This window comes from Schistocerca gregaria, chromosome 5 (genome assembly GCF_023897955.1).
Source record: "Schistocerca gregaria isolate iqSchGreg1 chromosome 5, iqSchGreg1.2, whole genome shotgun sequence".
NCBI lineage: Eukaryota > Metazoa > Arthropoda > Insecta > Orthoptera > Acrididae > Schistocerca > Schistocerca gregaria.
Window position 1 is genome coordinate 408,793,906 of NC_064924.1, and position 72,089 is coordinate 408,865,994.

Sequence of the window (72,089 nt, forward strand, 5' to 3'; positions counted from 1 at the left end):
GGCTCGGAGCTGTCCTTGAAGTAACTGCTTTGTAATAGTTCGTTGTGCCACTGAGATGCTAACTGCTGCTGATATTGCTGCTGTAGATGCAGTACAATAAGCTGAAGACGATGGTTTCCCTCTCAGTAGTGCTACATGGCTGTCTGGAGCTTGGTTTTCTTGCTACCATGCATTCTCGTGACCACTGCTGCTGGCAATCATATACAATGGCTACATTCCTGCCAAGTCTTTCTGCAGTATCGCAGAAAGAAGATCCAGCTTCTTGAAGCCCTGTTACACCACCCCATTCAAACTCAGTGATGTATTGATAATGGTGTCTTTGTAGCCTTAAATACATTCTTGTCTAGCATGAAGTGACCAGGTCCAATCTCAAAGGAAACTAATGCAGATGACCGTTGCAACGTGTGTTTAAAGCAAATCAGATCTGCATCCTCATAGTGGTGCTACTAGCGCCATTTTTATGAGACTGGCGCGAAATTTGACTAGACATCACCTTTCAGATGAAGAAACTAACCTAACAACTTTCATTTTTAACACACAAGGTCTTCTAGGTGTTACAACTATTTTTTCTGTCAGTGTATTTCAGTTGTTTCTATGTTCTAACTTGGGTGTTATGGCAGTATACCTTTTAAGGTGAAACCACAGTGAAGATTTATCCCTCTAGGTGCGATTTGTGATAATTAATTGTCATTTAGTAACATATCATCTGTTGAAGTGTATGCCTATGAACCGTTTTAAAGCATTATTTAGTCTGTGTTTGTTATGGTTGGGTGGTTAGAGATGCATAATTGTGGCGTGGAAGGAAGTAGGTTCGAATCTAGGTACATAATAGTACTTTTTCATCTCTGTGTTTGTAACAAGTTCTGGGACTTCCTTATGCTTGTAACAAAAGTATGTTCTGCAGTATTAAATGTTATTTATATATACGAGTGTGCTATCTCAGTGATGAGTTCGTTCCAAATTGCTCAAAATAAAACGAGGAGCAGTTACGTTTATAGTCTTGCCTGTACCATTGATTTAGTGTTTATTCTGAATATGGAGAGATTTTCTGATCAAAAAAAGAAAAATGAAATTGCTGTGAGTGAAGCAACTCGCAGAGACATTTATATTCCTTGTTGTCGCAAACATTTGACCGGTTTTCCCGAATATGTCACGATTTCATAGAGTATGCTTAGGTAGAAACCTAAGAGTACAACTTAAATTGCTGTGAGTGAAAAGAGCGGCAATCTTATTTATAATCTTGTTTGTCACAAATACACTTTAAGCTTTAAAAAACGATGCAACACGAAGGGATTATCAGAAGGGCATAGAAATCGTTAGATGTGATGTACATGTACAGACAAATAAACGGTTATAATTTCAGAAAAATTGGTTAATTTTTTCAAAAGAAAGAGCTTCATGAACTCCGCAAGTTAATAATGACTTGTCCATCTCTGGCCCTCATACAAGAAATTACTTGGCTTGAGATTGATTGAAGAGTTATTGGATGTCCTCCTGAGGGATATTGTGCCAAATTCTGTCCAGTTGGTACGTTAGATCGTCAAAATGCTAGCTGGTTGGAAGGCCTTTCCCATAATGCTCCAAACGTAGTCAACTGGGAAGCGATCTGGCGACCATGCTCTCCAGGTAGGGTTTGACAAACACAAAGACAAGCAGTAGAAACTGTCACCATATGTAAATGGGCATTATCTTACTGTAATATAAGGTCGTGATGAGTTTCTATGGTGGACGGCAAATCGGGTTGTAGAATATCGTCAACGTACCGCTGTGTTGTAATGGTGTCACAGATGACAACAAAAGGGATCCTGCTATAAAAAGAAATGGCATCATAACCTGTGGCTGTCAAGCTGTATAGTGGGCGATAGTCAGACTTGTATCAGGCGTGTCTCAGGTCACGCCTTTGGTGATCACAGGGGCTCAGTTCGAAGTGGGAGTTGTCATTGAAAACAATTCTTCTCCAGTCAATGAGAGTCTAGGCCAAGAATGTGTCTGGAGACGCCACAGACAATGGTGGGATACCAGCCTAACTGTTGCTTCTCATATGGCCCAACAATATGGGTGATGGTTTGGGGCGCCACTTTTTTAATAGCAAAAGCCCTTCAGTTGTAATCTGAGGCACCCTTGCAGCAAAGCAATATGTCATCAACGTTCTGCGTCCAGTTTTATTGCCTTTTGTGGCAAGCCATCTTGGACTTACATTCAACAACATAATGCCTCCTCCCCCTCCCCCTCCCCCTCCCATACAGGGCAAGAGGTACTACTGTTTGTCTTCGTGTTTGCCAAATGTACCTTGGTCATCAGTGGTGCTGAATCTCTCCCCAACGACTGATGACCATAGATGTTAAGTCCCATAGTGCTCAGAGCCATTTCTCTCCCCAACTGAGAACGTTTGGACCATTATGGGCAGGACCCTCCAACCATCTCGGGATTTTGACAGTTAACACGCCAATTGAACAGAATTTTCCACAATATCTCTGAGAAGGACGTCCAACAAATCTATCAATGAATGACAAACCAAATAACTTCATGCATAATTGCCAGATGTGTACCGACGCCTCACTGGCTTGTTCAATTTGTGAAGCTCTTTCTATTGAATAAATCATCCAAGTTTTCTGAAACTGTATTCGTTGGTTTGTCTGTATGTGTATATCACAACTATCGATTTTCGTCCCATTGGTAATTACTTCATGGTGTGACTTTTTTTCGTCTCAGAGTGTCGTTAGATGCGATCGAACCCTTAACCGTTCTTTAGTAAATTTGTCAGTCAAGACAAGCGAGGGATCTCATGTGACTACTTTCTGGCTCCAACCAAAAGGAACGTACTGATAAATCGCCTTGTCCACAGTTCTTATACGGGAATCATTTCTTGTCGACAAAATATTCATAATACAAACACATCAAACAATGTTTATGGAGGAATATAGACAGCCTGTTTACTTTATCCATTATGTTTTTTCCTTACATAACTAATAACGTTATAGATAACTGGCTGCTCGTATGTTCTGTCCAAAATAATATTCATATGTCAGGATTGCCAGAAACTTCATTGATAGTTGTAAGCACAAACTGTTGAAAGTACTGCAAGATTCAATCAATCAAGGACTAACAATAAAATCCAAGGAGTAACAGAACTGTCAACTGAGTCTGTCCCAGATAATAAAAAACAAACTTGTACTACATGCACTTCACTTTGGGAGTGACTGCTGCCCCACAGCCTCCCCTCCCTCCCCCTGTATAGCAGAGATCCAGGGACTTAAGGATATTTGTATGTTATGTATCGTCCTGCCCTAGTACGACGTGTAGGTGTCTGTGATTTCACCACTGGCTCGGCGTGATGTATGGCTAATGGTGTGCTTCTTTCCTGTGTTCTTTCCTCTTCCTGCAGTTCCTTCGAAGCAGGCAGTGTTTCTTCCTATCGTCCATGCTCTGTTTTCGCATCTGAGATTAGTATCTGGGCAGGTTTTACCAGGTCTAAGAAGATGGTTTGTCGTTTCCCATTGCACTCTGTCTTATCGTATGCTCACCTCTTGTCATCACCTTATAAGGTCCAGAGCGGCTGGTTGCAGTGGTGATGGAACTACAACCATCCTTAACCACTCATTGGACCAGAAACTAAATTCTTTCTGTATGAATGGGCTGCCTCCATTGTATCTTGAGCCTAGCGCTGTGTGTAGGTACCTACCTTAGGACGACTGGCATTTGTTACATCTCTGACTGTCAGCGACATGAAGAAATCTGCTGGTCGGAGCAAGGCCTCTCCATAAACCAAATCTGCCATGGATGCCTCTAAATCCGGTTTATAAGTGGTTCTTAGGCGCAGTAACACTAAGGGAAATGCCAAAATCCAGCTCACCGTGTGACACATGATTGTTGCTTTTAATGTCCTGTGCCAGCAGTCGACCATATCATTATTTGCCAGGTGGTAGACAGTCATGTGGTGATGCTGATATCTGCACAGCTTGACCAGCTCCAGAATACTGTCGATTCAAACTGATGGCCTTGGTCTGTGGTCACATGCAATGGACAATTCAACTGCACAATCCATGCCAACAGAAGCACATGGGCCCTGTCTCCATCGATATATTTGCCAGTGGCACTGCTTCTGCACATCACTTGCACCTTTCCACAGCAATCAGTAAATAACAGTAGCCTTACAAGGGCATCATATGTCCTACAATACCCAGGTGGATGTACGAGAACCATCCTTAGTTAGTGGGAATTCTCCCACTGGCTTGCAGAAGTGCTGGCCAAACTTATACTTCTGGTACAGCATGCACATCTTCACGAATCTAAAGCAATTCTTTTTAATGCTTTGCCACAGAGACCAGTCTGTCAGAAGTTTCATGCCTGTGGTACCATTTGGGAGGGCTAGCCGGCGGATGCTACAGAAAACTGCCTTACATAGTTCCTTGGGATCTAAAGGTCTAGGTTAATCTCATGCCATATCGCCACCAAATGCTAACCTCCCTCCTGCCAGCTGCATTTGCTCGAGCCACAGTCCTATAGGAATATCCTGCTAGTACTCCTGTCGTTAAGGGTCTGTGGCTTGTGCCACTGCCAACTCTTCATCATCGACTGTCTGAGAGATGGATTCAGCTCTTGACCAGAAATAGGCGATGACGCTTTAGCTCCCTTAATACGAAGCAAATTTGTCGTGAACTAGCCGATGAATTCTAATTGTCGGAATTGTCATGGAGAACAGTTGTCTTTATGCATGCTGAATGCGAATGTTATGGATTTGTGGTCAGTATAAATCATGAATACCCTGGATTTTAGATATGGACGGATATCTCCCACTCCCTCATACATCATGCTCAGTTCCTTGTCATGAGCACTCCATTTTGTCTGTGTTGCTGTGAACCTGTGCAAGAAGAAACCAAAGGGCTACCAATGCTTGTCCATCTATTGGTGAAGGGCGACTCTGATCTCTTTCTGACTGGCGTGGACCACTATTGATAACGGTTCTTGTGGAAATAAGTGCCCCAACAGAATTGCCTTTTGTAGGTTGGCCTCTACTTGGTAGAACGTTTTATGCATTTCTGAAGTCCCCGCAAAGACTGTCAGCCACTCGTGTTCTTGCCTGCTAGAGGTGATGTCAACGGCACCTGCACTTCAGCTGGCACTGGCAGATGTTGTTAGAAGAAGTTTACCGCTCCTAAAAGTCTTCTGAGTTGGCGGAAATTATTTGGTCGATGCAGCTCTTTGATGATTGCTATTTCATCCTTCAGGTGGCATATCCCAGATGCCCACACTGCTTGGCGCAAGAATGCTACCAGCTGTTATCAAATCATACATTTCGCCTTATTGATTACCACTCAATACGTGGCGCACTCGGAAAGACCTAAAGGTGCTCTTCATGCAATGTCTTCGACTTTGAGAACACCAATATATCATCCAAATACACAAAATGGCACTGCAGTCTCATTAGCATCTCGTAAATAAACTGTTGCCACATCTGCACCACGTTCTTCAATCCAAACAGCACTCACACACACTGAAACAAGCTGCAAAATGTTGTTACTGCTGCCTTCGGTAAATCATTCTCCGCAATTTGCATCTGATGGTATGCCTTTTTGCAGTCAATTATTCGAAATATTGTCGCTCCTGTCAGGAGATTGGTAAAGTCCTTGACGTTGGATATTGGGTAGCAGCAGTTATCACAGGGCCTCCATTTGCCGTCTTTCTCCTTTAGCCTGTGTAGAAGTAAGGCCCCTGGCTTTCAGATCTACCAGGTGATCAAAAAGTCAATATAAATTTGAAAACTGAATAAATCACGGAATAATGTAGATATAGAGGTACAAATTGACACACTTGCTTGGAATGACATGGGGTTTTAGTAGAACCAACAAAATACAAACGTTCAAAAAATGCCCGACAGATGGCGCTTCATCTGATCAGAATAGCAATAATTAGCATAACAAAGTAAGACAAAGCAAAGATGATGTTCTTTACAGGAAATGTTCAATATGTCCACCATCATTCCTCAAAAATAGCTGTAGCCGAGGAATAATGTTGTGAACAACACTGTAAAGCATGTCAGGAGTTATGGCGAGGCATTGGTGTCAGATGTTGTCTTTCAGCATCCCTAGAGATGTCGGTCGATCACGATAGACTTGCGACTTCAGGTAACCCCAAAGCCAACAATTGCACGGACTGAGGTCTGGGGAACTAGGAGGCCAAGCATAACGAAAGTGGCGGCTGAGCACATCATCAAACGACGCGTGCAGGAGATCTTTCACATGTCTAGCAATACATTTTTTTTGTTCTAATAAAACGCCATGTCATTCTAAAACGTCTCCTTAGAAAAATTATTACAAGACTGTGCTTAAACTGAAACAGAATATTTTTTAGCGCAACGCAATCTGACTTTCAAAAATCCCTACGAAAGAATGGCCCTGACTAACAATAACCTATACGTTTCACAAATCACTTACCTCACAAAAATCTTCGTTACTCAAGCTACTGCAATACAGCGAGCGCCACTACTGCCAGCTAAATAAAAGATTCAAACTACTGAAGGCACTAACTACTGATAGGCATAGTTAGCAAATGAAAGATTTTAATAGAGAACAAACAATGTATTTACCTCACTAGTCATAATATATATAGCAGTTCATGACACCAATTCTTACAAATTTCAAAACTCCGCCATCTCTCTCCCCACGTCCACCACTGCTGGCGGCTCACCTCCAACTGCGCAACGCTACGCGCTGTTAGCATCCAGCTGCCGCTGCTCAACACTACAATGGCAGACAACAATGCAAACTAAACACAGACTGCGCACAGCACAGCCAGTGATTTTTCATACCGAGCGCTAAGCGGCGTTACCAATAAGAAAGCCTAAACAGCCTACTTACAATTCCAAGCATGTGTGTCAGTTTTTACCTCTCTGTCTGCATTATTACGTGGTTTATTAAGTTTTCAAATTTATACTGACTTTTTGATCACCCGGTACATAGCATGCCAGTCTTCAACAAACCTTCAAATTCATGCTTTGCTGCTTTGAAACGATCTGTGGCTAACCTCCATGGCCACTTCAAGACTAATTGACCTGAAGTCATCCTAATGTGGCGCACTGTGCTGTGTGACACATTCAGCATATGCACCAAGTTGCTGCCACTTTCACCATTTACTACCAAACTGTATGTGTGTAGTTCATGGTCTGATTTGTTTTTCGTCCTAGTATACCTGTGACGAATTCTCTATCTTTCCTCATCTGTGTAGCGCTGATACATACCTCTATTCCCGTCTCATGTAGGAAATTGGCACCCAGTATGGCCTCTACCACCTCCGCTAATACTAAGTTCCCTTGGTAACTCATTGAACAATAAATCTACCTCCATTTTTGTAGTTTCCCTGTCTTGCTATTGCTGACTTATTCACTGCTATAAGATTCATTTGCGGGGCTGTGGCTGCAGTTCTGCTGTCTCCAATGGGCTGTGCAATAACGTCTGATCCCAAATCAATTAGGATGTTGTGTCCCAACCTCATCTCTTTAATATATAACCTGTGTGGTGGTGTAGATAAGTTGACAAAGTTCCTCATCACTCTCTGCTGAAAGCGCTGCTGTTGATTTTTGCCGCCTGCCAGGCCAACGTCCGGCCACTGTTGTCATTTGGCGTCATTTTGGTACGCACATTGTTTGATCCGTCTTGTTGCTCTGTCACCAGACAGCTGTTGATACTAACTGGCTATTACCAGTAGCTGTGTTTTATTTGTTCTTGGCCCAGGTATGTTCTTCTTGTTTTGCAATAACATCGACACTTGCCTCTCTACTACAGGGCTCATGTAGCTTTTCAGTGATATTCATGTGCTGGCCGTTCCTTATTGCTGTGGTCTCTTGCTGTGCAAAACAGTCAGTGACTATCTACATCTACATCCATACTCCACAAGCCACCTGACGGTGTGTGGCGGAGGGTACCCTGAGTACCTCTATCGGTTCTCCCTTCTATTCCAGTCTTGTATTGTTCGTGGAAAGAAGGATTGTCGATATGATTCTGTGTGGGCTCTAATCTCTCTGATTTTATTCTCATGGTCTCTTCGCGAGATATGCGTAGGAGGGAGCAATATACTGCTTGACTCTTTGGTGAAAGTATGTTCTCGAAACTTTAACAACAGACCGTACCGAGCTCTTGAGTGTCTCTCCTGCAGAGTCTTCCACTGTAGTTTATCTATCATCTCCGTAACGCTTCCGCGATTACTAAATGATCCTGTAACGAAGCGCGCTGCTCTCCATTGGATCTTCTCTATTTCTTCTATCAATCCTATCTGGTACGGATCCCACACTGCTGAGCAGTATTCAAGCAGTGGGCGAACAAGAGTACTGTAACCTACTTCCCTTTTTTTTGGATTGCATTTCCTTAGGACTCTGTATCCTATTGTTATGTATGCTGTACATGTACTGTCCAATGTTGCGAAAACTTCGTCTGCCACCGTTATCTGCACCTGCACATCGTCTTTATCACAGGTCACTACTGCTCCCTAGGCTGCCCCCAATAACTGTGCTAGCCGTATGTGCAACAGCTTCGCATCAGGTAGCTCTCCTTCATTGTTGGTGTCACTAATATTTGTAGGATGTTCTGTCTTCCATTTCCTTGATCTTTAGTACCTGTCTATATGTTGAGCTAGCAGTTTGCACATCCTGCTGATCACAATTTTCCAAGTACATATACTGTCATTCTGCTGGCTGGCTTAAGTATGATGTCTCTCACCACAACAGCCATCTTCATCTATAATGCTTTGATTGGCACCACAAACCCCATGCGTTCATTGGATATTTCATTCTGCTCAAATCTAGCTTAAGCATCACAAACCAAAGTACTGACCGGCCGGTGTGGCCGAGCGGTTCTAGGTGCTTCGGTCCAGAGCCGCGCTGCCGCTACAGCTGCAGGCTCGAATCCTGCCTCAGGCATGGATGTGTGTGATATCCTTTGGTTAGTTAGGTTTAAGCAGTTCTAAGTCTAGGGGACTGATAACCTCAGATGTTAAGTCCCATAGTGCATAGAGCCATTTGAACCAAAGTACCGGTTTGTCTGGCAGGAACTGCAGCATCCGCACCTCCGTTTGCTGGTTGTTTGTCGCCGCATATCTGTTGTACTCGGGCTCGGCATTGAACTCCCCCGCTCTCCATTGCCAATTGCAGTTCTTCGATCTGTCTGCACAACGCGTCTCGGAGGTTTGCTAACTGCTGGTTAGTATGCATGCACATCATAACTTGGCCCGATGATATTGCTTCGCCCTGCATGTCTGTTTATGAATCTTGGTGATTGTTTGGGAGGTCATCACTTTGTAAGTACCCTTACTATTGGTATGACATATCCAAAAAATTTTAACACATCAGGATTGACATAAAATTTATTGACAATCATAGGCATAACCAAGAAATAACAATAAAATCTAAGGAATAACGGAACTGTCAACTGGAACCGTACCAGAGAATAAAAAACAACTTACACCTATGCACACGTCACTCTGCCGGCGACTGCTCCCACTATGTCATAAACAACTATGTTTTTCTCCGTCATTAGAGCTGAATGTTTCTCTTAGCATGTTATTTAATGAAAATTTCTTCATCCACTTAAGTTCTTGTACACACATGGTACGGGTGTCAGCTCTGTTCTGTTATTGTAAAATCTAAATATTTTTTCTGTTTCCAATAACCAACACCGCTTGTGGAAGAAAACCCAACATTTAAAAAAAATCCAAGTCGCCATGGAACATGTGCAGTTTAGCACTTCCGATGAAAACAGATGCCAACTTTGTCAAACTTTTCTTCTCGAGAAACCCTGACGAGACGTGACGGTCAGGGTGGAAGCTACCATTGGAAATGAATTGTAGAATGTTTAGATGTATCGTGGCGGCATGTGTGAATGAATCTTTATTCAAGGATATTCCTCTTCCACAGATACGATTTTTGAGATTCATTTTTACAATATGTACAAAGCATCACACACTGAACTCTTGTACGTACTCATTCCGTGAACTATACCATGCAACAATTCTTCAAAACAAAAACTCGTTAGTTCTTTTAGCGAACCACCTTGGTTGTTATCAACGACGAAAGTAACATCTGTGGCTGGAAGTGGAAACAAACATGGCATCGACAGCGGTGGAAGAACCTGTAACATGGGGAGATGGAGAGGTAATTTGTACAACTGATGTACTTATCACGCTACGTAACATTTTTTTCACTATGCTAATTACGCAAGTGCCTGATTAAGTTGTATCTTGCAGAATCTTTTTATTCAGAAACAACAGTTTCAAAGTTTGGCCATGTCAACGATGACATGTTCAAAATTGAATACTGTAGTTATAGGTTAAGGAACAGTATCTTGCAGTTTTCGAATTCTCGGCTTAATTACAGCTTCAGTTACAGGTTAACAAGTGTCATGTGTATATAAGTGCGTGTTTTCTGTTTACAATTGTAGGAAGGCTTGGGGGAGGAGGTCCTCCGAATGTCAACAGATGAACTCGTTAGTAGGACGAGGCTTTTGGATAATGAAATAAAAATAATGAAGAGTGAAGTGATGAGGATATCTCATGAACTTCAAGCACAAAACGAAAAAATTAAAGAAAATACTGAGAAAATAAAAGTTAACAAAACACTTCCCTACCTTGTATCAAATGTTATAGAGGTAAGTTCACAGCCCTCAAACAAGTTTTTCTATATCATCTTGATTTGGGTTGACTCGTTCATACTAGCCATATTTTAGTTCCTAGCCAACAAGAGATTTAGTTTCGTAAGCAAACAAATGTGATTAAAGGACGGACGCAATATAGTGCATGGAGAGTAACTTGCAGATAGTGTTGCAAGTGATGTGCGGTGTGTTGATTTGACAAGTTCCGAAGGTTTGCTACGGGAGGAACGTTTTATTTTTGTTGCAGTGCTCTCAGAAGCTATTAACATTACACAAGCGCTAACACTTCAAAACTCAAATATTACAGCAGTGCACAATTCAAACATTAAATGTCTTTAATTTCGTGACTTCGCAAATCTTAGTTACTAACATTGACATAGTAACATTTAACATGTTGATTTACATGAATAATCGTCAAATGATTTTGGGTGGTAGTAATAACATGTCTTGGGTAATGTCATTTGAAATACTGAATTTCTAATAGTGAGTAGGAAACGCCTGAATTCAAATCTTTCCCAGTCAGACAGACATCAGCTGAGAATCAGTTTGAAGAAAACCAGAACACACAATGAAAGTTGCAAGTGTATAGAGCCATTTGTTATGAAATACCAAAACTGTTAAATCTTCCAGGTCAAGACTAATGACTGTGTTACCCCACCCTGTTCAATTCTTGCTAACATTATTTAACATGCCTTTGGCAGAAATTGCTTCAGAACAATTTTCGTTTTAAGTTAATGATTTATGACATAAGGTAAGTGTGGAAGTAAAAATATTGTCATAGGTCTAGTTGATAAAAGTTCATTTGCAAGCTCAGTTTTGGGTGTTATATCGTGTGTGTGTGTGTGTGTGTGTGTGTGTGTGTGTGTGTAGCCTGATTATCATGGACAACTGCTTTTTTATATATTTAAAAGCAGTTGTCATTGGGCTTAATCAAGGGAATAGCTTATACTACTACTTGTTTAGCTACATTAGTCAGGCTTAAACAAAGCATTAAGTGCATATTCCACTGAATATTAATTTTTTTCTTGCAGCTGTTAGATGTTGATCCTCAGGATCAGGGGGAAGAAGATGGGGCAGTTGTTGACCTTGATTCACAGAGGAAAGGAAAATGTGCAGTAATAAAAACATCAACAAGACAGGTATGGTCATACTATAATGAATAGTCATTTACAGGTGCCCTAAAGGAAAAGCAAATCCTGGTAAATATTAACAATGTACCAAATATACAATCATCTCACTGTTCCCAATTTTAGTGGTGGGATTTTTTAAAAGTAATTAGCTGCCTTGAGCTGATAGAACCTTAGGCACATAGGCTGTGCTTCTACTCCTAGGCCTCGGGCTATGCTGCAGATCTGTGGCACCACAAACAAGATTCACTCTAACCAGCCTGTCTGCAGCAGTCATCTTCTCACTATTAATTTTCTCTTGTACAATCTTGCATATATTTAGTGGTAAATGGCTGCTGACCACATATAGTGTGTATGTTGCCACTGCTGCATTGCTAACTCCATTGTCCTCAAAACAGCTTCTGGAAGTCCTACAGTGTTTAGGGCTTGAAATATATTTTCTTTTTCTGTAAAGTGATATGGTGTGTGTACGGGCCTTTTAAAGTTTTATTGGAAAAGGAAAAGATTTGGTAGATACCATAAATCCAATACCAGCTGTTGGCTTTCAGCCCCCCTGAGGTCACCAGCAGGGGAGGATACTGTATTTTGCCTTTGTTGTACGGCAACCACGGTGTCACACATTCAAGGCACAAAAACATGAAAACAGTCCCATTATACAAAATTTAATCAACAGAATTTGAAGGAGAACATGAAATTTATGGAGCAGCTACATTAGTTGGAGGTTTTGGTTGCCGACAGAGAAAATAAATGGTATCCCTGATATAAAATACATACTCGAAAAGAAAAGAAAAGAAAAGAAAAAAGTAAGGAAAAATCCGCAAAGCTCCCATACACAAATAAAGCAGTAAAGACTGATGTTGAAGGCATCACCTATAGCTCGAACGAAGTCCCCAATAACACAGTACATCATGCACTGTAAAAACTGGTGCAGGAAACTTAATGTATGCAGCTAGAACAAACTTCATAGCACCAAAACCCAAGAAATCACTGCACTATTACCAGAAACCTAACTAACTTAAAATAGCTAGAACAAAGGCAATGACACCACAAACCAAAACTCACTAATTGTACTGTTATCGAATACCCAAGTTGACCGAAATAGTTAGAACAAACTGCATGGTCCCCACCAATCTTAATTGTTATTAACTGCAGCTAATAACACAACCTACAGATTCATAAAAAATTTGATGAACGCAAATGTCTGTACACAGCTAAAAAGAGTCGTGTGCATAGTAACGTTCACCATGCATTGATCATAAAAATGAATGCTCCCCCCCCCCCCCCCCCCCACACACACACACAAACAACCAGTCCAATCAGTCTCTAACAACACTGAAACATTGTCATTCAACACAACCACATACTACCAAATCCCCCCTCATACAAAGGCATCTTGAGGCATTGACATACAATGCTACGGGGTGTCATTACACAGTACAGAATATCGTATGCTGCACAACAATGTCATGTAATAACAATCACAACACAAGTCAGAGCTGACAGTCAGTACCACATGTTTTGCTTGATCCAGTATTTGTGCCGTCTGTGGCAGAAGATGAAAAAGAAAAATTTCAGAATTAATACCCTCGTTCCTTTCACATAATGCTATTTTATGTAAGTACTGTCGGCTGCATTAACTGGTTGTCTATGTTTTGAGTATTGGATACTTTCCTAGGTGACTGTACTAAAACCTGTTTTGACGGTTAGATACCTCATTTTGTACCCATTGTGAAGTAATTTTTGTTGATTGAATGTTTCTTTTTATTCATGAAACGGATATATATGGTGGCTGTGCGGATGAGGAAAGATGATGCAGCTTTTTTGCTGTATTTATAAAGTTTGTTTGATAATTTGAAGCATAAAGTGATAACGTTGAAGGATGTTGATTTGGTTAACAGTGCTACCTGGTTGAGTTATTGTTGCTTTGGAAAATGACCAACGTTTTATCAACTTTGATCTCTGTTGTTATCTGGAACAGCTTTTGTTAGAGACAAAATGTTAGTTGATGCTTCCCGTGATACTGTATTTGAGTTGGTGTGTGTTGGTTCCTGACATATATAGGGGGCTGCATAAGAAAGTTTCGCAGGCCTACCTGAACCAGTAACAGAATGCAATTATGTAAACGTCGTGGTGGAAATGCCTCAGTGTTGTCACAGCTCTATTGATGGCCACTGTTTTTGCCTGTAACATTCACTGCGGATCTGGGGGTTAGAATAAGTCCAAGGTATTCCTGCCTGTCGTAAGAGGCAACTAAAAGCAGTCTCACGCTATCTGTATGTAAGAGTTCAGGTCCCATTCTATGGTTTGACCTGCCACTTTCAAAATCGTACAGAAGTGTGGGCCATATGGGGAAGGGTGCATTACATGGTGCACGAGTTAACCTTAGTGCCCTTAGATTCGATCTCCTGCCTCTCTTGTCATGGCTTTGCATCTCCACCTGTGCTTCAACTATATGGACGAGGACATGTTCCTGGGTGTATCATCTTATTCCATTGCTTCCTGTCTTCATTCGCCCCCATGACAATAGTGGATTTCTCTGTTCCCAATATCCAGCACGGTAGCCAGTCTGTGGTGGGACCGTGATGTACCCATTTGGTGGTAGGCCCCCAGACAACACAGGGATTGCACTGAGCTGTAAACTCCCCATGTATGCAAACGAGTAGATTCCTGTCTTCCTGGGGCATCAGGACTCCCAGCAACGGCCATCATGTCAGTTGGTCTTTGCTGTGGCTGGGGCACCCATGGGGAGAGCCCCTGATCAGAGTGGGTGGCATCAGGGCAGATGACCCGCAATGAAGCGGACTAAGTCATCTCTTGCTGGTTTCCCTCCCTCGCTACACCATGGGAGGAACGTAGGGCTACAGAACGGAGAGAGCCATATTCGCCCCGGTTTTTAGTCTGTAGCAGAACTGAGGGGACTCCTTTCGACATACGAAGCCTCACTTTTTCATTGAACAACTTGAGGATAAGTTTGGAGAAGAGAGTGCTGTCCAAAATGTGAATTGGGCGCAGTCTTGATTCAGACAGCATCCCCAGCCCAGCTCAGTCCACGTTACTCACCTGTGATGAACCGGATGCTATTCTTGTTTCCGTCACTCCCCATCAAAGCCTCAACATGGTGCAGGGGATCAGTTTTCATTGCAATCTCCTCTTGCAGTATGACAACGAGCTCTGTGTCAATTTAGAATGGCAGGGTGTTCATTTCATTCAGCGTGTTTACAGGGGACCCAAAGACAACAAGGTTGCTACCGGTGCCTTCATCTTGGCCTTTGGGGGTGATTCATTGCCTGAGAAGGTCAGGGTGATGGTTTACCACTATGATGTTAAACCATATAAACCATAAGTCCCTCCCCCTGTGCAGTGATTTAAGTGATTGAAGTTTGGGCATGTCTTCCCGCTGCACTTCCAGCACCACATCTTGAGACTGAGGATGTCCACTGCACCCAGATACTCCATGGGCGTGTCCTCCCACTTGCGTCAACTGTGGAGAGCACCACTCCCCATGCTTGCAGAGTGCCCAGTACTTTAAAAGGAGCGGAAAATCGTGGAGTACGCGACCTTGGACTGGTTGACTTACACAGAGACTAAACATAAATTTGAAACAATACACCCCATTCAGTTAATGTTGACAAATGCTGCAGCTATGTTACACGTGCCAGTGGTTCCTCACTTTGTGTCATGAACAATGGGCCCTCCGGGCCACCACAATACATCCGCCCCTGTGGTGGTAGGGGGCAAAACTTCCTCAGTTGCTCCTAGAGCACCTACTTCGAGAGCAAGGCCCCCTCCCAGACACAGGGGACATCGGTCTCCTCCCCCCTGCTGGAGAAGCAACAGCCTTCTTTGGCTCCTCTCATGCAGAAGGGGTCCCTTGGGGCCCTCTGTACCAAGGTCTCCACTAACGCCACGGCGGACACTTGACAGTGGCTCAAGGAGCCAAAAATGTTGGACGACTCTTCGTCCACCAGTCTTCCTCTGTGCCTGAAGCTGCTTCGGAGAAATCTTCCCAACAAGCCCCTAAAGAGAAGCGAGAGAGCAAGCAAACTAAGAAGTTTGGTAAGGAACAGGACTCTCTGGTGGCCTCAACACCACCACTCCCTATCAATTCTGCATCTGAGGATGCGGTGGAGATATTGTTCCCTGAGGACCTGTATCTCACTTATGCCTCATCCACCATAAAAACGGCTACGAATACTCATTTGGTGGCAGCAGGTGACCCTGAGGCATAACCTGCCTCCTTGCGCACTTCATGCCTTCCCAGCATCACGATAACTTCATCCTCCAGTGGAATTGCGGCGGATTTTTCCACCACCTGGATGAGGTACAGCAACTCTTTAGCTTTACACCTGCTTTCTGCATTGCCCTTCAGGAAACGTGGTTTCCCAGAAATGCGGACCCGTGCCCTCCATAGCTATAGGGGACATTATAAGAACTGTAGTGAATATAATAGTGTCAGATGGAGTGTGCATTTGTGTTCTGAACTGCGCCTTCAAATCCCTCTTGAAGCTGTGGCTTTCAGGATAAGGACGACACAGGAAATAACGGTTTGCAACCTATATTCTCCTCCAGATGGTACAGTACCCCTGAACGCATTGGCTGCACTGATTGATCAACTCCCTAAACCTTTCCTACTTCTGGGAGATTATAACACTCATACCCCTTGTGGGGTGGCACCCTACTTACTGGCTGAGGCCAAGATGTTGAAAATTTACTGTCACAATTTGACCCGTTTCTTAAACAAAGGTGCCCCCCCCACATTTTAGTGTGGCACATGGCACATATTCGGTCATTGATGTCTTGGTTTGCAGTCCTCGCCTTCTCCCATCTGTCCACTGGAGAGCACATGACGACCTGTGTGGTAGTGACCACTTCCCCATCTTCCCGTCACTGCCCTGGCATCAGGTCCAGGCACACCTGCCCAGATGGGCTTTAACCAAGGCAGACTGGGACGCTTTCATCTCTGCTGTCATCGCTGAATCTTCCCCACTTCGTAACATTGATGTGGTGGTTGAGCAGTTAACTGCAACAATTGTTGGTGTGCTGCTCATTCTTTAGGGTGCCCCCGGTGAAAGACAGTCCCTTGGTGGTCACCGGCAATTAAGGAGCATGGGCAAGCTCTACAGCGGCATAAGTGACACCCTTCCCTGGAACGCCTCATAGCCTTTGAATGGCTCTGTGCTTGCATTCACCAGCTTATCAAAAGACGGAAACAGGAGTGTTGGGAGAGAGAAGTCTCGGCCATTGGGTGTTGTACATCACCTTCCCAAGTCTGGGCAGAGACCAAATGAGTTTTTGGTTACCAGACCCCGATAGGTGTTAATGTAAGTTGCATGTTATCTACCGACACAAATGTGATTGCCGAGCACTTTGCTCGCACTTCTGTGTGAGAGAATTGCCCCCCTCCGAGCCCGCCTTTTGCACTCTCAAATGGCGGATGGAAGGGAAAGTCTTCTTGTTCACTACACACCACAGTGAACCCTATAACGCGCCATTCACAGAGTGGAAGCTCCTCAGTGGACTTGCTCATTGTCCTGACACAGCTCCTGGACCAAATTGGATCCACAGTCAGTTCATAAAACATCTCTCGTCTTACTACAAGTGACATCTCCTCATGAGCTTCAACCAAATCTGGTGTGATGGCGTCTTTCCATCGCACTGGTGGGAGAGCATCATCATACCAGTGCTCAAACCCAGCAAAAACTCGCTTGATGTGGATAGCTATTGGCCCATCAGCCTCAACAACATTCTTTGTAAGTTGCTGGAATGTCTGGTGTATGAGTGATTGGGTTGGGTCCAGGAGTCACGTGGCCTACTGGCTCTGTGCCAGGCGGGTTCCACCTAAGTCACTATCTTGTGTCCCTTGAGTCTGCCATCCAAACAGCCTTTTCCAGATGTCAACAAATTGTTGCCATCTTTTTTGATGTACAAAAAAGCTTATGACACCATCTGGTGACATCATATCCTTGAGTCAGATTATACGAGTGGGGTCTTCAAGGCCTGCTCCTGATTTTTTATCCAGAATTTGCTGTCACTTTGTACTTTCTGTGTCCATGTTGGTGCCTCCCATAGTTCCCCATATACAGGAGAATGGGGTCCCACAATGCTCTGTATTGAGTGTTTCTCTATTTTTAGTGGCCCTCAATGGTCTAGCAGCAGCTGTAGGGCTGTCCATCTCACTTTCTATGTATGCAGACAACTTATGCATTTCGTACTGCTCCACCAGTACTGTTGTTGCTGAGCGGCACCTACAGGGAGCCATCCACAAGGTGCAGTTATGCGCTCTAGCCCATGGCTTCCAGTTTTCAGCCACACAGTCGTATGTTACGCACTTCTGTCGGTGGCATACTGTTCATCCGGAACCAGAACTTTACCTTACTGGCAATTCCCTCACTGTAATGGAGACATATCGATTTTTAGGACTGGTTTTTGACGCTTGATTGACTTGGCTTCCTCACCTCCATCAGCTTAAGTGAAAGTGCTGTGGCAGCACCTCAATGTCCTCTGCTGCCTGAGCAACACCAACTGGGCTGCAGATAGGTGTGTGCTGCTACAGCCCTTGTTCAATCCCGCCTTGACTATGGGAGTCTGGTTTATGGTTCGGCGGCGCCCTCAGCATTGCATTTACTCGACCCAGTACACCACTCTGGCATTTGACTAGCGATGGGAGCTTTTAGGATGAATCCAGTGACCAGCCTCCTGGCAGAGGCTAGAGTCCCTCCATTGCAGGTGAGGCATGTTAAACTTTTCACCAGTTGCATTGCACAGTTCATAGTTCTCCTGCGCATTCAAATTACCGTCTCCTTTCCCCACCCACTGCAGTTAACCTGCTGCATTGGTGCCCCAGGTCAGGGCTTGCAATTGCAGTTTGTGTCTGATCCCTTCTATGTTGCCTTTACCACCTATACTCGAAGTCCATTCGCATGCACCTGCATGGTGTACACCTAGGCCGCAGCTTCACCTGGACCTTTCACAAGGCGTAAAGGACTCAGTTCACCCCGCGGCTCTCCGCTGTCACTTCCTCTCGATTCTTGGAGTGTACCAAGGCCATGAAGTGATTCACACCGACAGCTTGGATGGCTGATGAACAAGTCAGTTTTGTGTATGTCCATGGAGGACATATTGAACAGCATTCCTTGCCAGATGGCTGCAGTGTTTTCACTGCTGAACTGCTGGCTACATCTCGTGCTCTTGAGCACATCCGTTTATGCCCTCAGGAGTCATTTCTTCTGTATACTGACTCCTTGAGCAGCCTACAAGCTATCGACCATTGCTACCCTCGTCATCCTTTGGTAGCGAACATGCAGGAGACTGGTCCTAGGCCCTGGAATGGTCCGCTCATTCAGTGGTGTTTGTGTGGACCCCAGAACACATCGGAATCCCAAGCAATGAACTTGCTGACAGGCTGGCCAAACAGGCAACACGGAAACCGCTCTTGGAGATCGGCATTCCAATAACTGATCTGCGTTCATTTTTACGCTGCCAGGTTTTTAGTCTTCGGGAGACGGAATGGCATAGTCTTGGTATGAAAAACAAAATCCATCCCATTGAAGAGACTACGAATGTGTGGCAGTCCTCCATGTGGGCCTCTTGCAGGGACTCTGTGGTTCAGTGCCAGCAGCCCTACATTCTACATCTACATCTACATCTACATCCGTACTCCGCAAGCCACCTGACGGTGTGTGGCGGAGGGTACCCTGAGTACCTCTATCGGTTCTCCCTTCTATTCCAGTCTCGTATTGTACGTGGAAAGAAGGATTGTCGGTATGCTTCTGTGTGGGCTCTAATCTCTCTGATTTTATCCTCATGGTCTCTTCGCGAGATATACGTAGGAGGGAGCAATATACTGCTTGACTCTTCGGTGAAGGTATGTTCTCGAAACTTCAACAAAAGCCCGTACCGAGCTACTGAGCGTCTCTCCTGCAGAGTCTTCCACTGGAGTTTATCTATCATCTCCGTAACGCTTTCGCAATTACTAAATGATCCTGTAACGAAGCGCGCTGCTCTCCGTTGGATCTTCTCTATCTCTTCTATCAACCCTACCTGGTGCGGATCCCACACTGCTGAGCAGTATTCAAGCATTGGGCGAACAAGCGTACTGTAACCTACTTCCTTTGTTGTCGGATTGCATTTCCTTAGGATTCTTCCAATGAATCTCAGTCTGGCATCTGCTTTACCGACGATCAACTTTATATGATCATTCCATTTTAAATCACTCCTAATGTGTACTCCCAGATAATTTATGGAATTAACTGCTTCCAGTTGCTGACCTGCTATTTTGTAGCTAAATGATAAGGGACCTATCTTTCTATGTATTCGCATCACATTACACTTCGCTACATTGAGATTCAATTGCCATTCCGTGCACCATGCGTCAATTCGCTGCAGATCCTCCTGCATTTCAGTACAATTTTCCATTGTTGCAACCTCTCGATACACCACAGCATCATCTGCAAAAAGCCTCAGTGAACTTCCGATGTCATCCACCAGGTCATTTATGTATATTGTGAATAGCAACGGTCCTATGACACTCCCCTGCGGCACACCTGAAATCACTCTTACTTCGGAAGACTTCTCTCCATTGAGAATGACGTGCTGCGTTCTGTTATCTAGGAACTCCTCAATCCAATCACACAATTGATCTGATAGTCCGTATGCTCTTACTTTGTTCATTAAACGACTATGGGGAACTGTGTCAAACGCCTTGCGGAAGTCAAGAAACACGGCATCTACCTGTGAACCCGTGTCTAAGGCCCTCTGAGTCTCGTGGACGAATAGCGCGAGCTGGGTTTCACACGATCGTCTTTTTCGAAACCCATGCTGATTCCTACAGAGTAGATTTCTAGTCTCCAGAAAAGACATTATACTCGAACATAATACGTGTTCCAAAATTGTACAACTGATCGACGTTAGAGATATAGGTCTATAGTTCTGCACATCTGTTCGACGTCCCTTCTTGAGAACGGGGATGACCTGTGCCCTTTTCCAATCCTTTGGAACGCTTCGCTCTTCTAGAGACCTACGGTACACCGCTGCAAGAAGGGGGGCAAGTTCCTTCGCGTACTCTGTGTAAAATCGAACTGGTATCCCATCAGGACCAGCGGCCTTTCCTCTTTTGAGCGATTTTAATTGTTTCTCTATCCCTCTGTCGTCTACTTCGATATCTACCATTTTGTCAACTGTGCGACAATCTAGAGAAGGAAGCACAGTGCAGTCTTCCTCTGTGAAACAGCTTTGGAAGAAGACATTTAGTAATTCGGCCTTTAGTCTGTCATCCTCTGTTTCAGTACCATTTTGGTCACAGAGTGTCTGGACATTTTGTTTTGATCCACCTACCGCTTTGACATAGGACCAAAATTTCTTAGGATTTTCTGCCAAGTCAGTACATAGAACGTTACTTTCGAATTCATTGAAAGCCTCTCGCATAGCCCTCCTCACACTACATTTCGCTTCGCGTAATTTTTGTTTGTCTGCAAGGCTTTGGCTATGTTTATGTTTGCTGTGAAGTTCCCTTTGCTTCCGCAGCAGTTTTCTAACTCGGTTGTTGTACCACGGTGGCTCTTTTCCATCTCTTACGATCTTGCTTGGCACATACTCATCTAACGCATATTGTACCATGGTTTTGAACTTTGTCCACTGATCCTCAACACTATCTGTACTTGAGACAAAACTTTTGTGTTGAGCCGTCAGAAACTCTGTAATCTGCTTTTTGTCACTTTTGCTAAACAGAAAAATCTTCCTACCTTTTTTAATATTTCTATTTACGGCTGAAATCATCGACGCAGTAACCGCTTTATGATCGCTGATTCCCTGTTCTGCATTAACTGATTCAAATAGTTCGGGTCTGTTTGTCACCAGAAGGTCTAATATATTATCGCCACGAGTCGGTTTTCTGTTTAACTGCTCAAGGTAGTTTTCAGATAAAGCACTTAAAAATATTTCACTGGATTCTTTGTCCCTGCCACCCGTTATGAACGTTTGAGTCTCCCAGTCTATATCCGGCAAATTAAAATCTCCACCCAGAACTATAACATAGTGGGGAAATCTACTCGAAATATTTTCCAAATTATTCTTCAGGTGCTGAGCCACAACAGCTGCTGAGCCCGGGGGCCTATAGAGACATCCAATTACCATGTCTAAGCCTGCTTTAACCGTGACCTTCACCCAAATCATTTCACAATTCGAATCTCCGTCAATTTCCTTCGATACTATTGCACTTCTTATCGCTATAAACACGCCTCCCCCTTCACTGTCCAGCCTATCTCTGCGGTATACATTCCAATCAGAGTTTAGGATTTCATTACTGTTTACGTCTGGTTTCAGCCAACTTTCTGTTCCTAGTACTATATGGGCGTTGTGACCGTTTATTAATGAGAGCAGTTCTGGGACCTTTCTATAGACGCTTCTGCAGTTTACTATTAGCACATTAATATTGTTATTCCTTGTTGCATTTTGCCTACTCCTGCCTTGCCGCGTCTCAGGAGGCGTCTTGTCGGGCCTAGGGAGGGAATTCTCTAACCTAAAAAAACCCCATGTGCACTCCACACATACTCCGCTACCCTCGTAGCCGCTTCCTGCGTGTAGTGCACGCCTGACCTATTCAGGGGGACCCTACATTTCTCCACCCGATAGCGGAGGTCGAGAAATTTGCACCCCAGCTCTCCGCAGAATCGTCTGAGCCTCTGGTTTAAGCTTTCCACTCGGCTCCAAACCAGAGGACCGCGATCGGTTCTCGGAACGATACTACAAATAGTTAGCTCTGATTCCACCCCGCGAGCGAGGCTTTCCACCTTCACCAACTCCGCCAACCGCCTGTACGAACTGAGGATGACCTCTGAACCCAGACGGCAAGAGTCATTGGTGCCGACATGAGCAACAATTTGCAGTCGGGTGCACCCAGTGCTCTCTATCGCCGCCGGTAGGGCCTCCTCCACATCTCGGATGAGACCCCCCGGCAAGCAGACAGAGTGAACACTGGCCTTCTTCCCCGACCTTTCCGCTATTTCCCTAAGGGGCTCCATCACCCGCCTAACGTTGGAGCTCCCAATAACTAATAAACCCCTCCCCCCGTGTGCCTGCTCGGACCTTGCTGAAGGAGCAGCCACATGTCCACTCACAGGCAGAGCTGGCGATGCCACACGGCCAGCCTCCACATTGACCCTCCGCCTCGTGCGCCGCGAACGCCGCTGAACCCGCCACTCCCCTTGGGGAGAGGGTGGCCCAACCGCGCCCGGTACCCGCGAAGATGTCTCGACAGCAGGGACAGTGGGTGAAGCATCTAACACCTGGGGTGCACCATGCGACGCACCAGACTCCCCACTGCCGCTACACTCCGAGGCAGCAGCCTGAAGACGGCTGACCGCGGCCATCAACACGCTCAGCTGTTCGCGAAGAGTGGCCAGCTCCTCCTGCGTCCGTACACAGCAGCCACACATCCTAGCCATCCTAAGAAATCAATTTACTATAGAGTGTTAATCAGCTTTTAACTAGACTGCTAATTCACTAAAGGCGGTTGATTATTGACTAAACTGTGATTGCTAACCACTTCTTGTAGAAACAAGGAAAATAGCACTACCTGTCTCTGGACGGTATTGAAAACAAACACTAGCACTACGAGCACTATGGCTGACTAAAGGGACTCTCTGACTGTATTCGAAACACACACGAGATCTATGGAACACTTAATAGCACTCTACTATTAAAGCTTCCTAAAAGCAAAAAACACGCAGAAGAAGAAGTGACAAGTAAGAAAAATACAGATAATACTTAAATTAAGGTAGCTCGCTGCACAGCAGACGTGAAGCAGACGGCGGTTAGGGCGACACTGACGCTACTGGCACTATGGCTGACTAAAGGGACTCTCTCTGACTGTATTCAAAACAAACACGAGATCTATGGAACACTTAATAGCACTCTACTATTAAAGCTTCCTAAAAGCAAAAACACGCGGAAGAAGAAGTGACAAGTAAGAAAAATACAGATAATACTTAAATTAAGGTAGCTCGCTGCACAGCAGACGTGAAGCAGACGGCGGTTAGGGCGACACTGACACTACTGGCACTATGGCTGACTAAAGGGACTCTCTCTGACTGTATTCAAAACAAACACGAGATCTATGGAACACTTAATAGCACTCTACTATTAAAGCTTCCTAAAAGCAGAAACACGCAGAAGAAGAAGTGACAAGTAAGAATAATACAGATAATACTTAAATTAAGGTAGCTCGCTGCACAGCAGACGTGAAGCAGATGGCGGTTAGGGCCACACTTGTGCGATTGACGGCTACCTGCTGCGCTGTGAAGACCTGCCTCAGTGTCAGTGCGGTGCCCGGTTGACAGTGGCCCATATTCTGGTGCTCTGTCCGTCTTTGACTGCCCTGAAATGAAATCTTTGGTTACTGGACTCGTTGCCCCTAATTTCATCTGACAATGCCTCATTGGCTGATATAGTTTTACGTTTTATTTGTGAGGGTGGGTTTTATCATTTGATCAAAGTTTTAGTGCATGTCCTTTGTCCCTCTGTGTCCTCCACCTTCGTGCTTTTAGGGTGGTGTTTTTAATGTATTGCAGAGTGGCTAACTTCTCCTTTTTATTCTCATGATCAGCCAACCATGGTAATCTGTTTTGTTGTTTTAATCTCTTCTACCTCTTTCTTGCCATCCTGTGATTTTCTTCTCCCCTTTTGTCCGTTTAAGTGTTTGTTGCCCTTCCGTCGTTCTTGCGGTTTTTCGTTTCTCTCTGTTTTGTCTTGTCAGTCTCGCTTGTTTAATCTCACCCTTGTGGCATTGTTTTATTCGGAACAAGGGACCAATGACCTTGCAGTTTGGTCGCTTCCCCCCCCCCCCCCCCCCCCCCCCACTTTGGATTAAACCTTTTTGCTTAAAGCTGTCAGGGACCTTCTTATGCGGTGCCAAGTACAGGCGTCCTTTTGTGTTGATTAAGCCTAAGAGTTGGCAGAGCGTAGGCACTCTGTGGTGTCCTTTATGCCTCGTATGTTGAATATAACCCAGTCCACTGCTGTGTATGAAAGGGGTATGACCAGCAAAATTTATGTTCCTGACTCGCTTCTAAAATACCCTTGACTCGCATTTGGGAGGACAAATTTAGAAACCCTTGTCCTGCCATCCTATTTAGTTTTTCAGTGATTTCCCTAAATTACTTAAGGCAAATACTGGGATGGTTCCTTTGAAAGGGCATGACCGCTTTCCTTCTCCATCCTTACCTAACCTGAGCTGGTGCTCCATCTCCAATGACCTCATTGTCGACGGGATGTTAAACTCTTAATCTTCTTCCCCTCCTCCTCCTCCTTTCTGTGGGGACGTGGTCCTCGTCCTCTCAGATTTGGTGTAAGCCCTGTAGCCTTCTGCCAGTGACAGTTAACTGTCTAGGGTTTTATCCTACAGGGTCCTTGCAAAATGCCTCGTGACACAGTTTGCAGCAACATTAGTGTCCTCTTCCTATCTTACTACCTTTCTTTTGCAGGCACTACATGAAACCTCCCTCTGTTTCAACCCCCACCAAGCTGTAGCCTATAATGAACCCTTATCTGAATGTCCTTCCACCACGTCCTTTCCCCAGATTTGTCCTAGTGTAGTATCACTATTTACCCTCCAATCCTTCTGAATTCTTCAAATTAAACGCCTGTGTGACCTCAGTTGCCAAAACTTCAGCTGTAAATGTAAGACAAACTCTGTATTAATGTAAGACAATCCTTTATAGTCTTACAATTGTTTGTTGCGCAGTCTAAAGTAGTGGTCAGGGTGGGTCATTAGACATGTAACTTAAACTGTTACTTCAGGAGTGTAATTATTTTTAACAAACTGCCATAGATTGCTGGTAACCTTTTTTACATTAAAACATTGCACATCCTGAGGATGTTTCAGGTGTAGGACATGAAAACTTGCCTCTGAACCAAGACTAGCCACTGTTCTCTCATTCAACAATTGAAATAAGCTGTTAACACGTACCCTAGCATTCCAGTCGCACCTCACAGCAAATTATGCCAACATTAATACAGAAATAACACTTGGCTTTATCCTTAACTTTGACATGTTTTCCCAGAATTTCATACAGTAGTTATGTCTAGCATATTTATATACCACATATTAGTGAAGATTCCTGTAGAGGTAAGAAACATGGATTGATTTTGCTTCAAAATTGTTGTCAAAAGTGATATTTAATATTTTATTTGAATATGGAATCTGGTTTTGCTTCAGAACTGTTGTCAAATTAGTATTTAATATTTTATCTGAATGTGGAATCTTGTTTGTGGTAGGAGACTGATATGTGGCATAGCCTGAGAGCTATGTTAGTGAATGGCGTAAACAAGCTTCAAGATGAGAATTTTTAGGATTGTGTCAGTTAAAGATTATTATGGTCAGCCATGTGTTAATGAATTTTCTGTGTATTTGGCTATTCATCACTGCAAACACTTTTTATTTGTTCTTGTATGGATAATAATTTGAGGTTGTTGTTACTAAAATTCGCTTTTATCTCACAATAAAAAGAAAATCTCATTAATATGAGGTTGCCAGCAGCTAACTGGCTTCTGTTCAGCCATTTTCATCCCTCTGATCACTTGTGGCAGATGATATTGTCAACATAATCTGACGGAAGCTAAATGTGTGAGCTCCACACTCGTAAACTTCCACCCAAATGACTGTCTATTAAATCAAAAGATTTAAAAAGTATAAAATCACCAAAAGACAAATTTCAGAAGCAACATCTTAATTTTACATGCATTTAATAATATTAGTGGATCCATCGGTGTGCCTGTGCCGTCTCTCTCTCTCTCTCTCTCTCTCTCTCTCTCTCTCTCTCTCTCTCTCTCTCTTTCTCTTTTATTTACACTTGTTCACATAGGCATATATTTGAATAACTCGTCACAATTCTTGATGTATTTCAGACCTATTTCCTGCCTGTTATTGGACTAGTTGATGCAGAACGTCTGAAACCAGGTGACTTGGTTGGTGTAAATAAGGACTCTTACCTAATTCTTGAGACACTGCCTGCAGAATATGATGCCAGAGTTAAAGCAATGGAAGTTGATGAAAGACCTACAGAACAATACTCTGATATAGGAGGACTTGACAAGCAGATTCAAGAGGTTAGTCAGTCTGGCTTATGAAATACTGTATATCTGCTTTCAGGCCACTGCCATTATTATTGCCCCTACCTCTCAATATCATGTTGCTAACACTATCAATTTTGTCTGTTTTGATACTTCCAGTTAATTGAAGCGGTGGTACTACCAATGACGCACAAGGAAAGGTTTGAGAACCTTGGAATACAGCCTCCAAAAGGCGTTCTGTTATATGGTCCACCTGGAACAGGTGACAACTTATTATTTTTTAAAAGACATGATCTATCTTCACATAAGCTTTCATTTGCTATATTTAGTGTATTTACAGTAGTGACATACTGGGTAAAACGAAAAGAAATTTTTCCAGTTGGTACCAATTTAACTGTGAAATGTTAGAGTGAATAAAGAATGTTCAGTCCCCTTCTAAAACCAAAGTAAAATAACAGCCAAATAAGAGTTAATTGTTAAAAAATAAAGCAGTAATAAAGTTTAACATGTCCCAACTGCAGTGAACCTGTTATATAACTGCAAATGTTTGGAAGCATTTGAACATTGATATCTAAAATTAAGGTGAGTAGTTCTTACTGCCTGTAGTGTCCAGGAAGCTGCACATGCACATAAGGTGATGCAAAATGAATCCTCAGAGAAATTAACCAGCTGTGGCTGGCTTTGACTTCAGAAAGTTGGAAGTCCTAAGACAGGGCCAATAAGCGTTTCCAGTAGTCTGTGTTCCCTTTGCTAAGTATTGTAAGGTCTAATGACACTATCAATCATCATGGAAAGAGTGGCTCTGGTGTAGTACATGGATTACAAGGATTGTAGAAAACACTTAAGAAAGAAAACTACAAAGCATGAGGCAAGCTGTATCCAAAGAAAATGCAGTGATGTGGAGGCAGAACATAACAGTAGCAACCAGCTGCTGGACTCTTTGCCACACCTGTGGGTGCTATTGAGGCAGGGGAAACTGTGGGGGTCTTCAGATTACTTTTAAGCATTATACATTTGTGTGGAAGTAGTTCTGTAAGTGCACTTATTGCCTGATACATGTAACTGATGCAACTTTGTGTTAAAAAGACCATTGGTGTATAGGTTGGGCCATGATTTTCTTGATGTGCGAACTATCATTCAAAAACTGGACTAATTCTGTATGAGTCAATGTATGGACATTTTGCTACCTGCTACTTTACTGCTGCTGTTGTCAGTTTATAGAATTATTTAGAAAGAAAGATTAACAAAAATAACAGCTGCTGTCCTGAATTGTTGAGCCAATTTGATCACATTGACATAATTTCATGCGTGTACTCAGTAGGTTTCATACTTTTCTGTAATTCTGCTACAAATTGTTGAGTAAGAAATCTTGGAAGCTCAAGATGAAGAAATTGCTCAACAACTAACCTCATACAATTTTTTTTTTTTGGGGGGGGGGGGGGGGCATAATTATACTTTGTCTTTATTTTAAAATTCGTAATCTACCAAAGAAGTAAACTGAATACAAAAAATAAGTTTTCGAACTTCGTCATTTTTTAGTATACCATCAAACAGGGTTATTTCGGCGGTTTTTGTCATTATTTTGATTGTAATTTTCGTATATATTGTTAGAGTAAATTGATTGTTACGGAAGTGGTAGGGTATATGTGTAACGAATAAAATCCCAGAACCAGAAAGTGGATGTGTAGATATATTCATCTGGGGCAGTTAAATTAAGTGTCCGAAGTCACCCCATGGATTGGGGTGATTTCAGACACCTGTGTTTTTTAAATCTCTGTCCAAAGTGACAGTATACGAGGGCGAATTCGGACAGTTACCGCCTTTTTGTTTTAAATTCTACATAAATCTTATTTGATTCTGGTGACGTTTTACACGTTTTAAGGGAGCCCTTTGTTATGAATAAGTGAAATGGAGTGATATAATGAATTTTATATATTACAGATAAGTTTTTATTTTGCAAGAATTTAAATAAACAGTCTCTTTGTTCACTTCAGCACAAGCTCATTTAATATTTTTGCTTAAGTGAACGGAAAGATCTTCTGACTGTCGTTTGAGGAATAAATCCACCCATTCTTCTCCTGGCAAGATATTACGAAATTTCTTCTCTTTTTGGCTAGATTTATCAAGGTATCCTTTAACTAAATATCTAATATCCAATTTAGTGAAGGTAAATAATTCCCCACTGTGCAGCTGTCAAGATACCACGATTAAACATTTTTTGTGTTGATCATGTTTTTTTGTAGCAGGGTGTAGCCTGAAGTAGCTGAGTAACACATTTTTAATTGCAAACAGTGTGTTGAGGTGCGATTGGCTGCTTAATTTCAATCCATCATAATAACTATCACAAATAACTTAATGATAGCCAGTTTGGTATGAACCTATGACGTGGGACCATAAGGTGAATAGAATCTTTTTCTTATTTTGAACTGAACAATTCCCTCAAAATATCATGAAGACCACATTGTGTAGAAAACATCCAAACCCAGACAAGAATTTTAATGGTGCTTGCTGAAAATTTCGCATCCGGCAATGAATATTGCTGTGATTCAGTTTCTCTTTTTTCCCCCATTGAGTCATAACATATGGTACACTTTATCAGCATTTGGTCCTCCACTGTCTTTCCAAAGAGACCAATGTCTGTGCAAATAACTGACACAGTTATGTGTTGTAAAGATTTTATGCACAGTTTTCTGTTAGGTGTAGCACAGAGCAGACATGTTTCCTCCTATGCCCGCCCATTGTAATGTGAATGACAGAGCTGTGCTTACAAAATGTGCAGCATAAGGGAACACATGGATATAGGGAAACACCTGCCGTTGGATGACAGCTGGCCCTTTGTACATTTTTTGAAATGACAGACAATGGAATGTCCAGGGTGGAATAACAAAAATATAATGAGAAGGATAGATTGCTACTCACCATAGAGCGGATATGCTGAGTCACAGACAGGCACTAGGGAAAAAGAGTGTTACACATTTTAGCTTTTTCTGAAGTAGAGAACACTCAGACGTTCACACAAGCATAGCTCACACCACATGGCCATTGTCTCACACCGCTGTGGCTGAACTGATTTGTAACCATGCCTGATGGGAGTAACAATCCATAATGGGGGGGGGAGGGGGTAAGGAGGTGGCATGGGGTGGGGAGGAGGAGTCACAGGTGATGTGGCAGAAGGTTAAGTGCTGCTTGTGGGAGTGTGCAGGAATGTGGTTGGGTCAGGGTAGGGCTGCTAGGTGCAATCACGAGGTTTGGGTAGGTGGAGGTTGGGGGGGGGGGGGGGGAATATGTAGAAAAGGACAGAAACAGAGAAGAGAGAAAAGGAGTAATGGGTGCATTGCTGGAATAGAGCACTGTGTTGTGCTGGAGTGGAAGAAGTGAAGGGAGATTGGTAAGTGGAGGACAGGGACTAGTGAATGTTGAGGCCAGGGGGTTATGAGAATGTAGCTTATACTGTGTGGAGACTTCCCACCTCGAAAATTCAGGAAAGCTGGTGTTCATACGAAGGATCCTGATGGCACAGATTGTGAAGCAGTCACTGAAGTGAGCAGCATGTTCAGCAGCTGGGTGGTCAAGTCACTGCCCAACAGCAAGAAACAACAATCAGTTATTTAAACAATGTGTAATAAATTATCAACTACTTATTTATAGTTGTGTTTATATCCTAATAGGTAAGACGCTGTTGGCACGAGCTTGTGCTGCACAGACAAAATCCACTTTCTTGAAGCTTGCTGGACCACAGCTTGTACAGATGTTCATTGGAGATGGCGCTAAACTTGTACGTGATGCATTTGCCCTTGCCAAAGAGAAGGCACCAGCAATAATATTTATTGATGAATTGGATGCTATTGGCACAAAAAGATTTGATTCAGAAAAGGCTGGTGATAGAGAAGTACAAAGAACTATGCTGGAATTGTTGAACCAGCTTGATGGATTCAGTTCTACTGCAGACATTAAGGTAATTATAAATAATGTACCTATGCTCGTGCGAGTAGCCATTTATGAATTAAATGTTGCTGGAAATACTGCAACACAAAGTGTTAAAATTCCTTAATAAATTAAAGTGATTGTCACTTGCTTTCCTAGAGGCACGTTTCAGAGGAAGATAGATACCTACTACAGATTTTTCAGAAGGTAGTTGTATCTAGTATTTCGAAATATCATAGTTTCAAACTTTCTTCCTCCCCTCTCCTCCTCCTCCTCCTCCTCCTGCTCCTCCTTCCCCTGTGTTTTTATCTTTGTCAGATCTACTAAACTAGTTCCACATTTGCCAACTGGTAAATGTTATTTTATCTTAATACAGTTGCTGATAGCAATTAATGATTGATTTTCCTCATGTCATTCTTCTTTATCCTTGAATAGTCCTCTTTTCTTGTATAATTTCTTCTCTTTTGCCAGATAAAGAAATTATTGTGAAAGATGCTGTTTGTGCTATACCTTTTATTTACCGGTGACTGGTAGATTGTGTGTTTAGAGTTCTTTGTTTGTTGCTAGTATTTCTGCTGATTACAGTATTTTCACTGCACTTTGACACCACCAGATTTTGTATGCTATACCTTTCTCATTTGTATGTATTCAGTGTCTGTGTTTCATAACCTAGATAGCTGTGGAGAAAAGTTATACGTTTATTGGGCTGTGTGTTATTAACTTGTTCACAATATTTGAGAAGTGTTGCCACAAGTTGTAGAAATGAGTGAATATGATGGAATTTCAGATGTCTCGGGGGAAATCAAGATGATACTGGTTAATCTGGTTTTTGGGTCAATGGATGAAATTGGTTTTTTTATGGTGATGTGAATCATCATTGCTGGCTAGTGCAGCTAATTAGCAAATGGGTGTCATGTGCCCACTTCTTTCTTTCTTCTTTCCATATGTTGTATAACATATTCCTTTAATTTTTGCCTCACTCTGACTGATTATCTCACCAGGAAAGTTCATAAGTCCTATATTGGAGAAGGAGCAAAACTTTGTTGTTAATTCAAAGCTCTATTTAAATCATTAATACACACAGATATCATGTAACAAAAAAGGCTTTTTTTAACTATGTACCTGTGTAGATCATGCATTCTACAGAGGAGAGAGTAACTGCTGTTCATTCAAAATTAGAGTTAATAACACACTCAGAAATCCTTACATTTCTTGTTAATATACTTGGTTACTTACCTTTCAGATCTCAGAATTTGACAGGGAAAAATGATACAACTCTCACTCCTTGAGCATTTTTGTAGTCCTTACCAGTTACATTTTCTTTTAATATCTGCATAAGATTCCATGCAAATCATCATACCACTATGGAAACAATTATTTAACTTTAATGAAGCTCCACAATTGGAAGAAGACAGTCTGAATTTCATGCAGTCTCAGAAGCTCTCCTTCATGTAAACACAGCATTAGGGAAGAAATAGGGAAAAAGTAGACTTGTTGACTCGTGCTATATGTTCCAAATTGTAGTGTACCCATCTTTTGTGCTCATTCCACCTAGGAAGTCCCCTTACGTTGCTTTCACGTAGTTTCAGAAGGTTTGAAAACAATATCTCGGGCATGAAAGTTTTGTTTATACAGTTTGCAGCACATTGCTTGTGTTCGCCCAGACAGTTACTAATGTGGCATTTCAATTTTGTTACAAAACTGTCTTCATATCTGTTCACTACTATTTAACAAATCTACAAATTAAACATAACACATCATATCAAGTCAAATACTAATGACTTTAAAAGGTACTTATTGTATTTAATTTGTTAACCTATTACTTTTGTAAGGTAGTGGACTGATCTGAAAGTGATTTTATAATAAATTTGAAACTAGTTATCATGCTAAATTTATGTATATATGTTTACCACTTTTAGGTTATTGCCGCCACCAATCGTGTAGATATTTTGGATCCTGCACTTCTGCGATCTGGTCGGTTAGATAGGAAAATAGAATTTCCACATCCAAATGAAGAAGCCAGGGCTCGAATTATGCAGATACATTCTCGTAAGATGAATGTCAGTAAAGATGTAAATTTTGAGGAGTTGTCACGCTCAACTGATGATTTCAATGGAGCACAGTGCAAAGCCGTTTGTGTTGAAGCTGTGAGTATAAAATCTGTTGTTACCTAGACTTTTATTCTAGTGAGATGCATTTTCTCTCCAAAATTTTATACAGAAATGGAAGGTATTCAGAAGCATACAGAAACTATGCTATTACACATGTTGTAAACAATAATTCACACTGAAATTCTATTAGTAAGCTAAGTGTACAGTTAAGTTAAAGATAAATTTATTTGTGTATTCAAAATATTTCGTACTTTAGTAGGAAATAAATTATCCTAATGGTACCTCCAGGGTAAAATTTATCACTGTTCTCACAGTAGTGACTTCAGGTACAGCTTCATTTGCCAGAAATGTTTTCACTTATATATTTTTTAAATTCAAAAATTTTTTGCAAGTCCAGTCTAATTTTTAATTGGAAGAATAAATTTTGGCTGCAGTTTAGTGCTCACTCACAGCAAACATAACACCTAGCCATAAAGTCAAAATAAACAACTGTCAAATCAAAAAGTGAAAAGCAAACCCAATGACCACAGGCCAAAACCAAGAATACGAACACCAAAAAGGAGACGAAAATCATTGTCATGTAAAAACTAACCTTAAATATTCTGGTTTATCCTGTACTAAGATGTGTTTTGAAGGTTTAATACTTAGTTATTACATGAAATCATATCTGATTGATGGTTCAGTAAGCGAAGGTTATAAAATATCTGTCAAGAAAAACCATTCACTGTGGAGATCCTTCAGTATTTATTTTAGTCACCGATCATGACAGTTAATAATGCAAATACTCCAGAAGTCCGTAGTCTGTGCTCTTGGTGATAAATTTAAAATTGTTACACCAAACAGTGACAGAATGCTCCATTACCACAATATTGAAAATCTTTTTGGATGAAGACTATATATCCCATAATCAATCACAAATAAACAAACAGTTTGGTAGACAGATTGCATTACACAAGGGACTGGATCAGTATTTATCAAAAGGTAGTCATTACTCATAATTTATAAGAACATTGATGCTGTATTCTTGTGAAAGGGGTGTCTGCTACTTGGTGTCTTCTCCAAATGTGTGCATTTATTCCACTTAATATTTACAAATATAGCAAATGGACTTTATTTGTACCCAGTTTTTAAGTTATAATTGAAATTGTCAGTGAGGTCATTTCTGCTTCGCCTTAGTTTTTTAATGTGCATAATTAGGGACCTATTCAGCTTGCAAGAAAGAAGAGATTGTCAAATTAGCACCAGATGAGCTCAATTCAAAATATGATCCTTTGTAACTGTGACAAATACTGGCAAAAAGAAGATATAGGTACTAATCATAGTAAATTCAGTTGAATACCTAGCAATTTTTTCCATGAAATTATGTGTGAATAATCTATTCATCAGGAAAGTTTTAAATTGTGGACCCAGTTATTTGTATTTAAATAGTTAAACTGGAAAAATCGAAACAGTACTGTTGCCTACATGTGGTTGTACAGGCTTAGATGACTTCATTGGATTAAAATACCTATACAGCAACGTAGTGTCCAAGATCTGAATAAAGCATTCAGTAGTTTCTGCACTTCTTTCAAACAAGATTTCTGTGCTCCTTGTTGATTCAAATTTTTGGAATGTTTCGCATGTTTCCGAACTTACGGAAAAGAACTGTTTGAAAATGACACTTAAGAAAGTTACTTTGCCAGACTTAAATTTCTATAACTGGAAGATTTAAACTGGCCATTGAACATTACTGGGTCATACTACTCGTACCTGAGTGTACTTGAAAATCCTGAATGCTGTTATTGCAATATCTCACTAAAAATATTTTTTGCAGGGAATGATTGCATTGAGGAGGAATGCACTGACTGTCACTCATGAAGACTTCATGGATGCTATACTGGAAGTCCAAGCCAAGAAGAAAGCTAATCTTAATTACTATGCGTAAATGTTTTGTGTTTCACATTAATCTGAGACACTAATTTATGAACAGTTTATTGTGGTAAATAACTTATGTAATACTGTATAGTATGAACTGTGGCAGCAGCAGCTGACTTTCATTCATCTACATGCATTCAGAAATGTTCAGAAATATGATGCCTAAATTACAGTTAACATTTTAGTAAAATTTCTTGTTTTGCTGTGATCATCTCTCTTACAACTTGTTATTTTCTCTCCTAAAAAGTTTTGATATTAAAGAACTGACAGTTATGTTTTTTGAAATTGTGTTGTTTTGTGAATACAACTGGTGGTTGTATTTGTTTATACCACACAGCCTAATGTGTCATGTAATTGTTTCTGGGTCAAGTTTTATCTATGCACTTAATCATTATGAAATATACATGTTGTCAAGGAATCAGGACTTAGAGTGGGCATCAAGGACTGATATAACATGAGAACAGGAAATTGGGTCAGTTAAAGAGCATGCATTTCAGTATATGGAATACATGGGGCAAGCCTAGGGTAGGAAGTTAATGGGTGTAGGTCAGTCAAGTAAGTTGAACAAACAAAAGAAATGGGCAATGAAAGAGGTGGTGGTTCATGTTAAGTTTTGTTGGTGACCGATCTTGGAGTGCAGAATCAGAGGCTCTGAATCCCAAGAGAGATGTTTTCTCTAGTTAAGGTTTGGATCAAAAGAGTGACAAGAAACTGTTCTGCTCTTCGGAACCCTCCAGTGTCCGTACATGTGACCCACCTCCATGCTTGCTATAGGCCAAACTGATGGTGTGAAGTCATCAGCAACTTCTAGCAGTGGGCTGAAGGAATCCCGTGTCAGCTGCTTTAACCGGACAGGGCTGCCTCATTTCTGAAGGCAGGCAGCTTTGGTTGTGCAGGCATCTGGGAGAAAATTGGTAAAAACTTAAGTGGGGTGTTTCAAATAAATTTTTTTTAAACTAAATCCTGAAATATTCCTTGACTGTCTGCCACCTTGTACAAAAATTCTTCCTCCCACAGGAGTAATGGCACATTGTTTACAAAAGGGAGTAGTCACTCCCTGAAAAGATGGTCTGCCAAAGTAGGGGACTTGAAAACTTAAAGATGGGGGGGGGGGGGGGGGGGGAGGAGGGGGGGGGTCTAATACACAAATTTGTGCAAATGGGAGGGATCTAAATATAGTTGTATTTCAGATTCCATCAAATAAGTAAATAATAAAATATTAAATGTTCAAATTTTGTGCAAGAATGTAACATTCTTAGTAAATGAAATTGTTCGTGTCAACTAAAACCAGTCTAGTCAGAATAGCAACATAATGAATGCAGTGAAATAATGGAACAAACTTTAAAGAATCAAAAAAAAAAAAAATTCTAGTAGTTCAGTTTTACAGTGCTAAACTGAATGTAATAAAAGATTAGATACTTGCTGCACTTAATTAGTACTGATATGTTAAAGGTTCACAGGTGCCCCTAGGAATGAGTAGTAGTGCATTTGCTGGCACATATTAATCTCATTGCTACACAGGAAAACCAATGCCAAAACATAAAATGCCTCAACAACATAATGAAATGCTTAATTCTACAAAAATCAATGTATTTGGGTGACAATGGAGGATAATAAAATTTTGATAAAATGCAGAATTCAGTTAGCAAGTTGAGGAGATGGTTTACTTCAAAACACACAACCCAAACATTACCTACATTAAACCATGCTAGAATATAGAAGCACGAAATCTTTTCTTACATTACACAGAAAATTTCTAATTGCCAGATACAAGCAGGTAGTTGATTTCCCTGGGACGCCAGGAACTTATATTCTAACGCAGTTACGAAGGCATGACAAACAAGAAGCTGTTTGTCCTCATGAATGGCCACCGACAAATTGTGGTCAAGAAAGAGTCAGATCACCCAGTTGCTGAGCATGCTGCCCAACACAATGATCATCATTTTACAGGCTGTGGTATCTGGATCCTTCCTACCAGTACCAGCTTCTCTGAATTGTGCAGGTGTGAATTCTCCATGCAATATAACTTACATTCCCTTACCGTATTTACTTGAATCTAAGCCACACCTGAAATCTGAGACTCGAAATTCAAGGGGGAGGAAAGTTTCAGGCCGCAACTCCAAATCGAAACAAAGTTGGTCCATTGTAATATGAGACACAATTTAGGTCGAATGAATGACGATACAGGTACAGTAGTTTGCTTCGAGTCGTAAGCTTAGCAGTTAAGCTTTACCAGGTAGCCAATGCTATGCGTCAGGCGCTCCATCCGTATTTATATGGGTACCCTTCCTTTTTCACGTGCTTCGTCTTGTTTGAATCAATTGCTTATTTTTCTTTGATCTGATAAGTGCTGTTCTCTTTGTTATAGGTGTTTACGGCACTTTAAGCTGAAAATGCATTATTGTATTGTGTCATGCATTGTTTGTCGCATTCTGATAATGTGTGTTTATGACCTGTCGCTGCTTGTGGCATGGCTTGCTTTTGTGTGCGCTACCACCGCCTGTGACAAAAAGAGAGAGAGAGAGAGAGAGAGAGAGAGAGAGAGAGAGAGAGAGAGAGAGAGAGAGATTCTCATTAACGAAACAATGGCAAGAGACTGCTGTTTGTTTTTACTTACACTGCTGCTTTCTTTGGTAATGATCAACAAGAACCAAATAATAGTCTGCGTACGATAGAAGATGTTCTGAACGAGAGTTGGGCTAAAAAATTTTGCCTTTTGAAAATCTTTGCAGACACCTCATTTGTACATTACATTCTGCACAGATTTAAAAATCTAGTCAATTGCCGTGCTTCAATTCTGACTGTATTACTATTAGGCATAAGAATAATACGAATATAAACATGACGTGATATGTGTATTCTTCCACATTTGCTGTTGTCTCGCACTAGTTTCGTAGTATATTAGGCAGACAGGATTTAAATGAGATAGCAGCAAACGCGAAAGAATACATGGCAAAATGTTTATATTCGTATTATTCTTATGGTGAACAGAATACTGCATGTGATTCACTAGAGTTGGTCATATTGATAAGCATCCCAAACAATCTTGCCAGTCAGATTTTCATAGTACATTGAAATGCTACTACATTCGAAGATGAACAATACGGAATTTGTATTTACTTCGTTGGATAATGTATGAAAATGCAGTGGTCGAAACTCAGGGCGGAGAAAAAAAAAGCCCGTGGATGCCCCACCCTCCCCCGAGGTTTTGGCGCCAGTATTTATCTTTGTGCTTGGAAAGCATGCCTATGTAGCACTACATATATTCGATGGCAGAAGTTAGTTGTGGTGGCACCTACCAACATTTTACAGAACTCCCGCTTACTTTGCACTCGACTCTATGCCGCAGGCAGTTTTTTGGATTACAAAAACCGGAAAAAAAGTGCGGCTTAGATTCGAGTAAATACGGTAACCCTCTTGGCCTCGACCTTCATTAGTCATTTCACTACAACCACATATCCCCTTTCCTGTTCCCATTCTGACACTACAGAGCCCAATGTTCCATCATTGCACCCACAGTCTTTTCACTGTTCTCCTTTTCCTGCCATCTCATTCCATCCCCACCACAGCCTCCTCTTTACCCCCACCACCCAGACTGCGTCTCCCATCATGTGCTGCTGCTTGCAATCTGACCTCAGCAGCCAGAGACTGCGTTCGCACGTATGAGGTGTGTGTGTGTGTGTGTGTGTGTGTGTGTGTGTGTGTGTGTGTGTGTGTGTGTGTAGACCTTTATAAAATAATCAAAAAGAGGGTGCAGAATAGATACCAAGGTAAACACTATTCAAAATGGTAAGTTTGATTGCTTGTTGGGTATGCAGTTCACTATGGCAGTATCACAAGAGCAGGGTACTAGTAGGACACTGCCACATGGGACAAATGATAAAAGTGTGAATGTAAAGATGAGACAGCAAAACCGGTACTACTGTTAGGGTTCAGCCTAAACTTTCCTTTGTTGGCAGAATAGAGGAAGAATAGTGCTGATGACACAGTAGGAGGATAAGAGTTAGGTGGGAGGGATGTGAGAAAAGAGCGATCACCCACTGAGAGTGGCGGAACAAATGATCATGATCTGGCCTTCTCAGCGGCATGAATAAACTGTATCATAAATTGTCCAAAGCAATCTCCCATTTGCCATAAGAAAACAACATAAAGTATCAAAAAAGGGAGTTGTCTAAAGTGTTGGTAGTTAAGGTATAATAGTTTTCCTCAGTCCGCAGCTCGTGGTCTTGTGGTAGCGTTTTCGCTTCCGGCGCACGGGGTCCTGGGTTCGATTCCCGGCAGGGTCAGGGATTTTCTCTGCCTCATGATGACTGGGTATTGTGTGTTCTTCATCACCATTTCATCATCATTGACTCGCAAGTCGCCAATTTTTTTATTCATTATTATACCTACTCCTGCATTACCGCCATTTGATTTTGTATTTATAACCCTGTTTTCACCTGACAAAAAGTCTTGTTCCTCCTGCCACCGAACATCACTAATTCTCACTGTATCTAACTTTAACCTATCCATTTCCGTTTTTAAATTTTCTATGCTACCTGCCCGATTAAAGGATCTGACATTCCACGCTCCGATCCGTAGAACGCCAGTTTTCTTTCTCCTGATAATGACATACTCTTGAGGAGTCCACACGCAGTTTCCAAAGTGGCGTCAACTAAAAAGGACTTGCAATATGGCGGCCGAACTTCTCCGCATGGGGCCTCCCGGCCAACAATGCCATAGGATCATTTCATTTTTTTGTTCAGTTTTCCTCAGTTAACTGTACCACCTGTTTAAATGGCAGAAAGAACAAGGGTTTAATGGAATCAATTTAACAGTAAACTCACAAATTTCCAATGTTAAAGTGCTTGGTCTGATATTTTCCATTGCTGATATTTTCCATTGCTTAGTTGACTATTACAAATGAGGTTCTACAAGACCTTATATGCTTTGAAAATTAAATTATCTTTTCAGTATATAACTCTTAAAAACAAAAATATTGGATAATCAAAACAGAAACGGGGAAAGGAGTAGGTTTCCAATCGGTATTGAAAGTACAGAATGCTCTAAAGCTTGTCAAAGCATTGTTACCAGTTAAGCCAACTGGGAATCAGTAGAGTTTGGTACCAATAATACTAAGAAAAATAGTAATAGTAAGTTCCTAAGGACTCAGTATGAAAATGTTCTTAAATGGGCTTGGGTTTCAAGGCTTAACATTTTTGGGATTTGCACACAGTACAATCATTGGAGACATACCACAATAATACATAATTAAAATAAAAATACAGAATTCAACTATCAAATGAAATGAATGGTGCATCATAAAACATACAGGCTAGGACTGGTGAGGTTTAGGAAAAGGGGAGATTTATGGAAAAGTCACACTCGTGGGTCACAGGAGACATGGTGGACGGGATGAGAAGGAAAGACAGACTATTTTGGATACCACCAGTTGGGATATGAAAACCTGAGAGCATGAAGGTGGAAGATAGGTAAATAAGAAAGACAGAGATTACTGACAAAACAACACAACAAGAGTTAATCAGAGTGGAAAGCTACATGCATCCCCCCCCCCCCCTTTTTTTTTTTCAAGCTCTCAGGTTTTCAAATCTCATGCGGTGCAGCCCTTTTCACACTTACCCCATTCAATAAGTATCCCCTGACCTGACATTCTGGGTAACTTTTCCGTAATCCTCCCCCTTCCTAAACCTCACCAATCTGTTTCCTTCACCCATTGTCCTTCCCCTTCAACCCTTCTGCCAGAAGAATGAGCCACTGGCTCCAAAAGTTTGGCTCCTGCAACTGCTTGTTGAGTAGATTTTTTTTTATCTAATCCATAATATGCTTCAGCGTAGGGCAAAAGCCAGAAAGTCTTCCACTTTAAAATTACAGGAAGGTTTCAGTGGACATACAAATTAAAAGTGCACCATTATTTTAACTCTTAGTGACACTTTGCAAGGAAATAATGGAAAAAAATGCTTCTCAATCGACAATGGACGTAGCTTATCAGCGGAGCAGTGGAACATTATTTACAAAACTTAGATGAAAATTTTAAGTGTAAAGGTCATTGAGCAATAAAAGTAAACAGAGTAGACTCTACTAAAAGAGTTGCACATTCTTGATGTGGCAACAAGACGAAACACTCATCAAAAACAGATCTAGAAGACATGGCGTGACAGAAAATCTTATGCAGCAAGTTAAACTTTATGCCTTCTTTCATTGAGGCCCTCCTGCTTGCACATAAATAACATCAATGGAAATACCAACCTCTTTCATATCTTCATATCAACAAAACTTTACTGTCCTCTGTGGGGTAATAGCTGAAAGTAACCATATACTCGCTTAATAACCTGCAAGGGTACAACATATTTCTCTTTCACTATTCATTATAAATCTTATTAACCACATCTTCATCACATTACGGATCATTAACTGCTCCGTATTGGACCATTTAATGCATTGTAGCTTTGTGCACTGAGTTAACCGGTTACACTCAGTTACCAAATATGAAAAACAAAAGGGTATGGACCGAAATGGAATACAAGGTGGGGAGAAGAATGTAGTGGGATGCAGAAAGAAGAGGGAGAAAGTTCAATCCGTTTGTTCGGTAATCTGGTGCGTCACAATGTCTCAGCAGTTCTGGCAACACAAATGCTAATCGCGTAATTAAGATTGTGTACACACTTTGTCTAAAGTTGCCTATCCTGCATGTAATCCGACAGATGCTACCAGGATTTTTAGAATCTAATGGTTTATCACTTACAAGGCCTAGATGTGGATTTCGTGTCTGAGCCTAAAAGAAAATAGTATGGATCATGGCACATAAGTGAAATGGAGGAAAATCCCATTTTGCTTGTGCAAATCCCTGGAGACAGAGATGAGAGATGTCCATGAGGGAGGGGAGGTTAGCTCCAACAAATGTCTGGGTGCCCTTGCTTTCGTGGGGGGGGGGGGGGGGGGGGGGAAATCCATTTGTATGTATTATTCAATTGTTATATTAAAAACAAAGATTCCAAGACTTACCAAGCGGGAAAGCACCGGCAGACAGGCACATGAACAAAACACACAAACACACACACAGAATTGCTAACTTTCGCAACCGATGGTTGCTTCTTAAGGAAGGAGAGGGAAAGACGAAAGGATGTGGGTTTTAAGGGAGAGGGTAAGGAGTCATTCCAATCCTGGGAGCGGAAAGACTTCCCTTGGGGGAAAAAAAGGACAGATGTACACTCGCGCGCACACACACACACACACACACACACACACACACACACACACACACACACACACACACACACACACACATATCCATCCGCACATACACAGACACAAGCAGACATATTTAAAGGCAAAGAGTAAGGGCAGAGATGTCAGTCGAGGCAGAAGTACAGAGGCAAAGAAGTTGTTGAAAGACAGGTGAGGTATGAGCGGCGGCAACTTGAAATTAGCGGACGTTGAGGCCTGGCGGATATCGAGAAGAGAGGATATACTGAAGGGCGAGTTCCCATCTCCGGAGTTCAGATAGGTTGGTGTTGGTGGGAAGTATCCAGATAACTCGGACGGTGTAACACTGCGCCAAGATGTGCTGGCCGTGCATCAAGGCATGTTTAGCCACAGGGTGATCCTCATTACCAACAAACACTGTCTGCCTGTGTCCATTCATGCGAATGGACAGTTTGTTGCTGGTCATTCCCACATAGAAAGCGTCACAGTGTAGGCAGGTCAGTTGGTAAATCACGTGGGTGCTTTCACACGCAGATAACCAGAGCCACTTCCTCATCCCCTCAAACCCAGAACCTCTCACAGAAGAACCCCAAAAGTGCCCCACTTGTGACAGAATACTTCCCGGGACTGGATCAGACCTTGAATGTGGCTCTCCAGCAGGGATACGACTTCCTAAAATCCTGCCCCGAAATGAGATCAATCTTTCATGAAATCCTCCCCACTCCACCAAGAGTGTCTTTCCGCCGTCCACCTAACCTTCGTAACCTCTTGGTTCATCCCTATGAAATCCCCAAACCACCTTCCCAACCCTCTGGCTCCTACCCTTGCAACCACTCCAGGTGTAAAACCTGTCCTATGCACCCTCCCACCACCACCTACACCAGTCCTGTAACCCGGAAGGTGTACACGATCAAAGGCAGAGCCACGTGTGAAAGCACCCACGTGATTTACCAACTGACCTGCCTGCACTGTGACGCTTTCTATGTGGGAATGACCAGCAACAAACTGTCCATTCGCATGAATGGACACAGGCAGACAGTGTTTGTTGGTAATGAGGATCACCCTGTGGCTAAACATGCCTTGGTGCACAGCCAGCACATCTTGGCACAGTGTTACACCGTCCGAGTTATCTGGATACTTCCCACCAACACCAACCTATCCGAACTCCGGAGATGGGAACTTGCCCTTCAGTATATACTCTCTTCTCGATATCCGCCAGGCCTCAACCTCCGCTAATTTCAAGTTGCCGCCGCTCATACCTCACCTGTCTTTCAACAACTTCTTTGCCTCTGTACTTCCGCCTCGACTGACATCTCTGCCCTTACTCTTTGCCTTTAAATATGTCTGCTTGTGTCTGTGTATGTGCGGATGGATATATGTGTGTGTGTGTGTGTGTGTGTGTGTGTGTGTGTGTGTGTGTGTGTGTGTGCGAGTGTACATCTGCCCTTTTTTTCCCCCAAGGGAAGTCTTTCCGCTCCCGGGATTGGAATGACTCCTTACCCTCTCCCTTAAAACCCACATCCTTTCATCTTTCCCTCTCCTTCCTGAAGAAGCAACCATCGGTTGCGAAAGCTAGCAATTCTCTGTGTGTGTTTGTGTGTTTTGTTCATGTGCCTGTCTGCCGGCGCTTTCCCGCTTGGTAAGTCTTGGAATCTTTGTTTTTAATATATTTTTCCCATGTGGAAGTTTCTTTCTATTTTATTTATTCAATTGTTACTTTTTTAAGATTGAAATTTTTGCTGAACTGCCTGTGATAGATCATAGAAGAATGTACAGTCAGTGTTACTAGCAGTGCTTTTGTTAGTTTATAAATTTAAAATACCACAAAGTAAATTAATGGAACAAAAAGATTTTATAGCTAGTCAAAGTATTCTTGGGGCAAATGCCCGCTAGTACTGCTTGGCACTCTTCGACAGACTTCGTAAGTTGTCGTGATGTTTGCCACTGTGCTTGTTACTGCTTAAAATCTGTCAAGATGACGCTGAGTGGCACTGCAGTACCTACTACTCTGTACTCTTTTGTTATTTGACCTTGAGCTGTGGCTGTAATTTAATTTTGTTTCGCTTTCATTTATACAAATAAGCACCACGTATGAGTATGAATGTTTCTTTAATGTCCTTTTTCACAAAACCTTGTTTCTTGTGTATAATATTTACTTCGCAGCAAGTGGTCAGGATGCGGTGCAAGCTGCAGATGTTGTCAGTGCTGCCGCAGATGTTCCCTGCACAACATTCCTCACCCAGTGGCCACCATAGTACCATGGTAGCATTTCATTTCCTGCGCGGGTCCTCTGATGTAACTCAGAAGCTGGGCAAGCTATAGCCATCTAACTATTGACATCAATTTTACAATAAATATTGATAATCAATTGCAGCGGTGCCTGAACACCACTGTCACCAAGTTAAGTGATAAATCCCCATGTCTAGCACTTAGAACATTTGTCAGTGACACATAATTGTAACTTTTCTGGAGATTAAATATATTTAAATACGGACTGAGCAAGTTTCTAAAATCACTTTGGTGACACAAATAGTGTTTATTCCACTAATGGCAAGCCTACTGGAATTGAGAGACTCTAGCATTGTGATTTTGCTATTTACATAAAAACTGTGTTGGCAACAATACTGACGACCATCATTTCCACACTTAGCTCTTTTGTCGGTGTGCTGCCATTTTACGTGTTCTGTGTTTCAGATTTAAGTACAGTGCTTATTTTCATTTGTTCAGTCACATCCTGAAAGGTTTACCAGCAGCTATAGAATGACTGCCAGAAGAAACTCTTCTGTTGGTCGTGCTTATTATTTCAGAAGGATCCCAAGAAGCCAATTTCACCTAAGTTAGCTAAACTACATGAAGAATTTGACTACATGAAAACATCTTGGAAAGCACTGTGCTGTATTCTTTGTGATCATGTGAATAGTTTGCTACATAAAAATAATTATTTAGCATGGAGGTGTTACGAACAGACTTGTAGGTAGCAGTGTGCCTTCCATGTTCCAGAAACTACTGCAGAAAGAAAGCAATATTTCACATGAGCTGTTACAAAAAAAAGTGAGACATTACTGTCTTTTTAGCCTTACGAAATTTGTCATTTATGGGAAGTAGCCACCAATTATAATAGCCAGGTAATGGTAACTTCTTAGGATTAATTGAGTTATTGGCTAAATATGACCATTTTAATAGAATATAGTATTTATGTTGAAAGCTGTCAAGACAAACAGAAAAAGTTGTGCACTATTTGTCTTGAAGGGCAATGAATGAGCTGTCTTTGTGTGGGGACAATATATTACAGAGATTCATAGAAGAAAGGCAGAAAGCTCTGGTTTTTTATTTATTTTATGTCCTATGCTACTCCAGATGTGTCTAAGACTGTGGTATTGAACAGACATCACGGTGCGATACCTTAGTTGGCAAAGTGAGTTGATACCACAGGTGCTAGCAATGGCTCATTGTAGTCTGGAACGATGTAAGGAAGGCACTCCTGAAGACCACCCATCTCCTCCAGCACTGCAGCCCGGCTTGCCAGAAACAAGATGGATTGCAAGAACTGAGGCAGTGAAGCATGTAGAAGAAAGATTACCAGAAATAATGGAAGCTTGAAAATAAAAATAAAAAAAATATTCAGTATTTATCATGAAGGGATAGGGGAAGTAAACGAGCTGATTAATTATTTCTCTAAGTTTGAAACATTGATTCTCTTGCGTGTTCAGAGCATCATTTTAGGCCACATAAGTGTAAGATACTTCTCTCAATACTAAAATGAAAAGCACTAAAGCTCCTACATTTACCTTAGATAAGGTGCAAGACCTCTTGGGTTTGAATTCTTTAGCAGAGTTAAAAGAATAGCTACTGAAATTGAGAGTGAGGTTTTCGAAAAAAGGGAGAGAAATAGGAAGTTCTTTATATATGAATCTGGTTGAGGAAGCAGTGGAGTGCCTGACACTCCCAGATGAAACTAAACAATAATTTTTTAAAAAAAGTTTTTTTTTATGTAATCAGACACAAGATTCTTTCTCAGACTGTTTCTCAGTATGATGAAATGGGGAATATTTGTACAATTTTTGAAGCCTTTGTACAATAAATTGCACTCTGGATGGTGGTTATACAGTTAAGAAATTAATTAGAACTTATTGCGATGATCTAACTGGTAATTTTATCAGTGAAATACAAATTTTTAAGTCAGTGACTGTAGCTACTTTCCCAGATTTGACAATGATAACAGAAAACGAAGGGCTTCTATTTGCTCTAATAAATAAAATTTATAAGTTCACGTGATAATACATTGCACTCAGGATTTTCATTACCGTACCAGTGACAGTATCCCTAGGTGAGAGGGCATTTAGAAAATTAGCATTAATCAAAAGGTCACTGATGATCCACTTTTAGGTCTTGAGAAACCTAATCTCATCACATTATCATCAATAGAACAGGAACTTGCTTCTAAAATCAGCTTCAGTGATGTAGTGGGTAACTTCATCAGCTGCATGAATAGAAGATTCTGTGTTCTATCTACAGCGAAAATTTAATAGTCGCGGGTGACGGGAATTTGAGAGTAGGAAAAGGGAGAGAAGGAAACATAGTGGGTGAATATGGATTGGGGGAGAGAAATGAAAGAGGAAGCCATACATGGAAGAATCCTGGAGATACTAGAAGGTATCATATAGATTATATAATGGTAAGACAGAGATTTAGGAACCAGGTTATAAATTGTAACGCATTTCCAGGGGCAGATGTGGACTCTGACCACAATCTATTGGTTATGAACTGTAGATTAAAACTGAAGAAACTGCAAGAAGGTGGGAATTTAAGGAGATGGGACTTGGATAAACTGACTAAACCAGAGGTTGTACAGAGTATCAGGGAGAGCATAAAGGAACAATTGACAGGAATGGGGGAAAGAAATACAGTAGAAGAAGAATGGGTAGCTCTGAGGGATGAAGTAGTGAGGCAGCAGAGGATGAAGTAGGTAAAGAGACAAGGGCTAGTAGAAATCCTTGGGTAACAGAAGAAATACTGAATTTAATTGATGAAAGAAGAAAATATAAAACTGCAGTAAATGAAGCAGGCAAAAAGGAATACAAACGTCTCAAAAATGAGATCGACAGGAAGTGCAAAATGGCTAACCAGGGATGGCTGGAGGACAAATGTAAGGATGCAGAGGCTTATCTCACTAGGGGTAAGAAAGATACTGTCTACAGGAAAATTAAAAAGACCTTTAGAGAAAAGAGAACCACTTGCATGAATATCAAGAGCTCAGATGGAAACCCAGGTCTAAGCAAAGAAGGGAAAGCAGAAAGGTGGAAGGAGTATATAGTGGGTCTATACAAGGGCGATGTACTTGAGGACAACATTATGGAAATGGAAGAGGATGTAGATGAAGATCAAATGGGAGATACGATACTGCGTGAAGAGTTTGACAGAGCACTGAAAGATACAAGTCAAAACAAGGCCCCGGGCGTAGGCAACATTCCATTAGAACTACTGACGGCCTTGGGAGAGCCAGTCCTGACAAAACTCTACCATCTGGTGAGCAAGATGTATGAGGCAGGCAAAATGCCCTCAGACTTCAAGAGGAATGTAATAATTCCAATCCCAAAGAAAGCAGGTGTTGACAGACGTGAAAATTACCACACTATCAGTTTAATAAGTCACAGCTGCAAAATACTAATGTGAATTCTTTACAGATGAATGGAAAAACTGGTAGAAGTTGATCAGTTTGGATTCCGCAGAAACGTTGGAACACGTGAGGCAATACTGACCCTAAGACTTATCTTAGAAAATAGATTAAGGAAAGGCAAACCTACATTTCTAGCACTTGTAGACTTAGAGAAAGCTTTTGACAATGTTGACTGGAATTCTCTCTTTCAAATTCTGAAGGTGGCAGGGGTAAAATACAAGGAGGAAAGGCTATTTACAATTTGTACAAAAAGCAGATGGCAGTTATTAGAGTCGAGGGGTATGAAGGGGAAGCAGTGGTTAGGAAGGGAGTGAGACAGGGTTGTAGCCTATCCCCAATGTTATTCAATCTGTATATTGAGCAAGCAGTAAAGGAAACAAAAGAAAAATTCGGGGTAGGTATTAAAATCATGGAGAAGAAATAAAAACGTTGAGGTTCGCCGATGACATTGTAATTCTGTCAGAGACAGCAAAGGACTTGGAAGAGTTGTTGAACGGAATGAACAGTGTCTTGTAAGGAGGATATAAAATGAACGTTAACAAAAGCAAAACGAGGATAATGGAATGTAGTCGAATTAAGTCGGGGGATGCTGAGGGAATTAGATTAGGAAATGAGACACTTAAAGAAGTAAAGGAGTTTTGCTATTTTGGGAGCAAAATAACTGATGGTTGAAGTAGAGAGGATATAAAATGTAGAATGGCAATGGCAAGGAAAGTGTTTCTTAAGAAGAGAAATTTGTTAACACTGATTATAGATTTAAGTGTCAGGAAGTCGTTTCTGAAAGTATTTGTATGGAGTGTAGCCATGTATGGAAGTGAAACATTGACGATAAATAATTTGGACAAGAAGAGAATAGAAGCTTTCGAAATGTGGTGCTACAGAAGAATGCTGAAGATTAGATGGGTAGATCACATAACTAATGAGGAAGTATTGAATAGAATTGGGGAGAAGGGGAGTTTGTTGCACAACTTGACAAGAAGAAGGGACCGGTTGGTAGGACATGTTCTGAGGCATCAAGGGATCACAAATTTAGCATTGGAGGGCAGTGTGGAGGGTAAAAATCGTAGAGGGAGACCAAGAGAAGAATACACTAAGCAGATTCAGAAGGATGTGGGTTGCAGTAGGTACTGGGAGATCAAGAATCTTTCACAGGATCGAGTAGCATGGAGAGCTGCATCAAACCAGTCTCAGGACTGAAGACAACAACATCTACAGCCGTCAAAAATTGTTCAGCTGACACTGACAGTTTCAACCAGACTTTCTAAATCAAGACACAAAGCATGCTAAAAGGTTTCTCACTAAATGTTATGTTTGTTTCTTTTCATAGCTATTATTATTATTATTATTATTATTATTGTGTGTATTAAACATGCGTGGTGGACATCAGAATATGACAAATTCCATGAAGATAGACACCAAGAAGTTCCAAACACATAAAACTGAAGAAAATGCCATCAACCTAAAAAATGAAAGGAAAAAATTCACTCAAAATATTAGAAGAATCAAGTGAGAATCTCATAAAGATATTATAAACTCTATAGAAGGTAATTATCATAAAACCAACTCCAGGAACTACTATAAAATCTTTGGGAAACAACTACAATAATATGAGGCCCCTACAATAATACTGAAAGATAAAGTGGAAGAATGACACACAGTAACAAGGAAAATGCAGAAATCATGGCAAAAGCACTTGACAAACTTTTGAATAGTGAGGAACCCAATTAACCCTTACAAATAAACATAAATACCCCAATAAAAACCAAACCTAACAAACTAGACCCTCCAACTTTCCAAGAAGTAGAAAAAATTCTTAAAGAACAAAAAAATTATAAGTCATATGGAGAAGATCAGGTTTTTGTCGAAATGTGGAAATAAGCAAGTGACACAGTCAAGACCTCCTTACACATGGCTCTAACAAAAATTTGGGTAACAGAACGATCTCCCGAACATTGGACCACAGCTGTCATCCACCCACTACACAAAAAGGGAGGTAAGAGCAACCCAGACAACTACAGAGGAATCTCTCTCCTAGATTGCTCATACAGAATTCTATCCAAGATCGTATATGAAAGAATCGAGGAGCAATTAGAACAGGAGCTAGGAGAATATCAGGGAGGTTTCAGACTGTGGAGAAGCTGTGCAGAAGCTGTGCAGAGCAGATAATTAGTTTAAAATTGATTATGGCATACTACAAGAAAAGGAACAAACCTCTGGCAATAACATTTGTAGATTTTAAGAAAGCATATGACTTTCTCCATAGACCTTCAGTATTAAAAATTTTAAGAAATCTAGGACTCCATCCAAAAATAATTAAAATAATACAGTTCACTAACCAACACCAAATCAAAAGTGAAATTTAGAGGAGAAATTTCAGAACCATTCCTCATAAAAACAGGCTTAAGACAAGGTGACTGCCTATCACCATTACTGTTCAACTGTGCACTGGAATACATAATGAGAGAATGGTACAAGGAGAATCAAAAGAGGGTAAGAATTGGAAGTGCAAAAGATGATATTAGCTTAAACTGCTTGGTATTTGCTGATGATCTTGCTCTCCTAGCCAACACCGTTCAAGAAGCCAGGCAACAAGTAAAATCACTACAAGAAATAGCAGAGAAAGTAGTAGGCCTTAGAATACCATTTGAAAAAAAAACGGAGATTTTGCTAACTGATCCACCACTTGCAAACAAAATTACAATAGGAGAACATGAAATCAAAATAGTTGATAAATTTAAATATTTAGGCGAAATAATAACATACAATCTAAATGAGAAGCCATCATGGCAGAATAGAATAAAAAACTGTACTACGCAAATTACATTACCAAAACCACATACAACAAAAAAAAAACTATCTATAGATACAAAATTAAAACACTATGAAACAGTTACACAACCAGAAATAACGTATGCAGCTGAAACTATCTTCAAAACAACTAATACAGCATAAATTGACAGAATACTAAAAATAGAAAGAAGAATAATTAGGACATGTATAAATAAACAGTATAAAATAAATGGACATTGGAGAATAGTATCAAATGAAACAGTATATAAGGAAATAAAACCAGTCATGAGCACAATCAGGAAGAAACACATCTCATTCTTTGGACATCTGATGAGAACTCTAGAAAACAGAATTAGTTAAAAATAATACAAAAATTGTGGACTAGCAAGAGCGACATTAAATGGATCACAGAAATTAAGGAAAATATAAAATAACTTCAAATCACAGTAGATGACCTAAAAAACAAGACAGAGAAAACCAGAATACTGCAAGACCCGCAAACCAGACTACGAATGAAAATCAATAAAAGGAGTACAGAAAGAGTGGTCTCAGATGAAGAAAGAAAGAGAATATCTGAAAGAATGAAGAAATATTGGGCAGACAGAAGAGCAAAACACCTTTCATATAAGAATAGACTCTAATAATTATATTACCTAAATATCATATTAAGTTGTTATTGAACTAAATTGTAGAGTGGTCCTATGAAGGCCATAAAATAAATAATAAAAAAAAGTGTATTAAAATTTGTGTCCATTCAGTTAATAAATAAATTATTGACAGTGCACTGTGCAGGGATGGTTTATTTACTGCTCGCATTAAAACTTACTGGAGAATGTGTTGATGATTATTAACTCCTGTGGGATGAGAAAACTTGGGGCTTTCACAAAAGTTTGGCTACGCTCCTATGAAATCTAAGGACGGCCTACTAGTGAATTCATCTCTTGGTCTCCCTCTACAATTTTTACCCTCCACACTGCCCTGCAGTACTAAATTGGTGATCCCTTGATGCCTCAGAACATGTCCTACCAACCGGTCCCTTCTTCTTGTCAAGTTGTGCCACAAACTCCTCTTCTCCCCAATTCTATTCAATGCCTCCTCATTAGTTATGTGATCTACCCATCTAATCTTCAGCATTCTTCTGTAGCACCACATTTCGAAAGCTTCTATTCTCTTCTTGTCTAAACTATTTATCGTCCATGTTTCACTTCCATACATGGCTACACTCCATACAAATACTTTCAGAAACGACTTCCTGACACTTAAATCTATACTCAATGTTAACAAATTTCTCTTCTTCAGAAACGCTTTCCTTGTCATTGCCACTCACAATTTTATATCCTCTCTACTTCGACTATCATCAGTTATTTTGCTTCCCAAATAGCGAAACTCCTTCACTACTTTAAATATCTCATTTCCTAATCTAATTCCCTGTCCATTCCGTTCAACTGCTCTTCCAAGTCCTTTGCTGTCTCTGACAGAATTACGATGTCATCAGCGAACCTCAAAGTTTTTATTTCTTCTCCATGGATTTTAATACCGACTCTGAACTTTTCTTTTGTTTCCTTTACTGCTTGCTCAATATACAGATTGAATAGCATTGGGGAGAGGCTACAAACCTGTCTCACTCCCTTCCCAACCACTGCTTCCCCTTCATACCCCTCGACTCTAATAACTGCCATCTGATTTCTGTACAAATTGTAAATAGCCTTTCACTCCCTGTATTTTACCCCTGCCACCTTCAGAATTTGAAAGAGAGTATTCCAGTCAATATTGTCAAAAGCTTTCTCTAATAGGAACATAGGTTTGCCTTTCCTTAATTTTTCTTCTAAGATAAGTCGTAGGGTAAGTATTGCTTCACGTGTTCCAACATTTCTACGGAATGCAAACTGATTTTCTCCGACGTCAGCTTCTACCAGTTTTTCCATTCGTCTGTAAAGAATTCGCATTGGTATTTTGCAGCTGTGACTTATTCACCTGATAGTTGGGTAATTTTCACGTCTGTCAACACCTGCTTTCTTTGGGATTGGAATTATTATATTCTTCTTGAAGTCTGAGGGTATTTCGCCTGTCTCATACATGTTGCTCACCAGTTGGTAGAGTTTTGTCAGGACTGGCTCTCCCAAGGCTGTCAGTAGTTCTAATGGAATGATGTCCACTCCCAGGGCCTTGTTTCAACTTAGGTCTTTCAGTGCTCTGTCGAACTCTTCACGCAGTGTCATATCTCCCATTTCATCTTCATCTACCTCTTCTTCCATTTCCACAATATTGTCCTCAAGATCATCGCCACTGTATAGACCCTCTATATACTCCTTCCACCTTCCTGCTTTCCCTTCTTTGCTTAGAACTGGGTTTCCATTTGAGCTCTTGATATTCATGCAAGTGGTTCTCTTTTCTCTAAAGGTCTCTTTAATTTTCCTGTAGACAGTATCTATCTTACCCCTAGTGAGATAAGCCTCTGCATCCTTACATTTGTCTTCTAGCCATCCCTGCTTAGGCATTTTGCACTTTCTGTCGATCTCATTTTTGAGACGTTTGCATTCCTTTTTGCCTGCTCCATTTAATGCGTTTTTGTATTTTTTCCTTTCATCAATTAAATTCAGTATTTCTTCTGTTACCCAAGGATTTCTACTAGCCCTCATCTTTTTACCTACTTGATCTTCTGCTGCCTTCACTACTTCATCCCTCAGAGCTACCCATTCTTCTTCTACTGTATTTCTTTCCTCCATTCCTGTCAATTGTTTCCTTATGCTCTCCCTGAAACTCTGCACAACCTCTGATCCTTTCAGTTTATCCAGGTCCCATCTCCTTAAATTCCCACCTTTTTGCAGATTCTTCAGTTTTAATCTACAGTTCATAACCAATAGTACGTGGTCAGAGTCCACATCTGCCCCTGGAAATGCGTTACAATTTATAACCTGGCTCCTAAATCTCTGTCTTACCATTATATAATCTATCTGAAACCTTCTAGTATCTCCAAGGTTCTTCCATGTATACAACCTTCTTTCATGATTCTTGAACCAAGTGTTAGCTATGATTAAGTTATGCTCTATGCAAAATTCTACCAGGCGGCTTCCTGTTGCATTTCTTAGCCCCAATCGCCTACTATGTTTCCTTCTCTCCCTTTTCCTACTGTTGAATTCCAGTCACCCATGACAATTAAATTTTCATCTCCCTTCACTACCTGAATAATTTCTTTTATCTCATCATACATTTCTTCAATTTCTTCATCATCTGCAGAGCTATTTGGCATATAAACTTGTACTACTGTAGTAGGCATGGACTTTGTGTCTATCTTGGCCACAATAATGCGTTCACTATGCTGTTTGTAGTAGCTTACCCGCACTCCTATTTTTTTATTCATTATTAAACCTACTCCTTCATTACCCCTATTTGATTTTGTATTTATAACCCTGTATTCACCTGACCAACAGTCTTGTTCCTGCTGCCACCGAACTTCACTAATTCCCACTATATCTAACTTTTAACCTATCCATTTCCGTTCTTAAATTTTTCTAACCTACCTGCCCGATTAAGGGATCTGACATTCCACGCTCCGATCTATAGAACGCCAGTTTTCTTTCTCCTGATAACGACGTACTCTTGAATAGTCCCCACCCGGAGATCCGAATGGGGGACTAGTTTACCTCCGGAATGTTTTACCCGAGAGGACACCATCATCATTTAATCATACAGTAAAGCTGCACGCCCTCAGGAAATATTATGGCTGTAGTTTCCCCTTGCTTTCAGCCGTTCACAGTACCAGTACAGCAAGGCCATTTTGGTTAGTGTTACAAGACCAGTTCAGTCAATCATCCAGACTGTTGCCCCTGCAACTACTGAAAGGCTGCTCCCCCTCTTCAGGAACCACACGTTTGTCTGGCCTCTCAACAGATACCCCTCCGTTGTGGTTACACCTATCTGTATCGTTGAGGCACGCAAGTCTTTTTAACTGTGCCTGTCTGCAACTTGAGGTGTCTTCTTTACAGTAAGTAGCAATCCTTTTCGTACATTGTTGATATTCCTACCTGGAGCTTCCACTGTCTGATTTCTTTAAGTTTGGAAGATGGAAAATATAATCCAATGCATCATGATTTTTCACATACGAAATAGGTAAGTGGCTATATAGTATGAACCAGTCTGTAAAAGTTGTCCTTTATTAGACTTAACTGCACATTATGCTTTTTGCTTCTTATTCTACTGCTGGAAGAGTAGGTGTTCCACTTGTGCCTCGTGGATGTTGCAGCTGGTTGACAATTGGCATATGGTCCCACCCATCTGCGAGGGCGCCCACACTACAGTTTGGAGGGGGGAGGAGGGGGTCTACACCTGGGGTTAGGATTATTTTTAATAATTTGGAAGATGAATTGTGACTTCTAGGTAGCTACAAAAGAGTTCCAGCTTCAAGCCTCTTAAAAATCTACATAATACTGACTTAAATTCTTGAAAGAGAAACACTTGAGTACATTAATTTTTTTCTTGCTGTAAGAGATTGTGATTGGGGAGGGGGGGGGGGGGGGCAGTAATCGGGCTGTCCCTGGCAGCTGTGTTGGGTAATTTTGGACGTGCCCTCTGATTGTCTGTGCACATTGCACTTCCTGTAGTGGCCCAACTTGCATCCACTGTGAGTGGTAGGTCTAGTGATTGGCAGGTTACTACAAGCCTCTCCCATACTTTCACTTTAGTTGTTTTTTTTTTATAGTTGCTGGACTCTGTACTTGGTTTTTTACCCAGTGGTAAAATACCATTAATAGATAATACTGATGTCAGACATATGTTATCTTCACATTTTGTTATGTGGACAAACTTGTCTTCTAATGAGCCAGAATTTTTATAACGACTTGCAAGATCTATTTGGAAAGAAAATCTTCAACCTCTAAGGCATTTTTGTGTCTGTGGTATTTAAATGCACCTAAAGTATTGTTTTTGACAAAGTAACTGTCATAACTGGAAATGGATTATTCTGAAAAGCAAGGAGGGACTGATTACCCATGATGTTCCAGCTCCTATGGGTTCTTCTACTGAGAAGTTATTCTCTTTCCATGGTATTACTCAAATCACAACTCCTCTGGCAGTTGTTAATATAAAATTTTGTTGTCAGAAAAGATTCAACTTACTCATAATATATGAGTATGTTAAGTGTGCATTGTTCTGTAAAACTCAGAGTTTACAACAGTTTAATAATCACCCGTCATGTGTTCAAGCTGATGACAATGACAGGTTTTATATAGTTTCCCCAATCTGTCCTTGATTTTCAGTGTATGAATATGTCAGCTGGATGTAGAAAATTTCATAAAAGGCAAAACTGATCACAAGTCATTATCACACTATTTTAAATGAGAATACAGGCTTTCGTATCAAACTTCATTGATGAAATCTGCTCAGGTTATCAGTCTATGAGTTTCCTACTTTTCATGTCTAGGTAAATTGTCTGGTTCACACCCAGTTAATTCCTTTTTAGCCACTGGAGTGCAGACTTCTCTGTTGTTAGCCAAATGAATGGGCCTATCACATTCCTCCAGAAAAGATAATGTGTGCAGTTGTAGGGTAGCCACCTGACAGGATGAAGAGGTGTCTTAAGTGTCAAGTCATGATGCTACCTGTCTATTCCATGAGCTGCCTGTCTATTCCATGTGCTGCCTGTCTACTCCATCTGCTGCCCTGTGAGATGCCTGTGTATTCCTTGTGCTGCCTGTCTATTCCAAGTGCTGCCCCCACTGCGTTCACATCATAACATTAGTGATGTAGTTTTGTTCATGCCATATCTCATGCGGAGATCAGTTGAAAACTACTGTCCCGACTTACAAAATCATAACGCAGTTGTATGTCCACTGCCTCTTTTATGACCAAATTCCAGAGTCCATTGGCACAGCACAGCATCTTTGTTAAAAAAGATTTATTGACAACAACAATGGCAACAGCTAGGTGAATGCTCCAAAATATTTTGCTTGAATTGCGGATATTTGGCAGTATTTCCGAGTGTGAATCTATAATACTTTTCCTTTCAGCTAATGAATTCTGGTTTTATGTTTGCTTCGGTTATAATAGTCTATGTTATTTGAATTTCCTCTCAGATAAGATTTGCCCCACCACATATGACTTGGGGGGGGGGGGGGGGGGGTATATGTGGTGAGGATTTCAACATGCCTGCTGGGCAACATTGACAACCAAGTGCCCAGTGGTTACCTGAAGATACAGTTCTCTTTCAAGCATCTCCAGGAACTACATTGGACTCCCTGTTGTATGCTATCAGCTACATGTTAGTGGTTATTAGGTGTGAATCTGGAATAAATACTGAAGAAGAGAAAATGGAGATTAAGAACAGGAGCCCACCAGCATTCCCAGTATGAGAAATAAACATCAAAGTGAGGTTAGGCTGAAATTAAGAAATCCAAAAACCTTTATTGCAGTAGCTAACTAAGTATCATCTGCTTCTGTTGTTTCAAATGTATATGGTCCCCATGTAAAATGCAGCTTCTGTTTCTGATCAGTGTCAACAGAGTGTTAGAAACATACTTCCTGTAGAGTCTGTAACTACTCAGAGGTCCCACAACTTTTACAGGTGTGCAGATGGTGGTCTGTACATAGTTTATTATGGAAGCTACAGCAAATATCAGCATTCCAAAGAAAAAAAGATTTTATTATTATGAAGCAATATTACCCTTCTTGGTGGAATCTTGATTGAACTAGAAAAGTTGTGAAACACTGACACTCTGAAAACCAATCACCAGAATCCTAACTTGGATAACTTCTAGGAAATGAGAACAGTAAGTGTGTGAGTAAACACTTTTCGGGGTGGGGGGAGGGGGATTGGATTCAGTTTGTTCTCCACTCAATAAAGTAACCAGTATGACCAACATTTGACATAAAACAAAGGCTTTTAGAAACATCTGTCTATCATCCACTCTTCCTATTGCAACTGCAACTTCCACAGGAGGAGGATAATTTTGGAATGGGATCATGGGAGGACTGAGTGTACTGATAACCTGAAAAGATTTGAGCAGTATTTCAAATGACAATCCACTTACCAATATGTAACTATTCAGGGATACGACATATGTTCCATTGCACTGTGCGTTCCAAGTAACTTCTTCGTCTTACAGATATCTGTATTAAACTTCTTTCCATACTCCATATCTTGGATTGCAGTATATTAATACTTATAAGTCATTATCAAGGAAACTGATCAGAAGGTGACATTTTCTACCTTCAGATTTAAAGTATTTCTGACTTGCATTATTATGTTCAGAAATGTACAGTTTTGTCACATAAGCTACACTTTAATCTGTGTTACTTAAACATCTTCATGATCACAATATTTATCTATTCTTACAGCAAAAGATTGGGTTTTTTAGAGACTGTTTGATGATGAAAGGCCTTATATTTCCAAAAGATTTTCCTCCAGTTACTGCAAAATGAGACCTGCATTCTTCAGTGGAATCAGTTTCCGTGTACAGAACAATGTGTCATCAGAAATAAGAAATGTGCCCAGTCTGGGCAAATTTCTGTACATTTTTATAGAATAATTTCATTTATTAGATAATCATCCTTCCCACTTTAGGTGTTCAAGACAGTATACTTTCTCTTGATCTAAATGTTACACATTTTATAATACTACTGAGTAGAGATGCTGTGTACTTCTAAAATTCATTTTGCCTAGCACTGGTTGATGTTAATATTAACTTGTAAATACTGCTATGTATAATTGTATGATGTGATGATGTGTTAAACTATTCTGGAGTTCTGAAATTCAGAACTATCCCAGCATATAAAGAATTCTGTGAATTTTTGTGTGAATTGCTGATTATCATTGGCTTTAGGCAGTCTCTTGGCAATAGATCTCTAGGCGGCCCAAAGGCTGTGCATAAGTATTGGGGGAGGAAGTTATTGTGAGATGGTAGTTTGGCCAAAGTTTTATGAAATACACTGGAATTTCTCTGAAACCTACAGAATTGAAGCTACTAGTCTGAGTGAATAAATGGTCCAATCAAGCTACCAAAATTCAAAATGATTAACCTATGCAACTGAACATCATCTGAATGGGGTATAACTTTCAAGCGATGACCATTAACTTTCATTGCCCAGATTGATTTCTTGTTGCAGCTGTGAAACTAGACATGTCATACATCTCTGCCTGTATGCAGTTACACATGCAAAAGTTGTATGAACAGTCACAACCATTGTCTCATGATCTTATTTCATCTCTAAGCTTAAAAAGTTTTCCAGGAACAATTTTAAACATCTAAAATGAGCAGTCATCAGTCATTTTGCCATTACACACCTACAAATATGGACATAAGTGATGGTGACAGACCAGGACAGCCAGTGGAAATTGCAACTAGAGAGATCCTTAGGGAAAGGTGTTGATGTGATGGAAGACTGCCAAGTGAATATCTTTTACTAAAGAACATTTTTTTTTATTCTATATAAATACATTTAGATATGAAACAGCTGAGAGAATGTGGTTACTGCAACAGCTACATTTCCCAGTGTTATATGGATGTACAGAACTGCAATCTAAGAAATTTTAAAAGTTTTATGTTGTAGTTAATAAGTTGTGGGCACCTTACTTATAGCCCGAGACCAAAGAACAACTAAATTAGGAGAATTTCGACCTTTCAAACTGCTTTGAAAAGGTGAAAATGCCTGCTTCAAAGAAAGCTTCTCAGTATTGAAATTTATTGGCTATCTGTAACAATGAAAAACATTAAAAAATTGTATTGTATTTATTCTTTAAATTTTATGAGAAATTGACAATAAAGGGACCAGGTTTGACCAATAACAGGATTATCTTATATAAAGACTTGCGCCTATCCATATCTCCAAAATTACATGAAGACAATAGCCAAGATCTACTGCAAAGTGCAACATAATCCAAGTTCTTCCCAGTGTAGGAAATTTGAAACACTCTTTACTTTGCAGGCACATAAAAAAATCTTGATGAAAACAGTCTTATGACCAAAACTCATATTTTGCAGAGACCGAGGAATTGTAAGTTGTCAGAAGCTTATCTAGTGTTGGATCAAGTGTATTGAGCTAGATGGAAATTATTTAGAGAAATAATTTGTATTTGAACCAGAATGCAAAATTTTTATGTAACTGCTGATACTTGTTTTATGGGCATAAGGCCATGGTCCAAGGCCTGATTTTCTGTCTAATGTTTCATATTCCATCACTGAAGACTTCATCAGATGCTTTAATGACTGGGAAACCAGTTACAGACTCAAGCAAGGTCAGCAATCTGAATTACTTATATGTACCTTAGCAACTGTTAGTTTGTGACATCATCAGACTGCTGCCTAAGGTGGCAGAGTCATGCTGACTTATGCTGTAGCACTTGTAGTGTGGGAGACTTTTGCATTGTATGTTGTATTTAGCATTAAGGCCCACAGCTTGTCTAATTTCAATCCTCCTTTTCTGTTAAAATTATTTTGTGCTTTCTAATTTTTGTGGCCTCTCTGTACATACCAGCATAGTAATGGTTAGGTCTTGCTAAAACTGCAGTGTCAGAGAAACAAATTTGGTGGTTTTCTGGTCTAGTGCATGATCTGCTACTTCTGATTTATCTGTCTAGCCTAGGCAACAGTTGCTCTAGTATGCCTTAAGGTGGGCGTTAATGCTTCTCTTTGCAGTTCCTATGTACATTGAGGTGCAAATGGCAAGCTGTGGGTGTAGGTCCTTTGCAGTGTTCAAACATTCATGCATCTTAATTGTTGGTTTAAACTCTACCAATACTGCATTTTCTGAGTGCTTTGCTTATGCAATCTGTGACAGTTTTTCCAAATACAAGGAAAACTTTCCCTTTTGTTCATTCTTTTTCATTACAAGGAAATTACATAGCAACTACAAAAAGAAGCATTACTACCTGTTACGGAACACAAGGGCAATTATCCCTGGGCATGACAGACAAGTCCACAGTAGCAGGTCATGTTCTAGGACTGGGAAACTAAAAAAATTGTTACTCTGACACTATGGATTTGGCAAGATCTAATAGTTACTGTACTAGGATGTACAGAGAGGCCATAAAAATTTGAAAGCACAAAACAGTTCTAACAGGAAAAAAGAAAGATTGAAACTAAACAAGTTGTGAGCTTTAGTGCTGAATAAAGCTCCATAGCTTAGCTCCATAGTGTGACTTCACCATTTTAGGCAGCCATCTGATGATGTCATAAACTGACTGTTGCATGGATATGTATAAATAGTTCATCTTGCAGAGCTTGTTCAAGTCTTTAACTGCCTTCTCAGTAATTAAAGCTTCTGATGATATCTTCAACTTTGGAAGACAAAACATATGCATAGAGTTACAACTTGGACCACAGCCTTATGTCAGTAAAACAAATATCAGCAATTACACAATATTGGTTGTGAAAACCTACATTCTATGACAAAATTTTTAGTTTAGCACATTTACTTTATCTTCTTGCATTGTTTAGTGCACACTTCAAATGTCCGTGTCGTTTAGAGGCTTTCCAAGTAGTAAGTGGGAAGTGGCAAGGAGATGCATGATGGCATAAACTAGTATACGGGTACCTGTAGGTCTCTTTTGCCAATTCAGTAATAGCAGATTTACCATGTGTGGTATTTGGTATAGCCATCTTAAGAGAGGTATTGACTGAATGATTTCCAGTTTTGTCTGTTCTGTAGCTTTTCCCAAATGTGGTGATACCTTTGTTCATTTGTAATGTTACTCAGGACTCCAAGTCATCTTCTTCCTCTGTTCACTGTGGTCTTTCCTTCAATAATTTGTTATTGCATCTAATTTCTTTGCAGTATGTGTCCACCCAAAATTTTTTCCTAATTCATATGGTGTACACTAGTTTTCTTTCTTCTTGTGTTCTTAGAAGTACTTTTTCTATTTGTCATTCTATCAATCCATTACACTTCTGGCAATGTTCATCATGACCACATTTCAGAAATATCCAAGTATTTTTTCTTTTTGTTATCGACTCTCTCTGATGTACCACCATATTGCAGCAGCACCACCATTTAAGATAGGAAAAAGTTAGATTCGGTGCAATATTTCTGAGCACACAAGTTGCAGTCGGGCGCGGGCCTGTTGACAGTAAGTTACGCTTACCAGTGGTTACGAAGTAGAATGGAGGCTACAGGGCCATAGAATTGCTGAAAAGAGTGAACAAAGCGGTTTGCATGGCACAAGTTACAGGCAGAAGGGGCCCAACCTAGGTGTTGTGAGTGCATGACTCGGAGCTGTGTGTTAGCAAATCAGAGGTGGACAGCAGCGTATAAATAGGTGCCGGTTTTCTAATGAGGGGGATTCAAGCATGGCAGCTCTCCTGGATGGCAGGGCGTGTCACACCAACGGCCACAGGCAGCAGCAGGTGGTGCGCCAGCATTCCAGAGCAGAGCGGGTCACTGGTTCGACCCTCTGAGGCCAATGCGCGGTCCATAGCCAGTCAGCAGTGGGCCAGTCGATGGCTCACTACCGCAGGTAGTTTTGTTGGCTCCCAACACACGCCAGAGGCATCCCGAGTTGAGGGTCACAGATTTGGCTGTTGGATCGCAGGCACTTGTTGTCGCTCGTGATGTTAACCACGATAGCGAAGAAGCTTGCAACGGGCCGCCCCACGGCTCCCAGCAAGCAGTGCTGAGGCAGCGAGGACAAGGGCCATTGAGTCGGCTGCCGATACATCCTGACATTGTCAAAACACAGCAGCTGTACATGGCTGGCATGCTGCAGTAGATTGGACGGGTCACTGAAGTAGACCTTCCGCGCAAAGCTGTTTTGCAGACAGCGAAGTGGCATCCTTGGCATCGCAGGACCCTGTTACACAGAGGGAAACTTGGCACTGTAGCTGGAAATAATAAAATACTTGAAGATCATGACTGAGTTTTAATATGGTGCATCCTGACAGTTTCCATCCACGTCCAACATTCCTCCACCTCACGCCAACATCTACATTTGGCAGTGACAGCTACATTTGGTGTCAGAATAGAAAGGCGTCATCTGTACAGTATGATGTTTGAGCCCCCTGCCTGCATTACAGTCACAAAATGTGGTGAATGTTGACCAATTTGTCTTTTTGGGTGTTAGACGTTTTCTTTCTTTGTGTTGTCAGAGTAAGTGTTAGTGTGTTTGGGGCAGTAACATTTTTTTCACGGCATTTAATTACTTTTTTATTGGGTTGAGTATGATGTTTTATTTATCTCCTACTATTACATCATCACATAAAATGTAAGATGAGATGCTGAGCTGTAGGAAGTCCATTAATTTTTGTAGTTAAATGTTTTGTTTCTGTGGGATTTTATAGGTTGAAATGGGACTAACTGGGAATAAAACAACACAATGGCAGAGTCAAGGACGCCAGGTGTGTCGGAACAAGAATACAGATTTTGTTGGATAAGGTAGCACAATTGACATTGGACTATACATAGTTGAGAAGTGAATTAACATTTAGGAGTGAGTGAGAAACCACATATGATCAGTCATTGTAGCCTAGGGTGTCGCAGAAGGAGATTGATCTAGCTGCCGTGAATTTGATTATTCTGGCAAGGCATTTGTGGATGTGCATTCGTTTGTGGAGGACTTGGAAACTTCAGCTGTGATAAATGGTTGTTCTGATGAAGAGTTGTTACATGTAGCCAAGATTAGATTAACAGGTGAAGCAAAGACATACTTAAGGTGTTCTCGGACCTGAAGGCAGGCAGGACAGATTACGCAGTTGAAGGACGAGCTTTTACAGAGGCACAAGAAACAGAATGGCACTCTGTACTTTAGGGAGAGGTTGAGGACAATGACAAAGAGACAGGGGGAGACAATAGAGAAATTTGCGGACTGATTAAGAGAAATTAATGAGTATACTCACTAGTTGGGTCAGAGCGATGAAGCAAATGGTGTTCTGTTACAGGAGGCCGAGCAAAGGGCACTTGACAAATTTTTGAGGGGGTTACTGGTGCATGTGGTGCAGAAAGTGCATGAAGGGACTCCGAAAAATTTGTATTTGGCCATTCAGCTGGCAATGCAATGTGAGGAAATAGACGCGGCAGCGGGGTACGTGATAGACAAACAGTGTTTACAGCAGGTTCGAAATGTTATGAGTGTGGTTGTATGGGACATGTGCAAAGGCAATGTACCCGGCCACTGAGGAATATAGGAAGGGGTGGAAATCAACAGCATGGAGGATGGGTAAGTTGAGTTAGTAGAGGTGGACAATCATTAAACAGCAGAGAGGACCCAATAGCCATCCAAGGGAGCTCCCGTTTAATTTTAATGTTAAAAATATGCATGCAGAGGTGTAATTTCAGTGGTAGGATCCACAGGAACTAAAAAGTTTAAGATTTTGTTGGACACAGGGGTGCAAGTATCAGTGGCTACTATGAGTTTAATGGGACGAAGGAAATTAGCCCCCACCATGTTATAGGTTGTGTGGAGTTGGGGATAAGGAGGTCGCACCTTTGGGGTCAGTGACAGTAGACTTTCACATAAGGAAAGTCTGATATGATGCATGCATGGAGGTAGTACCATGGGTAAGTGAGGGCTGCGACGTGATCCTAGGAGTAGATTTCGTGCATCAATATCATGCCAAAATTGACCTTGGACAATGAACTGTGGAACTTGGTGGAATGTTATTTCCGCTAGGGGAACCTGTTGTCAATGCAGAGCTGTTGCGAGGGGCGTTCAACGTAATGAACAAACCAATTGAACCGTGTACATTAGCATTAAGGCTTAATTCGCATGAGTGTGTGTCTAGTGGCACCGGGAAGTTGCTTTGGATAAGTGTGGAGTCGAATCTACCTGTGGGTACACTATGTGTTACTGAACCATTGCAGGATAATGAAGTTTTGGATCCATTAGGTTGTTTTGTGAAACATAGTACTGTACACATACAAGAGGGAAATGACAGGTGAGTAGTCCCTGTGAATGTGGGTAATTTTAGCATTGTAGACGCGAATTTGGGAAAAGGAATTTTAGTAGCGAATTTGGATGAACCAGATGACGAAGACTGGTGTTCGAGAGGTAGGCATAGCAATCAACCACTAACTGCTGATAGAACTGCATTGCGTAACAGAGTTAAGCATTTGAAAGGAGGAGAAAATGAGCATATGGAAGAATTGTTGTGGGAATTTAACGATTTGTTTTTTCCACAAGGGCCATTACCAGCAACTTCATTAGTTCAACCTAGGATACCAACAGGGAACGAAGCACCTGTTTACTGTAAACCATACAGAATACTGAGGATTTCATTGGTCAGCAGCTTTCGGATGGTATTATAGAGCTTAGTAATAGTTGCTGGGGATCGGGCATTGTCATTGTGCCTAAAAATCTATGGATGGAACTAAGAAATACAGGCTCTGTTGTGCCTCAATAATAAGACAGTAATGGACGCATACCCCATTCCAAACATACTGGGGACTTTGTATCACTTAGGACAGTGCCAGTATTTTTCTAGTTATGTATCATTGGGTTTGTGTAGATTAATTAGGTATTGTATTTTCATATGTTGCATTTGTTGCCGAGTATTGTGAGCCTGCTGGCGACAGCAGTATTTTCGAAGAGGGGGAAAGAGTGATGGTGATCCCTGTCCTCAGGTCACTGAAAAGGGGAGTATAAGAAATTGCATGAGGCTTATGATACGCTACGGAAGCAGGTAGGACAGATGGAGAAAGTAGTGCCACAGGTAAGAAACAAGGGTGGCTGAATGCAGGGCGGAAAATTTTGAAAACAGTCTTTGGAACTGCGGATGGAAGTGTTATAAAGGAGCTGAACAACATGGTGAAAGCGGTGAGGCAACTTGCAGAGGAGAGTAGAGCAGCGGAAGCTTGGCACGCAACCCAAATAGGGACATTGGAAGGGGAAGTCCTGAATAACACATGGTTACTCCGCTCATTAGCAGGGCAGGTAGTGAAATATGCTAAGGCATCAGAAGATGTAATAAAACTAACCTGGGAACCTTACATGGGCATCTGGAAGTCCTAGATAGCTGGGTGGTGTTAACTAGACTTCTGCAGGGGGTAGCTGACAGTTTGTGGGATGTACAGGGAGTAATAATGAATCTGCGGGAAGCACTGCATCACACATTGCGAGGCCAGATAAGTATCAATTTGTTACCGCGCGGGTTGCGCGAGGTGCAGAAGGAACTGCCATCAGAGTTATATTTAATAAGGGAGACCAGGAAGCAAAATTTGCCGTTTTTCTACCATGTTGCAACAGTAAAGGTAACAACTGACCATGCATGAGCGTATTTTTTGGTCCAATTTCCAGTTATGGGGAAAAACATGAGGTTTCAATGTTACATGGTCCACCCATGTCCAGTGAAGTGGAGAGCATTGAGCAAGTTTGTAGAAGTGAAAACTGAGGAGGTATTGCTGATCTTAGGAGTTAACAGCCAATACGCTGAGATGACAAGGGAGGAATTACGGAATTGCCATAGAGGTAAGGTAACAGTATATCCAGCCAGTGTGATAAGCACCAAACCAGACATGTGCATGGTGCAGTTATTTTTAGCCAGGGGGAAAGAAATGGACTGTCCAAGGGACAGAGCCAAAATTGAGCTTGCAATGGGTCAGGATGAATTGGATCTTATCCACCTACGAAAATTTGATAGTAGTAGCAAGTTGTTTTGAGCAGCGAGTATTTGTAAAAGCAAAATACAGAGCTCGAGAGGGGCGGAATTTTAATCAATGGAAGTGTGTGTAACATAATAGGACCAACCTTCCATCTGCCAGAGTCAATTTCAGAAGTCACACAATTGAATGTTACACTGCCACACCTGTACTAGCCAGAAACAATTTTAAAGTTTTTGCCAAGGCAGAATCTGACCTTGCTAAATCAAAATCTGAAGTCAGGTCAGTTGAGATCCGTAAACCAGTTCATTTCAGAGCAGAAGGGGTGCATATCAGCTGAGCAGCCTGTGCAGCATGTTGCGCAATATAGGGAAAGGCAATGACAAGTAACAATTGTTTTGAGCACCTCTGTGCCAAGTGCCATCACAGCCTTAACTTTGTTGTGAGTTGTTTTCATTCTGATAAGGCGGAAAGCCAGTTCCAAGAGGGAACCGTTGGTAGTCCAAATCCCAGTGGATTGGATACTGAGGGCATAAGATGGATAGGTAAGAGTTGATTGAGCATTAAGTGGAGTGATCATCCAGTAAGGAATTTTTACGTTTTGTCTCATGTCATGTGTTTTAAGAGGACTAGACCACATCTAAGTTTTCTAACAGTATTATTAAATATGGCATAAGTATGTACTGATCCAAACAAGTTTTTATAGTAGTTAGAGGTTGACCCAGGGACCAGGTCTTTCAGAAAGGGAGAATAATGTAGCAGCACCACTGTTCAAGATAGGAAAAAGTTAGATTCAGTGCAATGTTTATGAGCACACAATTTACAGCCAGGTGCGGGCCTGAGCACACAAGTTACAGCCAGGTGCAGGCCTGTTGACAGTAAGGTACACTTACCAGCGGTTGCGAAGTAGAATGGAAGCCACAGGGCGAAGGCTGCTGAGCCGACTGCCGGCACATCCTGATGTCGTCAAAACACCACAGCTGTACACAGCCAGTATGCCACAGTATGTTGCCACAGCTAGAATATAATACCACACTGCCATCAAAATGTTCAGGCAAATCTCTTCCTTAGTTCTTTTGGATTTCTGTATGCTGTCTTCAAAGCTCTCACCTATTCAAAGGCTCCTTTATCCAGAGATATTATGCTTCTTATTTCCTCCATACAGCTTTGATTTTCTGCTACTTTTACAGTCCTCCCCATTAAAAATTAAAAGGTTCCTTTAATTCAAACAGCATTGCTTGATCATTCATGTACTTCATTGTCTTAATCCTTTCCCTCCTACTGTTACACCTCTTGCTTTTGCTAATATCTTTCTTAATTTCACTGTATAAATATTGAATAGCTTTGGTGACAAACAAACCTTTTTTCTAACTCCTTTTTCAGTATCCATCTCATCTGTTCCCTCATTGCCAATTCTTACTTACAGTTCTTGTTTCATGTGCTGTTGTGGTGACCTCCAGGTGGCGGAGAACTTGGCCATTCATAGATGAGAATGTGCCACTTTCTCAACAGGACATAGATTGCAGAGGTGGTGGTGGTTGAAACCACTTGGCAAGCTGTTAATGAAACATCCCTATTTATAACAGTCCTTTACTTATTTTAGTACAGCGGCAGGATTACATCATTGTTCCCCCTTTATGACATCAGTAGTAGCCAACTTACCAAGCATTGGGATCAGCAAATGCTGCCGGGGAAACCAGCACAGCATGCACCGGAGATGACACATGGTGGTGTCAGCGAAGCTGCCCCAAAAAGTCTGTCAGATGGCACTCTTCTGAATTGTGGTCTCTGATTACTGCATGGCTTAAGTCGAATGTGTAAGCCCTCACAGGGTTGTGATCAGCGACAATGGAAGCCTTCAAGAACTGGCATACAGTGATAGAAAGACCATCCAATCCAGGCTTGAACCTGCCCCGCTAGGGAAGTGGCCACCACCAGGTGGTAGTCAGTCATACAGAGGGAGACCCAGTGGTGTGAAATCACCAACTGGTCTGCTTACAGTCCCAGCTTAGGTGGTTGCCTGTTGCTGCTGGAGATGAAGTCCTTGGTAGATGAATGGATAATTCATCTGGCACTGCAGCAGTCTCCACGTCAAAGTCAGCAGCTAATGAAGATTGTTGTGGTCAGCATCACATACACATCTCGATACAGTCATGTGCAGAGAACGTTGCTGAGCATCTGAGAACTTCTGAGAATGAGGGTCTGATTTGGTAGAATGTTTATGAGAGTTTGCTGGAGAGTACTTCTCCAGAAGCAGCACGCTGAACCTGATTGGAGGAAACAGGCTGTGGTGACCAGAGTTGTAGTATCACCCAGCTGCACCCTTCAGAGGCACTGGCTAGCTTCTCCTGCTTTGTAAGCTTTCTGAACAAGAGTTCTTTTGTTCTGAGCACCCCTTTTGTGGAATGGTGTCTGGAATTCAGACTGGCAATTGCATCCCTATTTATAACATTGTTTAGCTGAGCAAAGCAAGAGCAGCACCTAACGGAGTAATGGTTTCTCTATCAGTCTGCTGTCATTCCAGGCTACACTGACTCTAAATGTCGTCAGGAGGCTACTCGAGTCATCTCTGTCAAATGCCTTTTTCCCCATTAGCAAACAGATGTACATATCCCTCTTAACTTCTAACATTCTTTGTCTTATCATTTTCAAATATCCCATAGCATCTCATGTCCCTTTTCCTTTCTTGAATCCAAACATGATCATTACCATGTCCTCAGTTTTTTTCTCCATCTACATGTACATTTACATGACTACTCAGCAATTCACAATTAACTGCCTGACAGAGGGTTCTTTGAACCACATTCAAGTTACTTCTCTACTGTTCCTCCCTCAATCAATGTGTTGGAAAAACAAACACTAAAATGCACTCCTGGAAATTGAAATAAGAACACCGTGAATTCATTGTCCCAGGAAGGGGAAACTTTATTGACACATTCCTGGGGTCAGATACATCACATGATCACACTGACAGAACCACAGGCACATAGACACAGGCAACAGAGCATGCACAATGTCGGCACTAGTACAGTGTATATCCACCTTTCGCAGCAATGCAGGCTGCTATTCTCCCATGGAGACGATCGTAAAGATGCTTGATGTAGTCCTGTGGAACGGCTTGCCATGCCATTTCCACCTGGCGCCTCAGTTGGACCAGCGTTCGTGCTGGATGTGCAGACCGCGTGAGACGACGCTTCATCCAGTCCCAAACATGCTCAATGGGGGACAGATCTGGAGATCTTGCTGGCCAGGGTAGTTGACTTACACCTTCTAGAGCACGTTGGGTGGCACGGAATACATGCGGACGTGCATTGTCCTGTTGGAACAGCAAGTTCCCTTGCCGGTCTAGGAATGGTAGAACGACGGGTTCGATGACGGTTTGGATGTACCGTGCACTATTCAGTGTCCCCTCGACGATCACCAGAGGTGTACGGCCAGTGTAGGAGATCGCTCCCCACACCATGATGCTGGGTGTTGGCCCTGTGTGCCTCGGTCGTATGCAGTCCTGATTGTGGCGCTCACCTGCACGGCGCCAAACACGAATACGACCATCATTGGCACCAAGGCAGAAGCGACTCTCATCGCTGAAGACGACACGTCTCCATTCGTCCCTCCATTCACGCCTGTCGCGACACCACTGGAGGCGGGCTGCACGATGTTGGGGCGTGAGCGGAAGACGGCCTAACGGTGTGCGGGACCGTAGCCCAGCTTCATGGAGACGGTTGCGAATGGTCCTCGCCGATACCCCAGGAGCAACAGTGTCCCTAATTTGCTGGGAAGTGGCGGTGCGGTCCCCTACGGCACTGCGTAGGATCCTACGGTCTTTGCGTGCATCCGTGCGTCGCTGCGGTCCGGTCCCAGGTCGACGGGCACGTGCACCTTCCGCCAACCACTGGCGACAACATCGATGTACTGTGGAGACCTCACGCCCCACGTGTTGAGCAATTCGGCGGTACGTCCACCCGGCCTCCCGCATGCCCACTATACGCCCTCGCTCAAACGTCAACTGCACATACGGTTCACGTCCACGCTGTCGCGGCATGCTACCAGTGTTAAAGACTGCGATGGAGCTCCGTATGCCACGGCAAACTGGCTGACACTGACGGCGGCGGTGCACAAATGCTGCGCAGCTAGCGCCATTCGACGGCCAACACCACGGTTCCTGGTGTGTCTGCTGTGCCGTGCGTGTGATCATTGCTTGTACAGCCCTCTCGCAGTGTCCGGAGCAAGTATGGTGGGTCTGACACACCGGTGTCAATGTGTTCTTTTTTCCATTTCCAGGAGTGTATTTCCATGGGAACTCCAATTCAGCTTATTTTAATGTTATGATCAATTCTTCATATGAAAGTGGGCACCAACAAAATATTTTCACACACTGAGGATAAGTTTGGTGACTGAAATTCCACAACGAAAAATGCTGTTGCCACTACAATTTGTGTATCGTATCTGTGGCACACTCTCCCCTATTTTGCGATAATACAAAATGAGCTGCCCTTTGAAAGTCTTCAGTGTCCTCCATCATTTCTACCTGATGTGGATCCCACAATGCACAGCCATGTTCTAGAAGGAGGCAGACAAGCATAGTGGAAGCAATCTCTTTAATGGATCCACTGCATTTTGTAAGTATTCTACCATTAAATCACAATATTTGGTATGCTCTATGTGATTGTTCATAACTAGGTTTCCTAAATATTTAGCCAAATTTACAGCCTTTAGATTTGTGTGACTTATTGTGTAACCAAAATTAAGTGTTTTCATTTAAGTACTCGTGTGGGTGACTTCACACTTTTCATTATTTAGAGTCAATTTCCACTTTTCACTCCATACAGATATCGCGTCTAAAGCATTGTGCAATTGGTTTTAATCATCTGCTGACTTTATCAGACAGTAAATGACAGCATCATTGGCAAACAATCTAAGAGAGCTGCTCAAATTGTCTCCTCAATCATTTACACAGAGCAGCAACAGCAAGGGCCAGTAATATTTCCTTGGGAAACACCAGATATTACTTCTGTTTTACTTGATGGCTTTCTGTCAGTTGTTATGAATTGTGACCTTTCTGATAGGAAATCAAGAATCCAGTTGTACAACTGAGACAGTACTCCATAGGCACACAATTTCATTAAACTTATGAAGAACAAAATCAAAAGCTTTCTGGAAATCTAAGAATATGGAATCAGTTTGACTTCACCTGTTGATAGCACACATACTTCTTGTGAATAGAGAGCTAATTATGTTTCACAATAACAATATTTTTTGGCCATTTCTCAATAAATCATTCTCTCTGAGGTATGAGGTAATTCATAACGTTTGAACACAGTATATGTTCCAGAATACTGCTGCAGATTGATGTTAGTGATTTTTATTTGTAATTCAGTGCAGTACTCCTTTTCCTTTTCTTGCGTATTGGTGTTAGCTCTACAAGTTCCTAGTCTTTAGGTATGGATGTTTTGATGAGTGAGTGGTTGTGTGTGATTGCTAATAATGGAGCTATTGTGTCACCATACTCTGAAAGAGATATGACTGGTATACAATCAGGACTGGAGGCCTTGCCAGTGATTGAAGATGCTTTGATACACTGAGGATTTATACATCTAGTTAATCATCTAAGTTCTGGTTCCTCTGACTAAAACCTACACTTGGCCATTATAATACAGCACTTGAAAGAAATTTTTCTATCATCTTTACATTCTGAGGCATCAAGGAATAATTTGGTTATAGGGGGAAATGTGGGAATGGGGTGGGTGGTTAAGAATTGTAGGAGACTGTTTTTGTTGAAAAGCCATTGCATATTCTGTGCAGGTTGCTGTGAAGAAATACATGTATGTAATTTTTCATTTGTTTGTAAAGCACAAAAGAAGAAACCTTCAGTGATAGAGTAGGCCATACAGTTTGTCCCAATGAACAACCTGCTAGACTACAGTAAAGTCAGTAAAATGTACTCTGATCTGGTGCCTAGACCAGTGGTCCTCAAACTGCAGCCCGAATTAAATATTTATGCAGTCCATGATCTTCAGTCATATTTTATAATAATGCCCATCTAACAACTAACAGTCAATTCCAAAACTGTCAGATAACATTAAGAGGATGTTAAGAGTATAGTTTCCTTGCTTGGTAAGAC

The 72,089-nt window shown here is 41.4% G+C and overlaps 1 protein-coding gene across 1 annotated transcript; it reads left to right on the forward strand.

Annotated features, from left to right (window-relative positions):
• Positions 1-9,787: 9,787 nt before the first annotated feature.
• Positions 9,788-35,064, forward strand: LOC126272471 (26S proteasome regulatory subunit 6A-B). The gene is made up of 8 exons (XM_049975350.1): positions 9,788-10,141; positions 10,428-10,634; positions 11,669-11,776; positions 26,666-26,866; positions 26,990-27,092; positions 30,499-30,785; positions 32,674-32,901; positions 34,679-35,064. Exons 1-8 carry the CDS (start codon positions 10,094-10,096, stop codon positions 34,787-34,789), a joined length of 1,293 nt encoding a protein of 430 aa, XP_049831307.1. The 5' UTR covers positions 9,788-10,093; the 3' UTR covers positions 34,790-35,064.
• Positions 35,065-72,089: the final 37,025 nt, after the last annotated feature.

What these genes read in the sequence shown, in the direction of transcription:
- LOC126272471 (XM_049975350.1), top strand. Translation starts at nt 10,094, where the DNA reads ATGGCATCGACAGCGGTGGAAGAACCTGTAACATGGGGAGATGGAGAG. An exon ending in TTGTATCAAATGTTATAGAG is followed by an intron (nt 10,635 to 11,668) that starts GTAAGTTCACAG and finishes TTTTTCTTGCAG; the next exon opens with CTGTTAGATGTTGATCCTCA. An exon ending in TTGACAAGCAGATTCAAGAG is followed by an intron (nt 26,867 to 26,989) that starts GTTAGTCAGTCT and finishes TGATACTTCCAG; the next exon opens with TTAATTGAAGCGGTGGTACT.